This window comes from Xenopus laevis, chromosome 2L (assembly GCF_017654675.1).
Source record: "Xenopus laevis strain J_2021 chromosome 2L, Xenopus_laevis_v10.1, whole genome shotgun sequence".
In the NCBI taxonomy this organism is placed as follows: Eukaryota; Metazoa; Chordata; class Amphibia; order Anura; family Pipidae; genus Xenopus; species Xenopus laevis.
In genome coordinates this window covers 108,025,064-108,097,152 of record NC_054373.1, presented here as the reverse complement: position 1 = coordinate 108,097,152, position 72,089 = coordinate 108,025,064, and the positions used below count along the sequence as shown (strand labels likewise).

The 72,089-nt window shown below is 39.7% G+C and overlaps 1 protein-coding gene across 1 annotated transcript; it reads right to left on the bottom strand.

The window, feature by feature from the left end:
- Nucleotides 1-37,765: 37,765 nt before the first annotated feature.
- LOC108708368 (A-kinase anchor protein 1, mitochondrial) lies at nt 37,766-66,342 on the bottom strand. The gene is made up of 12 exons (XM_018246996.2): nt 66,274-66,342; nt 65,928-65,959; nt 52,798-54,941; nt 51,044-51,174; nt 49,749-49,875; nt 49,426-49,550; nt 48,388-48,565; nt 46,574-46,724; nt 42,173-42,240; nt 41,827-41,900; nt 40,364-40,429; nt 37,766-38,792 (listed from the first exon to the last, which is right to left on the bottom strand). Exons 1-12 carry the CDS (start codon nt 66,340-66,342, stop codon nt 38,730-38,732), a joined length of 3,228 nt encoding a protein of 1,075 aa, XP_018102485.2. The 3' UTR covers nt 37,766-38,729.
- Nucleotides 66,343-72,089: the final 5,747 nt, after the last annotated feature.

Here is a 72,089-nt window from a genome sequence, read left to right as displayed (position 1 = left end):
ATATAATAATCTGTATGTCCCTTAATGTAATCTCTTAGGAGATGGCAAGGCTCTTTTAGGGCTCTTACACACGGGCGGTTTTTCCTGCTTGTAAGAGAGTAAACACACTAATTTATTAAGGGGCTGTACTCAAACAGATGCATGTACGCAGGTGAAATGCAACATACTGCGCCCACCTGCGTTTGGCGCTTACATGCGTCTGTGTGAGTACAGCCCCTTTACAATAATTGAGTGCATCTACTCCTGTGCTCCCCTGTGGCTGAACGGAAGAAAGTGCAACGCAGGGGAGTGCGGAAAAAACGCTGTGTGTGAGAGCCCTTAAGGAGCCCCTATTAGCTCTTCTGTCATTCATTATTTGTAAGCAATCTTTGTTTCTTTCAATAGAATTGAAAGTATTCGGCCCTGCTGTACTGGTTCTAACTCTGTAGGAGAGTTTAGCACTCCTCTGGCCAGGGCTCCATTTCCCACAATGCCTTGCACACTTCTTCACAGGTATTGTAGTCAGTTAGTTTCTGGTACAATAGTCAGAACTAGTAAAAGAATAGCGAGGGACATACAGATACTATTTTCTGTAGCAATAACATCTGCAAATACGTTTAAAATGATTGAACATTTGCTACGAATATATATTGGAAAATTGCGCAGAATTAAATTTTCTTTCATTAATGTACTTGTATGTACATTTTTGGGTTTACATGACCATTGCCATCCGCTTTACATACTTCCACCCTCCCCTCCACACCTGCTGCCAGCAATTTGTATCCTAAAAAGGTACCTAATTAAAAAAGAACAACCAAAGAGTGGAAAGACAGAAAGAGGATCAGAACATGTTTGATTTTTCATGTTATTAAATTTATGACTGGCTCAGGATCATTTAAGCTCCATCATCTTGTTATGAGTCATGGCAAAGAAGGAACTGACAGTTTCAAACAGCTATGCAGATAGAACAATGGCACCTAAACAAACTTGCTATTTGTTTTCCAGTCTAGTTCAAGGATTTAGGGGTCAGGATTGGATGGGCCTTAGGGTAAGGCCACACGAGGAAATTCAGGGAGATTTTGTCACCTGGCGACTAATCACCTTGTCTTTTGAGCGACTATCTCCCCGAACTGCCTCAGAGGTTTTCCCCATAGGCTACAATGAAAAGTCACCTGCACTAATGCACACGCGGCGATGCGTTTTCAATAGTCGCCCAAAGTGAGCAGAAGATCAACATGCTCTGCTTTTGTATGTGCATTGGTGAGGAGAAAATATAGCGATTAAGGACATCAATGTGAGAACTATAGAGGGAGGTAGTGTATGAAATTTACCTTTCCTTCTCCTTTAATAAGTAAATGTATGTTTCAACTTCCATACAAATTCAACTCAGGGTAAGGGCACAAGGGCAAATTCGAGTGCCATCCCGCTGGCGATAGTACTCACATCTGACTATTGTACCATTATAGCCAGCGGGAAGGTAGGGGAAGGCAGTTCGGGGGAGATTGTTGTGCCGAAGAAGAGGCTATTTATCGCCGGGGCGACTAATTTCCCTGAATGTCCTTACCTTAAGAGTTTCAGAAATGACAAAAAGAACCACATTTTAAACTGTATGTGAGCCTTAGAATTTCCTTCATCTTAGGGTATGCAGCTAGGGGGACCCACTGTCTCGCCTTTCTAAAACTGTGTGTGCCTACACATGCACGAAGAAAAGATTCACCGGCACACAGGTACTGCTGGCAGGGTGAAAAACCCTTGCTTTAAAGTTTAATAGTGCGACATGCAACGTTTCGGGGACAACCCATTTATCAAGCATAAAGGGGTTGCTTGATAAAGGGGTTGTCCCCGAAACGTTGCATGTCGCACTATTAAACTTTAAAGCAAGGGTTTTTCACCCTGCCAGCAGTACCTGTGTGCCGGTGAATCTTTTCTTCGTACAGTTGCGGGGTTACCGAAGCCCCTTTTTTCCGAGCACCAGGGTCAGTATATCCTTGAGAGGGCCTGGGTGTGTGTGGGCAGTTTTGATTTTTTGTGCCTACACATGCGCCAGTGTAGTGGCTCTGAGTACATACACATTAGAGGGCTGATGCAGGCCGAGGGTCTGATTCAGCACTGTGTGGCATATCCTTAATCCTATTTTACTAATCCTTCCCTCTGTCCAACTAGACATAAATTAACTGAATCTGCTGATTAAAAGTCACATTTATTAAATAATAATAATAATAATATGGGTGGTCTGACAAGGTCACATCCTTCATTTACACTTAAATAGGGACTAGAAAATCAGATAAACATCCAAAAGTTCAATTTTTGTCTCTAGTTTTCTATTACTTTTAATAACCTCAAACAAGAGGCTACAAGGTTATAACTTTTATCTTTTAATCTTTTATCTTTTCCCAATTCAAAATGTGTTTAGGAGCTGTGCAGAGTTCAGCAATAATGTTTCACTTCAAAAAAAATAACAATTATCATTGAGGAGACAGGTCTAACAGCTTTTATTAGAAGCTAATCAGGAGCTCAAGACATGCAGCATTGGTGTCAAAATTGTGATGATTAGGCCTGATATGTGAAGACGTTTTTCTAAAGCCGCAATTTAACAGGACCCACAAGAAGTCCTTGTGCATCAATATTTCTTTACTGTTAGACTTTATAATGAAGCATCTAATCAAGCAGAAAAGAGAAAAAGTAAGTCAGTTCATGGAAACAAAGAACATGTTAGTGCTGACTGGAGATTTTGAGATGTCCCTTGTGGTTGTCTGTATCTCAGGAAAGAGGAAAAGCTTCTCTGTGCTGCTCATGAAGCTTGGCTGATTGACATACAAGTGATAAGACTACAGGCATGATCTTCACATGACTACACTGACTCTCAGCAAAGGGCTGGAGATGTAAAGAGTTACTCTACCCTACTGTGTAGTGCAGGGGTCCCCAACCTTTTTTACCTGTGAGCCACATTTAAATGTAAAAAGAGTTGGGGAGCAACACAAGCAATAAAAAGTCTATGAGGATGTCAAATAAGGGCTGTGATTGGCTGTTTGGTAGCTCCTATATGGACTGCAAACCCATAGGAGGTTCTGTTTGGCAGTACACTTGTTTTCTATGCATCAAAACTTGCCTGGAAGCCTGGAATTCAAGAATAATCACCTGCTTTGAGGCCACTGGGAGCAACATCCAAGGGGTTGGGGAGAAACATGTTGCTCGCGAGCTACTGGTTGGGGATCACTGGTGTAGTGTATCCTGTGCCCTATGAGAGGGATGGGATCCTAATAGTTTATAGTTATGAGTATTCACTAGTTTATAAAAATACCCGATAGTTCCTCCACTTTGGACACTGCTCAAAGGAGGGAATGAATGCTGCTGAAGCAACAGGCCTCGGTGGGGTCCTGAGACCCTAAGCTGTGCCAGACACCTTAGCAAAAGTCTGAGAATTGGAGAAATAGACAGGGTTAGCTATTAAAAACAGCTGTACAGGAGACAGTAGCTTGTGGGTAGTTCCTGAGGTAACACCTGCGAGACCTCAGGGACTCCAGTAGTTGGTAGATCCATTATAGTTTTGGAAAACTATTGGAGTGCAGGTTGAGTGATTCTGGTATTCTTGGGTTTGGTCACTTGGAAGTGTGAGTAAGACCGCTATTAAAGTCGGTGTCCACAATTTCTGATACCATTTGTTGCAAAAATCTGTGTTTTGACAATAGGAATAGATTATTACTAATTCACTTAAAATTTTCAAATTAAATTATCGCTTTACTGAAGTTGGGGCCTGCGTTGTCCTAGTAGAAGAGGGGTCACTGACCCCTTTCTATATGACTTCTTTGTAGAGATTGGCAGCAGGTAACAGAAAGTAGCCAGACCAGTGTCAATAATGAGCATGCTCCATCCCTTCTTGTGCATAGCATAAATTATACTGCCAGCCTGTACTAGTCATGCTATGCTTATAAGCACTTTCACGTGGAATCTATTGACAGTGCTCAAACTTATTTTCTGAATATGTAAAGGGAAATTAGTGAATTTTCGGAACTAGTCCCGTTGTCAAAATATTTATTTATCAAATAAAAAGGAAGGCATAACTTGGTTTTTGTTCCTTTTGAAAGTGTTTGAGAGGGTTATAGTTGGAGAAGATTTAACGTTACTGTTCCTAAGGGCAAACCTGCAAGAGTTGCATGTGGCAGCGCTGTACCTGAAAAGCAGCAAAAGTAAAATTGTACTCATTTTCTAGTTCTATAAAGTAGAATAATTTGCAGGGGCGATAACATTGGTATGTAGTTTATCATCTCATATTCTTTGGAAATAGGTTCTTCTGCAGTGTTAGGCCAAGAGGTACTTGTGCCCAAGAAAAGTACCCGTTATCCCAGCTCCCTCTTGCCCCTCACATACCTGCAACTGCAGCAACCCCTCTATTACCTTGGACTACTCCCCCTACTCACCGCAACAGACAACTCTCCCTTTCTGGAACTAAGGGTGATGACAAACAGAGCTTCTAGAAGCATCTGCTTCTCATGGCTACAAAGTAGACAATAGTGATAATTGTCTTTGCTAAAACATTTTGGGGGTTATTTACTAAACCTTGAATTTTTCTGATCGAGTTTTTTTTTTTGGCAAAAACTAATTTTTCTTTTTCTAAATTTTTTTTAGAGGTTTATTATACTGCAGAAAGCTCTAATCTGCCATCTCAGACCTGTTGAGGTCCTGTATTAATCAACGGGAGAGGCACCTATCCGATGTTGTGGTCTGATTAAATAGAGACAGGCACACTTATCCTTAAAAGGATCTTAAAAGAATTCTGGCAATTAAATGCACACTGAAACAGATTATGGATTAGTTAAGGTTATAACAGTACAGTCACATTTTGGGGAATAATCACTGTAATATAACTTTAAAAATATTATTTATGCCATATCCTTTAGACTATCTTCCTGCTCTGCAATACAGACATTATGGCATCCATATTTCAACAGAAAAGGTGTTTAGCAAAGATCAGGAAGAGCCTTAACTTTATCTGTAGCTATGTTCCAGTGGCTTTCATACACACAACCAGTACGTCTCCCAAACGAGCCCTTCACTGCACTTGCAGGTTCCCCTTTAACTTTTGACTTTGTGTTACTCTTCATGCCTGCAGTGAAGTTAGACAATGGGGCAGATTTACTAAAGGACGAAGTGGCTAACGCCAGTGACTTATCGCCAGAAATCACTTGCGCAGGGACATCGCCAATTCAGTAGCAGGCGCTAGTGAAAAAGACTGTTGCTAGCGTTCGTTCGCACTCTATCTCCAGACGACTTTTCGCTCTGGCGAATGGTCGTTGATCCGCAAATTCACCAAATTGCTGATTTTTTCTGACCGTTACCTATTTCGCCACCTCAGACCAGGCAAACTGCTGAAACGAAGCTAGATCTTCCTCAATCTGATGTCAGTGACATCATATCCTGTTCCCCCGGAAAGTCATAAAAAGTGTAAAAATGCCGGCGACTTTTCTATTTCTCAAGCTGGATTGCCTTCAAAAGTGCGAAATATTAAAGATTTTTTTAACAAATTTGAGGGGCACGCATGCCACATATATTTTAAGGTGGGCTCATGTCTAGGGCATTAGAGGAGCTTTTATGTCTTTATTAAGCTCCCTTGGACATTTGTAATAAAAAGTGGCCACTTTAAGCATTTACACCAACATCTTGTATAAGACTTTTATGCCCCTCCCCTAGTCAAATTGACCTAAGCATAGGATTGCTAGCGAATTTTCACTAGGCACAAACAAACGCTAGCGAATCTTCTCTATGAACTGACTTCCTATTATTTTCTTTCCGAAAAAGTGGCGGCAGCTTCCAGTCTGTGCAGTTTTAAAAGCTTCCGAAGCTTTTAAAACTGCACACGCTGGAAGCGGCCCGCACTTTTCGCCTTGATAAAGCATCTATGCGAAACGCGCGTCGGCGTGTTCATTGCCTTTAATTGGTTTTATTTCTGTTACGCTTAGTAGCGTTTTTTTAGCAGCAATTTTTGTATTTTGGTCACTAAGGTTTGGATCGATTCCAACCAACCTCCGCAATTCATCATCTATTCTCTTCTCCTTTCTCTTCTATTTTCCATGGGGCCGACGATTTGTGGTTTTTTAGAATAGGGCAATCTTTGAATCAGGATAGTAACAGTTATTAACGAGACCACAGTCCCGGTAACCCTGCCTGCCTTTGCTTTGTGGTGTCCCAGGGAAAGAAAATGATAGGTAGTCAGTTTTGGGACAGCTCCAATGTTCTTTCTTCACCTTTCTCAGCTAAATTCTTATGAATTAAGTGCATGGTTTAATTTATCTTTATATCCAAAGCTATACTGGTCACATAAATCGGCTACTAGTTAACCCACTAATATTGAAATCACGATTGGCATCTTAGTTTAATTATAGCACCTGCATTTTAAAATCATGAATTTGGGGATTTAAAATCCAAGGAATAATTAATTTGTAATTTAGGTATAAAGTGATTAATTTAATTGATTAAATTCCATTTATTAAATCACTATTGCATTTTAAATCAAAAATCAGCCAATAATTGATTGCACATAGAACCTGTTAGCATATTATTAATGAATTTTAACTCTATGCACGGCACTTTACTTTTGTAAAAAACTTTTTAAAAAAATCCTTTCGGACTAAGAAGGTATTTTCTCAAGAGTGGTTATTCATGAATTCAACTTGAAATATTTTGTGAGTTGTTACTGGTGGGGTGTGGATCGTCGGACACTGAATGTCAATACCAATCATATGAATTAAATACATTTTAGTGGTTTAAAGTAATTTAAGATTTTAGAGTGACCTTTGATTAATTATTAGTTATAGCAGGGTACTTTATTCTCTTTTCTTTCTATAGAAAATAATGTTTCCTATTTAAATTCACTCACTCATGTCAGACCCCTGTTATAACTAAGTGGATATCAAATTTGATTGAAATAATTAAGGCAGACTATTCTCTTATTCTTTTTACAGATGCTTATACAATGTATAGCCAATTTTACTGAAATCTGATCCCACCACAAACTCTAACCCACATGGGTAAGATTTTCTTGCAACCTGTACCTGGCCAAATCTGCAGTTTTAGGTCTGACCGGTGACCAATTTTGTTATGAATCTCTTTTAATATTTCCAGTTAAAGTGTGTATTTCAACTGAAGCTCCTCAATATAAATGTATAGGGCAACTCTTTGCACAGACTCAATGTCCCCAGAAATCTGACCACATGTTGATACTCGTCTGCACAGGAGTTGTAAAGTCATTATTGCACCATCTTGACAGCCACATAACTCTTTTTCAGCTGGATACATCTCCTAATTTATGAGCCTGGATTTTAAAAAATTGAGCTATTTCCACATGAACACTGCATTCCTTCTGAGAAAAAGGAAGTGTCTTTGTGTCACCTGCCATGCCATGATTCATTATGTCCTTCTGTCATCTGTCCCCTCCCCACACTGTATATCATACACAGGGAGCTGACGGATGGACAAATGCGCTGAGGAAGTTCTATCCTGCTTCAAATGATTAGTTTGAGTCTTAAAGTTTCATATTCTTAAAAAAAAAAATCTTCGGACGAAACAGAGATAGTATAATGTTGTTATCATTCTATTAAACTAGCAGACAATGCTAATAAATGAAGATTTATATACAGAAAAGTCATGTGGAATGCACAAGCAATGTGGGATGTAAACAGTTTGTGAATTCTTACAGGCTAGAGCTGTGGTTTTCAAACTATTTGGCTCAAGCCCCACTTCAATCAGTCCCCCCCCCCACCAGACCAAAATTATATATAGATTATTGATATAATATGTTGAGTTTGATCCACTAATGACAAAGTGTGCCCAGGATATAACACTTACAATACAATTTCACTAAAGGGAGACTTTTTGCTACCGTTTCGGCAGTGCAAGTGTTTCAGAGCGGAATGACGCTATTGATAGATTCTGCCTAGTGAAACTTCGTTAGTCCTCTTATGCTTAGGTCAATTTGAATAGGGCGGATACATTAAAGTCGTATGGATGTCTTTATTAGAGATGTTGGTGCAAATGCTTGGCCACTTTTTTATTACAAATTGTCCAAGGAACCTGAATAAAGACAAAATAGATCCTCTAATGTCCTACACATGAGCGAATGTTCCATGCCCCTCACATTTCTGGGGAAAAATGTTAACACAAAAAAAGTTTAATAGTTAGGACTTTTGCAGGCAATCCTGCTTAAATAAAGGACTGTCACCAGCGTTTTTACAACTTTAATGCATTTCTGGCAGACAGGATATGATGTCACTGAAATAAGATTGAGGAAGATGAAGCTTCATTTGAACAGTTTGCCTGGTCTGAGGTGGCGAAGTCAACTCTGACGAAAGAGGTAACGTTCAATAAAATTTGCACTTTACTGAATTTGCAGAGTTACGACCGTTCACCAGAGGGAAAAGTCACCTGGTGATAGAGTGTCAAACGAATGCTTTTGTTGCTATTGAAATGTCCTCTATGCCTGCTAGTTAACTGGCGATGTCCCTGCGGATGGAATTTCTGGCGAATTGACTATAGCGTTGCCCACTTCACCCTTTAGTGAATCTGCCCCATGTCTTAAATATATTGTAAATTACCCCACTACACCCATCTTGTTTGGTCCCCTTATAACTTCCCATCTTCATTTTGTTTCCACATCTTTCATGATCTCTTTCCTATTTCTCTCCATTCTATCGATATTTTGCATAAATTGAGTGCACATGGTAGGAGAGCTCGTTACAAGTAAATTACTCTCCCTCCATACTGAAAAAGTTTAAAGACAAATATACCCCCTTTTTGACATGACACATAAGGAGCTGGGGAACTGGCCCCAGCAAGTACAATAACAGATTATGTTGGTTTCCTTATAATCTGTAGAATTTTGTAAGTGTTAAAGTGTTTGTGCACCTTTTCCAGGGTTGGACTGCTGGCCCAGAACCGCTCCCTGCCCTTGTGTCCCCAACCTCCCTCTCCCCAGTTGTGGCAAAAGAAGGAACACACATGCGCACGTGAGAGGAAGGGCTGCAGTGGGGTCAGGAGGGGGCTTTTTGGCAGGGGGCCCAACCCTGACCTTTTCTATTTAAGTCCAACTGAATGAGCTCATATCAAAATGGAAGGTGTTTTCCCTTTTAAAATGGCCAGTGAAGGGTGCAAGTTAGAAACACATATGTATGTTAACAGATGCAGTTTCAATAGGTCATAAATAGATTAGGAAAACTGGACAAAACCCTCATCCTCTAGATGACAGACAAGAGTTCAGCTCTAAAAGTAAAAGATAAAATATAGGCTGAGACACCATTAAAACCGGTGCATACTGTTGATGCCTTTGCCAGCTAAATCTATGATGTAAACTGTAAATGCTCCAGAAATGCAGTTGTAGCTACAAGGGGTGAATATATGTTCTCTTTCTCTGTACCATGTGATCAGTAGAGATTGTTGTAATGTTGGGAAATGTCTGCAGTTCATATCTTCTAATATGCTTTGCACTTTGACTGCACAATAGCACTGACTATCTGTTCTGTAATGCACCATTTTCCTTTATAATAAACTCCTGAATTAAAAAAAAAAAAAGAGGTGGTTGATGTTTTACAACAAAACCTGGTATCCCAATTACAAGAGGATGAAAGGTGAGGGGAAGGGAAGGGAGGAAGCCGTGAACACCCCACAAAATACAGGGATGTTGAAAGAAATGGCACCCAGCTTCACAGTCTAGGGAACATACTATAAACAGAACTCCTCCCAGCAGATGCATTTATATATATTTGTATGTTTTTACTTATATAGCACTACTTATGTACGCAGCACCATACACCCAAACAATATTTTAATAGAACAAGCCATGTTGTACGATTACACAATAATAAAGTTAAACGGGTTGTTCACCTTCCAAACACTTTTTTTCAGTTCTGTTGTTTTCAGATTGTTCTCCAGAAATAAAGATTTTTTTCAATTACTTTGCATTATTTTTTACTGTTTTTCCAAAATCTCAGTTTAAAGTTGAATGTTCGTGTCTCTGGTGTTGTCAGTCTGGCAGCTCAGTAATTCAGGTGCAGATTCTGAACTGTTACAATTTTGCAACATTAAGTTGATACATTTCTCAGCAGCATCTCTGTATTAGCAATTATTGTATCAGTTCTAGCAGCTGCCTTTAACGAAACCCAGAGATTCTGCTCAGCAGGGACAAAGATAAGAAATGTATCAACTAAATGTATCCAGGGGCGGACTGGGGGGCCTGGGGCCCACAGGGACTGCTGTGCAGGGCCCCTGCTACCTACTGTTATCGAAGTGCCGCTCGGCATACTTGCCCAGGCGGCGCATCGCACATGCGCAAAGATCACTAGACGCGCATACGGCGCTGCGATGCGCTTAAAAAAAATCTTTTTTTTTTTTTTTTACAAAAACTGTTTGGGAGAGGGGGTCTGGCCCGGCGGGGGCCCACCGGGTATTTTCCCGGTGTCCTGCCGCGCCAGTCCAACACTGAATGTATCCATTTAAAACAGTTTACAGGGTCGGCGAACCCCCCTCCCAGAGCTGCTTCAGAAGGTGAAAAATGACACTTTACACTTCAATATTAGAAAAATGGTCAAACATAGAAAATAGAAAGTAATTGGAAAAAGTCGTTATTTCTGGTGATCTATCTGAAAACAACTAGTTGTTTGAAGGTGAACAACCCATTTAAGCAAAATGTAAAATCTCACATTTTTATCTTCCCCCCATCCCCAGGCTAAGACAAAAACTGTTTTCATGCTTCTGTGCTCCCCCCCATAACACAATCAGAATCTGGTCAATTTCTACAATTTCCACACAAGAATCCCCACTATCCTTATCCCTCTGCTAACCTGATCTAACCTATACACCAGGGGTCCCCAAACTTTTTAACCCGTGAGCCACAATCAAAATGTAAAAAGAGTTGGGGAGCAACACAAGCATAAAAAAAACCCCTGGAGTGCCAAATAAGTTCTTTTATTGGTTATTCAGTAGACCCTACCGTACATGAACTAGCAGCCTACAGCAGGCTCTGTTGCTCCTGAAAAAAAGTATGTTTTAGTGGGAGCACTTACCGGACACTGAATTCAGACGTGCTGTACTGCTAGCCGCCATCCCACACGGTCACAAGAATTCGAGGAACAAAAAAAGCGAAGCACCGTGAGAATTCAGTAAAATGTAAAAAAATTGAAATTTTATTCAATAGACATATAAAAACCAGTTACAGCAGCAACCCGTGGCTGCCCGCTTAACGCGTTTCGTGGCATCCTGATGAAGTGGCAGGATGCCACGAAACGCGTTAAGCGGGCAGCCACGGGTTGCTGCTGTAACTGGTTTTTATATGTCTATTGAATAAAATTTCAATTTTTTTACATTTTACTGAATTCTCACGGTGCTTCGCTTTTTTTGTTCCTGGAATTCTGTTGCTCCTGAGCAGTACACAAGGTCTATACCAATACTTTCCTCCAAACCTGAAATTCCAAAATAAGCACCTGCTTTGCGGACAGTAGGAGCAACATCCAAGGGGTTCTCTTCTGTTCTTGCTCTGCTCAAATACATACTACCTCATCTATTTCATATATGGAAAGTTCCTACTGCCCTGCATTAACGCTCTTCCTTTTATAAATAAACAACATATTTTCCTTCTCCCTGTGCTAACAGGTTCACTATAATAAGATGCAGAAATATCAAAGAAAGCAAGGCTGGAACTAGGGGTGGACAGAAGAGGCACATTCCTAGGGCGCAAAGTTTGGGGCTTCAGGCACGTACCTCATATCCAGCCTACCCAAAGTCCCGCAAGTGTTACCTCAGTTAAAAGTGGGTCCGCTCTCTGAAGTCAAAATGCTTTGCTACTGCACTCGGCTGCGCGCAGTTGCGCACGTGCGAACTTAGTTGCGCATGGTTACGCACGCGCGTATTTAGTTGCGCACGGTTATGCACGCACGTACTTGGTTGCGCACTGCTTTTGGGTGCTGAAGTGGTCGGCAGGTTTGAATAGATCGCCCTGCTGGCATGGCCCTGCGCTACAAGCAAGATATACCACCTAGTTGTGCCACCCCTTCTAGTTCAGCAGGTCGTGCTGGAATAAGGTGAGCTCATAATTTGCAAACCTAGATGTGGGAACATAGTCCATAAATGGAAAAACATGAGCCATGCTATTATTGCTTTGTGAGAAAAATATTTATTTAATATAGCTTTATAATGCAGGAACTGGATGAATGATTTTGATAGCCCACATATATATATGTACACACTGGGTTTATATTTTTGAATTAATTGATTTGACATAGGCACCAGGCAACTGCAATTCCAGTATGAAAATGATACTGGTGGGGGGGGTCAAGTAACCTCCGTTGATTCCAGGATTTCCCCATCCAAGCAGGCAGTGGCAGGAACTAAAGTGGCAAGGCAAAACCAGTGCTAAGTGTTCTAGTCTGTGCTGTCTTAAGCAAAATGTGATTATTCGACACTAGCAATCTGTGTTTTGTCATAACTGTATTCCTACTGCCATGTCCCCATCGAAAAGAAATAAAGAACAATGTGAAAATAAAATGTTAATTTTTCTACAAACCTATTTGGAGAGACATATATTTTTAATTGGAAATTACTCATGATGACACATTTCAAAAATTAGCATGAATAACTGGATCATGTCCCCAGAGGGAGCGAAGTGTGCAGGCTTTCAGTTGATTTAGTGAAGGAACATATCTGTATATCTGTATACTGCTTTCTTGCTACCTTGAGAGTTTGTTACTAATGATCATGCACCAGGATTAGGTTACAATATGCTAAGAAATAGATATACAACCGGCAGCTGCCCAGCTGGTCCTAAACTGCAATTTGCAACATGTCCCCAGAGCTGAAGGGTGGCATGAGATGCTCAGTATAGTAGATGCCACAATGCAAAGGTTATAGATATTTGACAAAGATAAATAAATGGATGTAAAAGAAAGCACATTATACACTATGCTAGTTACCAGCTGCATTTGCAGATAGGGTCAACAATACAAGGTAAACAATTAGCAGCTTTCTAGTTTGTAACTGTAGGTCCAGCACAATCTGAACTTGACTCTAGGAAGCGATCTAGTGTTTGCTTCGGGCATTTTCTGTTTCCCTGCTGGAGCCCAAGCAGAATTGCCCAGTGAGTGAGTCTGGGGGGGGGGGTTATTGGGAATAAAGTCCTTTCATGGAATTGTTTTACTTTATTTGCATATGTATGAGACTGCCATTGCATTTGGTACACAGTCAATCGTATTCCAATTATTTTTTATTTGAATGTAAGTGAATCTGTAGGATTATCGTATCATTTTCAGTCAATGGTGTTTTCAGTCCATGGGATGACTGAATCAGGTGTGAGTGAGAGACCCTGTTTAATTTAAGGGATCCAGCAAAGCCTGATCACACATACAACACATTTGTGGATGTGTATCATGGCTCAAACAAAGTAGGTGTCTGAGAATCTCAGAAACAGAGTTGTTGATGTCCATAAAGCTGGAAAAGGTTACAAAGATTTTGGACTCCACCAATCAACAGACAGTCAGACAGACTGCGTACAAATGAAGGAAATGCAAGACTGTTGTTATCCTACCTAGAAGTAGTCGACCATCAAAGAGCATTCCAACTGCAAGTTGTTTAATAGTCCAAGAGGTTACAAAAGAACCCAAGGTAACTTCTAAGCAACTGAAGGCCTCTCTCACATTCAGGGCCGGAACTATGGGTAGGCAGAGTAGGCTCGTGCCTAGGGAGCAAAGCTTGGGGGGGGGCGCCCAGGCACGTACCTTTAACTGCTGCCTACCCCTGTCCGGTCTTCATTGCTGATCTGTGTGCGCATGCGCACACTCCTATCTGACAGGAGCGTGGCGTGCAATGTTACTTCTGTGTGCGCATGCGCGCGCCTATGTGATTGAGGGTGGCGTGCAATGTGATGCTTTTTTCGCTGGCTCAGTGTAGGGGGCGACGCAACAGGTCGGGTTGCCTGGAGCGCCCACTGAGGCTGGCCTGGCCCTGCTCACATTGGCAAATGTTGATGTTCATGAGTCCACCATCAGGAGAACACTGAACAGCAATGTTGTGTTTGGCAGAAAGCACTTCTCTCCACCAAAAATATTGCTGACCGTCTACAGTTTGCTAAAGATCATGTGGACAAATCGGAAGGATACTGGAAGAATATTTTGTGGATTCATGAAACCAAAAAGAGAACTTTTTGGCTTTAATGATGAGTGTTACATTTGGAGAAAGAAACACACTGCAATCCAGTACAAGAACCGTATCCCACCGGTGGGAGCGTTTTGGTTTGGTCTGGACGACTTGCCATCATTGATGGAACCATGAATTCTGAACTATACCAGAGAATTCTAAAGGAAAATGTCAAAACATCTCTCCGTGAACTGAAGCTCAAGAGACGGTAAGACAATGACACACAGGTTGTTCTACCAAAGAATAAAGTGAATGTTGTGGAAAGTCAAAGTCCTGACCTTAATCCAACTGAAATGTTGTGGAAAGACCTAAAGTGAGTGGTTTACTGTGAGGACATATGAGGACTGATCAACAGTTACCGCAAATGTTTAGTTGCAGTTATTGCTGCACAAGAGGGTCTGAGCACATATGTTAGTGGATAAATATATGACCAAATATAATATTTTTTATTTCATTTGTTTAACTAGGTTTACTTCATCAACTTTTAAGATTTGTTTCAAATCAGATGATGTTTTAGGACACATTAATATAAAAATATAGAACATTTTAAAGTGTTCACAAACTTTCACTCACTGTAATTGTTGCTATTAAATCAAAATCTTGCCTGAATATCTATTTTGCACTAAGGAAAACAAATTTTATTTATTAAGGCCCTTTATGTAATATTCAAAGATGGGTGGTAGCAAGATAATAGATGATTGAGGCTACAACACAGGGTCCAAAGAAATTAGAAAGTCATTTGTATAAAAAAAGGACAGTGAGAATAAAGACAACAACACACTTAAATATTAGAAACTGAGGCTTTATTAGCTACACATTGTTACACATATACAAATGCTTAAAAGTTTGCTATACTAATCTGTTACTGTAACAGAAATGATAATTGTCATGATCATACGTATATAAGCAAGATGTATGTAAAAGTTTTAAAATTTAAGTTTAAATTAAAAAAAAAAAAAAAATCATTTGTATTTTATTTTGCAATATCATGTCTATGGCGTGTAGCTTGGCTAAGGGACACACAAGTACTCTAAAGGACTAGTAATCTGATTAACTAAAATTGATAAAGAACTTGAGTCATAATGTACATAAACACGTGTACAGTTAAAAACCGAAGCATAAGGAGATGCGTTTTTGCACTAATCCAGTTTGTTAGACTAATTGATTTGAAAGGTGTAATCTGATCATCATTATGTGACGTTATATTCCCAGCCTAATCAGCTGGATTCCACAAAATCCACATTTATAGGAGGCCTAACGCTGTTTGTTTCTTAAAATTAAGAGGATTCTCTGTGCCTGACTCCATATGACTTGATATGACTGATAGAAAAAATTTAAAAAAACAGTTGTATGGTATCCCAAAGCTCATGCATAATCATAGCACTCTCCCTTTGTATTTGTACTTTATTTTATGAGCTATTAGCCCCTAGTTGCTTCACAGGTCCAAAGCTGCTTTTATTGAATAACATAGTAACATAGTAAAGCTCCCCATAGACGCGACGATTCTTCTTGCTGAACGACCAATTTTAGGGGAGCCCGACCAATCCTTCGAAATTATCGTGCGGTTAGTGGGATTCGAACGATCGTGCATCTTACGATTTTTCGGCAGACATCTGTCAGGAAATTGATCGGCCAGGTCAAAAAATCTTTGTCGGTCCCAGTGCAATCTCTCTATGTTTGCAGGGCCAAGCAGGCAGCTCCCCTTTGTTTTCCTGGCAAATTGGTCTTTTTAGTTGATGGTAAATTCGTACGATCGTACGATCGTTCTGAGAAGATCGTGGTCTCACGATCAGGATCTGATCTTTTAAAAATCTCAACATCTATGGCCAGCTTAAGTTAGGTTGAACAAAGACACACATCCATCAAGTTCAACCTTTTAAAGGGATCCTGTCATCGGAAAAATAAGCCTCCAAGTGGCAATAAAATGTCAATGAGAATCTATACAGAGAAAAACAAACAAAAACACACAGCATTAAAATCCAACATTCCTGAGCTAATGGAGCTATAATGAAATCTCTTTTTTTTTAATGACAAACTTAGCACCTGCCTACACTTCCCCTTCCCAGCGCGCCGGCGAAAAAACACCAGCACAGCTGGTGTAATTGAATGGGGACGTACACGTCCCCATAATGCGGCTGGGCTGCATGCCGCCCCTATTTTTTGCCGCCCTAGGCCCGGGCCTATGTGGCCTTGCCACAAATCCGGGCCTGTTGGCTTGTTGTTTTTTATATCTGGAGATTTTAAAATAAATACTGACACATATATTGAAATCGCAGCTTGACATACCCATGGCCCAATTACTCAGCTGACAATTTTTTCAAAAAAACACAGATCCAAGAGGTAAGAGATAAATTGTGCCTGTTAATGTTTTTATATGGTAACTATTGCGAAAATTATATTCGAGATTGTGGTTTTAAATCCCTTAAAAAACACAATCTCGAATTTTGATTCAATTGCACCTTTGGGGCAAATTCACTAAGCGCCGAAGCGCCGAACGCTAGCGTTACTTCGCTAGCTTTGGCATTTTCGTTACTGCGCAAATTCACTAACGATGCTGGCGTAGATTCGCTAGTGTTACTTCGCACCCTTACGCCTGGCGAATTTTCGCTAGGGATGTAACTACGCAAATTCACTAACGCGCGCAGTGTACTGAACACTACCTTTTACGCTAGACTTCCTTCGCCACCTCAGACCAGGCGAAGCGCAATAGAGTAGATAGGGATTGCTTCAAAAAAAGTCAAAAATTTTTCTAAGTCCCAAAAAACGCTGGTGTGTTTTCTACATTATGGGTGATAGGCTGAAAAAGATCGAAAAAATTTTTGGGGCTCCCCTCCTTCCCCCCTACATTTCCTGACTCATGGCAACTTACCTATACAGTGGGCACATGTGTAGGGCAAAATAAAAATTTTATTTGATGTTTTGAAGGTTTCCCAGGCATTTGTAGTGATTCTACGTATTCCTCCATTGAAATTTGAATTTGGCGCCGTATGCAAATTAACCATCGCTAGCGTAACTTCGCTTCGCTTAGCGAATCAACGCTAGCGCAACTTCGCAACCTTACGCTACCCCTGAGCGCAACTTCGGATTTTAGTGAATTTGCGAAGCGCTGGCGAAACTACGCCTGGCGAAGTGTGGCAAAGTGCAGCGAAGTTACGCCTGTCGCAACTACGAATCTTAGTGAATTTGCCCCAATTGAGTCTCTGTTTTTATAGGATGAGCTAACAGGCCAAAGCAAAGAACTCTGCAAATAAAAAGTAGAAGGAATGACATGTGATGTAGTAGTAGAGAAGGTGAGTTGTCCTTGATCCTGTATCAGCCCTCCTCTCCTGTTTTTAACTTTGGAATGATTTGATCAAGGATTTGACAATAAACTCGATTTAAAAAAAAATATTAAGTTGCTGGAATGTTCAGATACAATTGCCCATTGCCTTTTAAAATTATTTTAAACCGCTCAGCTTTTCGTTGACAAACTTTTTCATAGAATTTGAGACTTTTACATTTTTTCCACTCCAGCCTTTATACATTACGGGGCACATTTACTAAGCTCGAGTGAAGGATTAGAATGAAAAAAACGTGGAATTTCGAAAAAATTTTTTGGCTACTTCGACCATCGAAGTGGCTTCTTCGACCTTCGACTACAACTTTGAATCGAATGATTCGAACTAAAAATCGTTCGACTATTCGACCATGTACTGTCTATTTAAAAAAAACTTTGACTACCTACTTCGCCACCTAAAACCTACCAAGCACCAATGTTAGCCTATAGGGACCTTCCCCATAAGCTTTCCAAACAATTTCTGATCGATGGAAAATCGTTCGATCGATGGATTAAAATCCTTCGATTGTTCGATCAAAGTAAATGCGGTAAATCCTTCGACTTCAATATTCGAAGTCGAAGGATTTTACTTCGATGGTCGAATATCGAGGGTTAATTAACCCTCGATATTCGACCCTTAGTAAATGGGCCCCTACATGTTTGATTAACTAACTATATTAGAAACATGTTTTATTTTGCACAGCCTATTTAAGCAGTTTTTATTTTAATACTGAACTTTTTCTTTAAATTTAAAGGATTATTACTACTATAGCTGCTAAGGAGAAGAAAAGAGAATACCTTAATACAGTGTTGTCCAACTTCTATGGTACCGAGGGCCGGAATTTTTCTAATCTACATGGTGGAGGGCCAATAACGGAAGCCGCTCCCTGTTTTTAGACCACACCCACTTTAAGCCACACCCATGTTACCACAAGACCTGCTGGGGGCTGGAACTAGGGGTAGGCAGAATAGGCGGCTCTCTAGGGAGCCATCATCGAGGGGTGCACTTTTAAGGGGATTTTTTTCGTTTTTTTTATTTTTTCGTTTTTTTCAAGCGTTTATTTAATAATTTGTTTCAGTAATCATGGTCACCCATTTGGGTGGAATCCATTTCCTTCACCTTCTCCCTCTTGCCAGCAAGTAATAGCTTCTTTGTGCGGTGCAGCGCGATGTGCATACATGCTTCAATGACATCACTGATGCTGTTGGGTGACAGAGAGAGGCAGAGAGCTGGCGGGCTGCTTGGTGTGGCTCTCGCTGCTCTCAGCCTTGCACAGTTGCACTGAACTGAAGACATTCTTTCTATTACTGTAAAGTGTGAAGCTTCCTGCTGGCACAGCCAGGTACAAATTTGGGGGCCATATGTGTGCTGTTACTGCTGGGCGCTGGCACAGGTACATAAATACTTGGGGGCAATATGATCAGATTTATTTTTGGCTGCTCCTGGCACAGGTAAAGATTGGGGGCAATATGATGGGTGCTGGAGGGCTGTATGATGAATGGCTGCTGAGCTTGCTTGCACAGGTATGGGCAAGGTGTATTATGGATGGCTGCTGGGCTTGCTGGTACAGGTACAGTAATATAAATGAAAAAATGTTGTACACTTTCTTGCTCTCTTTATTTAAAAACCATCATGGTAAGGAGGGAAATGTTAATGCAGGACAGGGGGTGCTGATTGAAGCTCTTGCCTAGGGTGCCAAACTATCTTGTGCCTGCCCTGGCAAGGATGTCACTCATATTTGAAAAAAGCCAAGTCATATAAGACATATCCATAAATCCATATGTCTCCTCCTCCCCTGTGTATAATACAGTACCCCAGTATATGATTAAACACCTTAGGGGCCACTAACAATAATTTTCAAATGCTAACAAACCCCCAGAACAAATACCAAAGTATGAAACTCACAGTGAGGGAAGGCAGAACAGAGCAGGAGACAGGAATCAGGACCAGTCTAATATGTACTACATACAGTGACAGTGCTGGTGCACCATTAGCATTTTGAATAAGGTGTGAACAGGTGAACAATGTGGGCAGTTTCAGTCTGGGTCTCAGGTGTGAACAGTACAGGACTGTAGGAAATAAACAATAGAGGTGTCACAGGTGTGAACAATACAGGGGATTACAGTGTGAATTTGATTGAACAATACAGGGGCCAGTCAATCTCTGATACTGATGCCTTTTAGATTTTACATATGGTAAACAGACACAACAGGCAGACTTTGATGTGCAGGGCCATATAAAGGGGGTCGCGGGCCGCATGTGGCCCAGGGGCCGCCAGTTGGACAGCCCTGCCTTAATACATGTACGATTTAAGGTGTCCATACATGGGCAGATTTTATTTTGCAAAATGACTGATAACATTTTCTACTTATTGTTACATTGATGGGGCGGCAAATGATCATTGACTGATCGTTCCATAAACATCGTTTATTTAGGTCTACTAAAAAATTTCATCCTGAAACTATGAAATTAGTCAGTGGATGGGACGGTCAGATAATCATTGTTAATAATCGTGAATGTTCAATGTGTATGGCAGGTTTGGTTTAATGCAAAAGTAAACTAAGGAACAGAAGGCCAACGGTTAATATACAGTATGTCAATTGACGCGGGGAGCTGTGGGTACCCTTGTTGGTAGTAGTGTTGGCAGCTCCAGAGTTCTCCTAAACTGTCCATGACCCCAAAGAAAGTGGGATGGAAACAGCAGCTCCAAGTGCAACTATGCAAAGTCGCAACACTTTGCCAGGCTTAGATCCGCCAGGACAACGCTAATTTACTAAAATGCGAAGTTTCGCCCAAGGTGCCGAATGCTGGCAAATTTTCACTAGCGTTACTTCGGCAATCACAGTATAATACATACAGCAAATACATTACTTTAAGTCCAGAGAACCTTAATAAAAAAAGTAGAGTTGTTAATGCCCAACACATGTGACCAGTGTATAGTTTATGTTCCATATGTTAGAAAATGTAGGGGGGGGAACCTGGTTACCTAAAAAAATTTTTACAGGCTATCATTCTGAAAAAAGGAAAAGACGCCAGTGTTTTTTGGGACTTTTGCACTAAATATTGAAGAAGTCCTATGCACTCCATTGCACTTTGCCTGGTCTGAGCTGGCGAAGGCAAGTCTGGCAAAGGAGGTAAACTTCCGTAAAATTTGCATCCTAATGAATTTGCAGAGTTACGTCCATTCGCCAGAGTGAAAATTTGCTTGGCGTTAAGAGTGCAAAGCAACGCCAGCGTCTATATCCTTCGCTAGCGAAGTGAAGCATGCGCCCGTTAGTAAATCGCGCAAAGTAACGAAATGACGTCACACTGGCGAATCATCGCCAGCGTTAGTCACTGTGCCCTTTAGCAAATGTGCCCCTATGTTTTCCATGTTATAAATAGCAGGTTCCTTTTCAGCTCAAGAAGGCCAGAGGCCAGTGGCGGAGGAATCCCCAACAACTCTCAGCTAATTTTCCAATCACTGTGAAGTTTTTTAGTTGTACTGTACTGTACTTCCTGGATATTTGAAGAGAAGAATTACCTCAATGAGAATTTAAATAGTCTGGGGGGAAATTGGGCAAACAGGCTTTTGTGTGTGTTTCATTTATTATTTTCTCCCAGTTTTCTCTTCTCTAGAGAGACTCTCATTTTCAAGTTTCTCACTTTTCATTTTTTATTTGACATAAAAATAAATCAAACTAGACTGTACACGTCAAATCATAAAAAAAATTATTTGTATGATACATTGCACCTTTAAAGCATCAATAGCGACTGCAAATGGAATTTTTGTCAGTGTCAAGAAAAAGATGTAAATTCATTCTGCCACTGACCTCTTTCTGCAATACAAATAGGCTTGATAAGGATAAAAAAATGGACTTAATTTATCTTTCTACAAATGGTAATGGAACAGGAATATCAGCTCGATTTTAGTTCCCATTATAACCTAACCAAGGTTGGGATAGAAAGATAGATAGATAGATAGATAGATAGATAGTATTGGTATTTTGTTAAGAACCCTAAGATAATTATATGTTACAAACCTTCAGCAGTTAGTAGCACGGTGCAATGGTACAAATATATCTACAGTATATGGTTATATCAGCTTTCTTGGAACACTAATCGGCTCCTCCAGGTCAACTGGTGTGTACTACACTGTCATTTTTGACGATAAAGAAAACAGCAGGGATTTAGATGTGAAATTTAAAGACATTTTATCTTGCCTTTTGCACATTTTGTTAGCTTTAAAGAAATAAAGTTTTCTGTACTAAACAGTGAGTTTGCCAGATGTGTTGTCTTAAAGGAGAACTAAACCCTAAAAAGGAATATATTTTATATATTGAACTTATTGTACCTGCCTAAAGTTTCAGCTTGTCAATAGCAGCAATGATCCAGGACTTCAAACTTGTCACAAGGGGTCACCATCTTGGAAAGTGTCTGTGACACTCACATGCTCAGTGGGCTCTGAGCAGCTGTTGAGAAGCTAAGCTTAGGGGTTGTCACATATTATGAAGCAGAAAATGAGGTTGGCCTGTAATATAAGCTGATACTACAGGGCTGATTATTAAATTATGATACTAGTTGCACTGGTTTCTGTGCTGTCATGTAGTAATTATCTGTATTAATTACTAATCAGCCTTATATTGTGACATTTCTATTCTATGTGTACTTTATATTGTGAGTTGGTTCCTAAGCTCAGTAAGTGACAGTAGCACAGAGCGTGTGCAGTGAATCAGCAGAAAAGAAGATGGGGAGCTACTGGGGCATCTTAGAAGACACAGATCTTTACTACTAAAACGCTGTGGTTGCTTTGGGCTGGAACAGAAGCCCAAAACATAATGTACAATATTTCTATCCCACTTCGTTAGTTAGGCTTTAGTTCTCCTTTAAAAGAATTGCTGGGCTTGTTCTAAGTCCGGTTCAAATACAGCACTGCAAATTAGTTGAAATCCTGTGGCAGGAAGAGGTTCTATTTTCTGTGCGATAGCAACCAAATAATTCATAAGTAGGTCTTTTTTGCCACTGTGACCATCCAATTCATTGGCAAAATTGAGCTGATCTGATCTGTGGGTCAATGATCGATTACATTGCAGACTTAACAACTGTTGGGGGTCAGGAATTATACGGGGCCCTGTGGGACATTCATAAGCAGCTGCAATATGGGTTTATGGAAAATGTCTTGCTCTCAAAGTTCAGGGGCCCAATGATCTTGCTGTGGGGTCCAATAACCAGTCATTGTAATGCTGAAAAGTTCATGTAGGAAAAGCTCATTAAAGAGATCCTAATAAAAACAGGCTGATGTCACTCTGTAATAATGAGTTCAAATAAGTAGTTGCATTAATTTGCTAATTAACAGTCAGTTAATTGAAGGTCAGTGAAATTAGTTTAAACCCTACCCACCTACCTTCCCTGTCACACAGCTCTGCCTGATCTTCACTTGATATAGAAGTTTCTTTGGAAATAGAGTAAATTGAGATATATCGTTATACATAACACGCAATTTGCATAACTTTCACAATGTGGCCACGCCCCACTTTGGATGAAGATTTCACTCAGCCCGGGACAACAGTTCCCCCTAATGGCAGCCCTGGGTAATGGAGACTCCAAAATATCAACCAACTCTAATGCGTTTACATATAGGCAAATATAACATAATATAGCACATATTAGTATTCAACGTGCCCCAGGTCACAGCTTGATTGGAAATGACTAACCACTATTTAGACAAATTAAATCCAAAATGTTGTACTTACTTTTGTAAGGGTTAGCCCTGCTTGGAGCTGCTTTGTGTGCCAGTGAATTGTTTGTGGGGATGGCGGTATTGGTGCTGGCCTCTTCCCTCGCCAGTGCAAGTATCCCATAAATAAATAATGATGCCAATAGCTGAAATTCAAAAAGCGGGTTTCCCAATTTTATTGTGGTGCTCTGGACACACAGGACAATAGTATGCCCTTCCTCAAGTGAATTTCTTTGTCACTTTAAACCCTTAACATTTCATTGGCTCATTCCGTTGCAGGGTTACCATAACCAGTTCCCTACAAATGTCTCAAGATTATAACAGGTATTTCTCAGTGGAAAGTTAATCCGTATTCTAAATGACATTCACATCAGATTCCTTTCCAGACCACAGCTCAGTTCAGAGGCCCAAACAAACACTCTCTTTATCAAATAGTTACTCTAAATGCAGAAGGAAATATCTTGGACAACAGTCTATAGAAGAGTAGAAGAATAGCCCCATGACTAAAGCAACATAATTAAGGCTTCTACTTTGGTTCTATACAACAAAAGCTGCACATTTAGATTCCATACGTAACCCCCCCAATATTTCCAGTCTGCATTTTGGCCATACATTTGCTTTTCCCTATGACACCATGTTCCTAAATTGTCCCTTTTCAGTTCCAGGTTCTGCAAATCTGCACCAAAGAATGTCCTTCATAGGGTAATCATATGTGTTTAAGCTTTTCTACATAGGGTATAAAAAACAGATAATGCTATACATATACATTTTCCTTTATAGTAACTTTCTGTGGAATACAGTATGTATTACATTATTGGTATAATATTTTCTGTCAATTTTGTATATAGTATAAAAGTTGCACTGCATTATTATAGAAACTTATATGTACATCCTTAAATAAGTGAAAGGGTTATTGTCATTAATTGCATGTACAACAACCCCGTTAACTGTAATACCAGTTTAATGCTGAAAGGAACTCTCTGCTAACTTTTGCCTTATACTATACCTCCACCTTCTGGCCATCTGAAAAAGTGAACTCCCAAGTGAGTCCTGACCCAGAAACTACAGAATCAATGTTATTATTGTTATTATCAAAGGCACATGTAATATTTCTCAGAGTTTCACTTACGTGGGAATGGTGTGTATGGGATATGTTCTTGTATGTATTCCTTGCTTCTCACAATTCAAACTCGTGTCTATTTCATGCCCCTAGGACCACTCTTACTCTGGAAAGTGATGATACCATTTGTTAAAGATCTGTTAATGCCCATGTAAACAACACCATGATACATATCTTTATTATTATTATGTAGGAACAGAGTGGTCTGTTTTAGATTCCATCACAAGTAGAGGCTATAACTACTGCTCATAACAAGAGAGTCTTATTGGCGGTTACTTTTATTAATTCATACAAACGGTGCTATGAATATTAATGAACTATTAATTAGATCAGTATTTATAGCTACAAGGTTAATGCAGATGTGGTTAGAAGCAAGAGCCTATCATTGCTTTTAGGAGGCCTGTGCTTGCAGTATTTTAGGAGAAGGTCTCATGGTCTGCTTGCTATAAATACATACCAATTACAGGAAATATGTCAATAATATTCTGCATCAACACAGATAATCCAGTCCTGGTTTACTTACGCTATTTAAGTCACCGCCTGGTTGCTAGGTTAAATAGCACCCTAACAACTAAATATAAAACATTAAATAATTAAAAACCCACAAATGAACAAAATAAAACAACTGGCACATTGTCTTAGAATATCACGGTATATATATATATATATATATATATATATATATATATATATATATATATATATATATATATATATATATATATATATATATATATATATATATATATATATATATATATATCATAAAAGGTGAACTAAACCTTTGTATATATGCCTGTTTCCATGGGTTAGTAAATTCCGAGCAAGTAGCTAACAATTTAGATTACATAATAGAGAGCTGCTTAACAAAACATTAAATTAGATCACAAATTATAAAGAATAAAAATCCAACAGCAAATTCTTTTAAGAGTATCATCTACTACAGCATTATTAATTCACAAATTAACGTTGGATATAAAATGGCAAAAATGAATTTCAAAAGGCACTTACTGAAATGAATGTGCTACACTCAGCACTGAAATGTGCTACACTAAAAATAAATAATTGCTTCCCAGGGGTAAAATTCTCCTTTGTGTTCTTGTGCACAATCACTTTGTTACAAAGCAACAGCATTAATCCATGATTTCAAGAAAAATGATTGAATGCCCCCACACTCACAGGATCATAATGTGATTATAAATAAAATGTAAAATAATATAAAGCAATCCATGTATTAAAAACACTAACCATGCCTTAAAATTCTGATAAATGAGTATCAGCTCTGTCATTCTTAGAAGCTAAACTTAGGGGTTGTCGCAAGTTATCAATCAGAGGTATGAGGTTGGCCTGTAATATAAACAGTGTTGGAATTGGGGAGGGATGCACAGGGATGCCATCCCTTCAGTTCTTTATTTCTGGGAAATAGCATCCCCTCTGTGGGAATGCAAGAGTTTTGAATCCTGGAACTTTCTTGTGCTCCTCTCCACTTCTGCATACAAGTCAGAGGTAAAATATAATATAGTTAAATATATAAAGGATTCAAGGAGAGATTGCTGGGAGAGAAGTAGAAAAGAGAGCATCCCTCCACTTTTTTCACTCCAAATCAAGCACTGAATATAAGTTCATGCTACAAGACAAGACTGGCCATTTAGTAATTATTTGTATTAATTACTAATCAGCCTTATATTGTGACATTTCTATTCTATGTGTAAGGTATATTGTGAGTGGTTCCCTAAGTTCAGTAAGTGACAGCAGCACAGAGTATGTGCAGTGAATCAGCAGAAAAGAAGATGGGGAGCTACTGGGGCATCTTTGGAGACACAGATCTTTACTGCTAAAGGGCTGTGGTTGCCGTCGGCTGGTACAGAAGCCCAAAACCTAATGTAGAACATTTCTAGCCTACTTCTTTAGTTAAGCTTTAGTTCTCATTTGATGCAGTAATTGTTACACTATCCAGAGCGGTTATACGGTTTAGTAAAAGTTCTCACTATCCAGCCGTTATCCAGCCTAGTTTTAGTTACCACTATCCAGTGCTGATTTTCTAATCCAGTTAGTTGCAAAAAGAAAGACTTACACTCGCACACCCTGGCCGTCCAGACTCCAGCGACTCCCAGGTGCTCGATGTTAGAGGGAATGGGCAACCTCAAAAACAGCGTAGAAATAGGACACACCGGCACAACATGGGTAATTCTAGCAGGTAAAACCTTGCTCGTTTATTGCAGATGCAACGTTTCGGGGCGTGACCCCTTTCTCAAGCATGCTTGAGAAAGGGGTCACGCCCCGAAACGTTGCATCCGCAATAAACGAGCAAGGTTTTACCTGCTAGAATTACCCATGTTGTGCCGGTGTGTCCTATTTCTAATCCAGTTAGTTACCACTACCCCATGCTGTTTCCCAGTTCAGGTATTGTTAGCAGTATTTTGTGCTGTGTTCTCAGTCCCAGAAATTATCACCACTGTCCTGTGCTATGTTCCTAGTACAGTAATCATTACCACCACCCAGTGTTGTATTCCTAATGTACCAATTATTTCCACTCTTTTGTGCTGTTAGCAATTTTTACTACTAACCAATGATGTGTTTCCAGTCCATTGAACTTGGTTGTATTTGGGGAATACATTCCAAAGTATTGCTAATTATGCAAGGCTAATTTTATACCTATATACTCCATATTATAAATTCAATTTTGATTAATAGTTCATTAGATTAGGTGTGTGGAAGTGCACAGCGAATGTGGCATTTTTGGCCCTACATTACTCTACTCGGTGGCACTGAAATGAGTTTCTTATGCAGATCATCCATACTTGCCTTACTCCTTATTTCTGGTTATGAGGGCAGATAAGTCCCATGCTTGGCACACTTAAATACTTCTTTACAGAAGCCAATGAGTCGTGGGCTTATGGGCTTAATAAATATCTCACAGATGGCAATCGCATTGCACTAAAATACCCTACTGTCATCCCATATAAAAAAAAAATCATAGCCCTGCCCCATTACATCAGTGATCTGCCCCATGATGTCTGCTACCTGCCCAGACCACATGCCCCTGAAGGGTGGCAAACCCGCTTATACTGCCAGCTCTGCACATTTAAAAATTTAAAGACACTTCTAATGCCATGGAGTGATGATCATCCCTTAAAATATGCCAACACAATGAAAGCCTTAAAGGTGAAGGAAAGGTTAAAACTAAGTAAGCCTCATCAGAAAGGTCCATCTAAATATACCAGTAAACTCCCAAAGTAGTGCTACTCTGGGTCCTCTGTCAAAAGAAACACTGCATTTCTTTCCTTCTATTGTGTACACATGGGCTTCTGTATCAGACTTCCTGTTTTCAGCTTAAACCTCCTTGCCCTGGGCAAGAGCATGCTCAGTTTGCTCCTCTTCCCTCCCCCTTCTCTGCTGTAATCTGAGCCCAGAGCTATAAGTGAGCAGGGAGACACTCAGGCAGGAAGTGATGTCACACCAAACTAATACTGCAGCTGCTATCCTAAACAAACAGAGCTTCTAGAGCTTTTTACTCAGGTATGGTAAAACATTCTACATAATAAATATAGCATTCTAGCTTGCACTATTGCAGATAAAATGCCTGCTTTGCTTTCCTTTTCCTTTAATAATTCCAGCTTGACATGACTATAAATTTCCATTTTTAAGATTTTCACTTTCAAGTATTTGATGCAATCTTCATACAGATAAGATATTTTACTACTATTATCTTCCAACTAAAAAAAGCATCTTTGCATTAAATAAAATGCAAATATTTAAACTTAGAACCAAAAAAAAAAAACACATTTTTAGCATTTCATAGTTCATCCTGTGAAATGTTTACATGCAGGTTTAAATTGATTTTAGATAACATACATTAAAACTGCCAAACTGTTACGGACAGTCAATTGATCTCAGCGATGCCTTTAGAAAACCAATGAAAAGGTAATTTGTTATTACCAATAGCAATGAAATCTAACTATGACAGATTCTAGGCACTTCAGGGCACCAGCCCAGGGCTCAACAGATTGTACAAGCTGAAATTGAAATTATCACTCTTATGATTCTACGCTACATTAAAGATAATGATACATAAATCCATTAAATTAATATGCTTAAAAATACTTTGTTGAATGGGTAAGTAACGGCTTAATAGAAAATCTTAAATAAGAATGTAACAGGGAATTGTTAATGGGACAAAACACTTCTCTGGCAAAATCTAAAAAAAAATTAATATTTATAAAACAATGTTTTTTTTAAACATGAATAAAACATCCCCATACCCATAAAACCAGGCCTGGAGGTAGAAGGCCTCTTTTTCTACCCATGTAAACAATATTTCTGTATGGCAAAAATAAATCTACCATATACAGTATAAGACTTGTAAAACAGGGCTATATAATACAGAATCCATTATTGTTGTGCAATGCAAGTAGTATTTAGAATGTTAAAGGTCCTTTAGGGAATCATTAAGTACAGTGCTGTCCAACTTCTGTGCTACCGAGGGACGGAATGTTTCTGGTCTACATGGGGGAGGGCCAGAATGAAGCCAGTGTTAGCCACTCCCTGTTTTAGACCGCACCCATGTTACCACAAAACCATGTCCACATTAATAGCACACCAAAAAAACAAAAACAAATGGTTGGTGCTCACTGCAGGGATATTATTCATATGTGAAAAAGTCATATTAAGAAATGGATAACACAGCACCACCAGCACATTTAACCTTAGGGGCCCCTAACAGTCTAATGCTAACAAACCCACAGAACAAATACCAGGCTTATGTTTCACAGGCAGAGCATGGCACACACAGGGAGCAGAGGGCAGGCAAAGCATGGCACACACAGGGAGCATAGGGAAGGCAGAGTATTGCACACACAGGGAGCATAGGGAAGGCAGAGTATGGCACACACAGGGAGCATAGGGAAGGCAAAGCATGGCACACATGGATCATAGGGCAGGCAAAGCATGGGACACATAGGGAACATAGGGAAGGCAGTGTGGCACACACAGGGAGCATAAGGAAGGCAAAACATTGCACACACAGGGAGAATAGGGAAGGCAGAGCATGGCACAAGCAGGGAGCATATGGAAGGCAGAGCATGGCACACGCAGGGAGCATAGGGAAGGCAGAGCATGGCACACGCAGGGAGCATAGGGAAGGCAGAGCATGGCACACGCAGGGAGCATAGGGAAGGCAGAGCATGGCACACGCAGGGAGCATAGGGAAGGCAAAGCATGGCACACACAGGGAGTATAGGGAAGGCAGCATATGGCACACACAGGGAGCATAGGGAAGGCAGCATATGGCACACACAGGGAGCATAGGGAAGGCAAAGCATGGCACACACAGGGAGCATAGGGAAGGCAGAGCATGGCACACACAGGGAGCATATGGAAGGCAAAGCATGGCACACCCAGGGAGTATAGGGAAGGCAGAGTATGGCAAACACAGGGCGCATAGGGCAGGCAAAGCATTGCACACACAGGGAGCATAGGGAAGGCAGACTATGGCACACACAGGGAGCATAGGGAAGGCAAAGCATGGCACACACAGGGAGCATAGGGAAGGCAGAGTATGGCACACACAGGGAGCATAGGGAAGGCAAAGCATGGCACACACAGGGAGCATAGGGAAGGCAGAGCATGGCACACACAGGGAGTTTAGGAAAGGCAGAGTATGGCACACACAGGGCGCATAGTGCAGGCAAAGCATGGCACATGCAGGGAGCGTTTAGAAAGTACCTACCCAAAAGGATTAAATGAACAATATAATTTAGCATGTTTCCTCTAAAGGATATTTGGAAATAATATTCTGTTTTTTGTCTTCAGGATTTATAACTAGTCAGCTAGTTGCAAGGTCATGGATCTCCTGCTGAATCTTGTATGGGTGAGTCCATTCTATCAGGAGAATAATTTTAGCTTTTGACATTATGCTGTTTGTAACAGCTTTGTGATATATTTGCCCGAATAGATACAAGGTTTTGTAGCTAAAAAAATTTGTGAGTTTATAATAGTATTAGAACAATGTTGCAAAAACAAATATAATATATCAAATTGACACAACATAGTTACAAAATGCAAGTGATTGGATAGGCCTAATGGCAATTTCCTTATTTCCTTTAAAGGTTAGGCCGGTTCAAGCAGTTACCTGGATTTTAAATAAATAATTTTCTGGAATTTATTGGGATAATAACATGTACCCACTACAATAATTGGAATTTTAATGCGATATAACACATATCACTATAATAATTGGAATTTTTTATATATTGATTATGGAGAAGGTCATGTTAATTAATGGTTATATGATGCATTTTATTAATGTATTTAAGATAAATGTATTTAAGATAAATGTATTTATTCACGTTGCACTTTAGTATATATGCACCCTATTGGATGTGTTATACTAATTGGTTAATTACCCATGATGCACTGGACTAGTCACGAGGTTTTAAATGTTTGGTTTTTTGAATGTTCCTTTACACTTGACAAAGGGCATAGCCCGAAACATGTTGTGTAACTCTGCTTCCCACTAAAGAATATTGCAGTCGAGTTTGCTGCCCTGGATTTGTTCCACAACAATTTACACTTTTGATACATGCAGGGAGCACAAATAGTGAGCATAGGGCAAGCAAAGCATGGCACACACAGGGAGCATAGGGCAGGCAAAGCATGGCACACACAGGGAGCATAGGGAAGGCAGAGTATGGCACACACAGGGCGCATAGGGCAGGCAAAGCATGGCACACACAGGGAGCATAGGGAAGGCAGAGTATGGCACACACAGGGCGCATAGGGCAGGCAAAGCATGGCACACACAGGGAGCATAGGGAAGGCAAAGTATGGCACACACAGGGAGCATAGGGAAGGCAAAGCATGGCACACACAGGGAGCATAGGGAAGGCAAAGCATGGCACACACAGGGAGCATAGGGAAGGCAAAGTATGGCACACACAGGGAGCATAGGGCAGGCAAAGTATGGCACACACAGGGAGCATAGGGAAGGCAGAGTATGGCACACACAGGGAGCATAGGGAAGGCAACGTATGACACACACAGGGAGCATAGGGAAGGCAGAGTATGGCACACACAGGGCACATAGGGCAGGCAAAGCATGGCACACACAGTGAGCATAGGGAAGGCAAAGTATGGCACACACAGGGAGCATAGGGAAGGCAAAGTATGGCACACACAGGGAGCATAGGGAAGGCAAGAGTATGGCACACACAGACAGAGTTCGGCAAACCCAAGGAGAATAGGTCAGGCAGATTATGGCATGGGGCAGGCAGAGCATGGCACACACAGGAAGCATAGGGCGGAAGAAAGCAGGAGACAGGGAAGGCCATCAGGACCACTCTAAGATATACTACATACAGTGACACAGTGCTGGTGCCCCATTAACATTTTTAATAAGATGTGAACAACGTGGGCAGTTTCAGTCTGGGTCTCAGGTGTGAACAGTACAGGGTTTTAGGGTGTGAACAATATAGGGGTCAAAAGTGTGAACAATGCAGGGGGGATTACATGTGTGAACAATACAGAGGATTACAGTTTGAATTTGAGGTTTAAAGGAGAAGGAAAGGTTAAAACTAAGTAAGCCTTATCAGAAAGGTCCATCTAAATATACCAGTAAACCCCAAAAGTAGCGCTGCTCTGAGTCCCCTGTCAAAAGAAACACCACATTTCTTTCCTTCTATTGTGTACTCATGGGCTTCTGTATCAGACTTCCTGCCTTCAGCTTAAACCTCATTGCCCTGGGCAAGAGCATGCTCAGTTTGCTCCTCTCCCCCCACCCCTCCCTTCTCTACTGTAATCTGAGCCCAGAGAAGGGAGAGACTCAGGCAGGAAGTGATGTCACACCACATTAATACTGCAGCTCCTATTCTAAACAAACAGAGTTTCTAGAGCTTTTTACTCAGGTATGGTAAAACATTCTATAGAATAAATATAGCATTCTAGCTTGCACTATTGCAGCTAATCTATTGGCAATAAAATGCCTCCGTAGCTTTCCTTCTCCTTTAAACAATGCAGAGGGCAGTTAATCTCTGCAGTGATACCTATTAACGTTTATACAAATATAAGTTAATGGAGGGCACTCCCAATACTGGAAGGAGAAAAAGCTCTTTTTTTGAGAAATATGAGGTGCAAATTACCCCGGGATAACCCCACAGTCAGTTACCCAAAACCATATACAAGAATAGAGAGGGGATGCACACTCAATAAAGAAAATAATACTTAGTAAACAAAGGTGGTATTTTAAAAATCCTTTTGTTTTAGCTGTAGCACCATCAAAACTAATATGCTCTGGGTAATTTTATTGCAATCCTGTGATGCAATAAGGACACAGGACTCCTGAACATAAAAGTCTATGTGATTGGTCCTTCTGTACAGTATGAATATGTATGTATGCACTTCTTTGTATAAATGCCCATAATTGTCTAGAAATGTTTTTCATTGTTGGCAAAGCCAGGTGACTTAATCTCCATATTGTGTTAAAAAGCGCTGCTCCCGGTAGCTAAAATATGATATATTCCAGCACCTTTTATTTGGGCAGAGATTAATGACTAAATCTTTCCATTTCTATTAGTGCAGAGATTTGATGACTAAAAACTCTTCTTTTTTCTATATAATGCACCGATTGTGGTTGCTATGGTACTATGTACGCTGACATTGTCATCAGTATTTGCGTATGTAGGGAGCTGCGTAATTGCGATGGGCGTTTAACCAGCATAATAACATTGGCGCACACGACATCATGAATGCGGAAGTGTGGGAAGCGTGCAAAAACAGATTTTCAAGTATAATCGAATGGGGTATTTATACTTTAGAAAGCTTGGTGATGCATCAAAATTTCCCTTGATAAAGGCTATAGTACTGAAACATTGAGGTGTTCTCATCATTGGCAAGTGTATCTGTGTAATAGTGACATTTCAGGCTCACGCGATTGTGAGCCTGAAACGTCGCTATTGTATTTCTGTCCAAAGAAAAAGCCCTTTTGCAATAAAGGCCTTTTAAGATATTACTCAGGTGTGGTGCTGTCTGCTTGCGGATTGTGTCTACAGAACAGGTGGAAGTGGCCACCAAAGACTTGCACACTATCCATTATATCGTACGGGTGAGTGCTGACTTCTAATCCTTTCTACATTAGTTTATTTAACACCATGCCTCAGATAGAAGCACATGGCAATTACACTATCTGCACTAGAATTGCCAAATTTACAGTTAAAACATGACATTTTGGCTCTTGAACGACTACAGTACTGCATCCCTTCCAATGCCACTACAATTTGAAATGAGTGCAAACGTTAGATTTTCTTTGTGCAGATGTTTAGTTAACCACCAAGAACTCAAATACAAAACTAGATCAAGAATCATTTTCCAAAAAAGTAAAGAAAAAAAAACAATTAAGATCATACATTTTTACCTGTAATCTGAACATGTAAAATTTTCGGCATTTCATAGTAGCATGTCCTATGGAACCTTTATATGCTTGGAGGTCTACCATTGATTCTCATAGGATGTCTAACAGTTTGGCACCCCAGTTTCTTTTATCCTCTTCCAACTGAGCAGGGTAAATGCATATCTTTAAATAAATGCACAAGTGCTATTAGTACAGAGAATGAAATCCCACAGTAACAAGCTATATGGAACCATGTGGCAGCCATAAATCATCATACTAAAAACTCAAAAAAAATACTCATTACAGTTTTATTTCTTACTTTACAGGACTATAAATGAATGATTGGTAATTGGTACAGCTATAATCCTAAATATACAAGAAATTCCCTTACGCATCTGGAATATTTTATTTTACTTTCAGATGTATGTTTTTCAGATGGTAGCATCCTTTAATGTTTATATGGAATATATGTATATTTTTAATTGGGAAGAAAATGTTAAAGATTTGTTCTTGAATATCTAGGATAATTTTTTGGCAGTCTGCATTTTCCAGAAATGCCAACCTGATTTTAGAAATGAAGGATCCATTCATTTGTTAGCTTTGCAGTCAAAGGCCTTTAATCAAAATACTTAGTGCTCTAATTGCATAATTTATACAGACCCCATCATTTTTCCATTTGACCCAAGAGTTAATATCTCACAGAGATGCCTGTCTCATCTTGTTTATACTAAGAGTGTACCAATCGGTTTCACACATCAGTTAATGCACTGAAGGACATGTTGATGCCAAACAAGTCAATTGCATTTTAAGCTTAAAAACGGCTTTCTAGTCAGTCCTTCAAAGGCCTGTTTATGCAAATATTCTCAGCTCAAGCAGAGGGAAAAAAATGCAGAGCCCAAATCAGAGAGCATTAAAGAAATGTTAATGTCCACCATGATGAATGTTTCTTGGATAAAAAAAAGTCAAATTCATGGGGATGTACTGTAGAAAAAAACTCTTTGTTCAAAGAATGCCGAGAAAAAAAAATAAACAAGCAAAGGCAAACTGTAATGGCAGACAAACAATTGTATCTTCTCGGGCAGATAAAATAGAAGAAATGGGCATGAGGTATGGGCAAGTATCAGGCAGTAGCTGGTTTATAGGTTTCTGTAAAATAAAATGGTCTGTTTATAAAGTGTTATTGCAGCAACCATAACAATGACAGAAAAAACCCCATTATAATAAGATAATCAACACTTAAAAGACATCAGCCTAAAATTGTAGGTACAGATAGGTAGAGCCCCATGCCTTCCTACCAGTGGAACACATCATTGTTTCCATTCAATAAACACTTAACTCTATGAAAAAGAACAAGCATCTAATACAACTGTGAATACTTGTGATAGTACAATAATGTGAACTTTTCTCTACCATGCACTTGATGGTAACAGTTAGCATAGAGAAGTACTGATGACAAAACAATCCTATTGGGGCTGGATTCCTTTTAGAAGCTTTAATGAATATTGCTCCAAGTTACGCAAAGACTCCCTTATTTAAAAAAAATCCCGGGAACCAAGCACACTGGTACACAGATACCCATACCGTTGGCTGATGCAGATTGCTTCTCAATTAATGGCAGCAAACAGAATTATAGTCTAATCCCCAAAAACTAGCAGCAAGAGAACTGTGAAGTGTCTGGTGCCTCCTGCATCACATGCAGCTGCTCCAAATCATATTAGCAGTATAATAAGCAGATTTAAAAACAGATGTCAAAAGCAAAAGTATGCAGATACTTTTGAATGTTATCCTCCTTTATTCTGGCAGTGAGTACTGTTTGTAACATCATTACTATGTAACACCACCCAAACAGTAATATCAATGAAAAAGAAGAAAATTAAAGTGGACCAGTCACCCAAAGAAAATTTATTCAAAATCCTATTTTATCACATTAGTCAAGCAAAATGAACTTTAGTTACACTATATACATTATTTGAATCTTGTTTCCTTCATTCTGGGAATTCATAATTAGAACAAGCAGGCAAAAGTCATTTTGTGCACACTGTTATTAGGACAAGTCTTATATCATCTTAGAATCTTGTTTGTGCACCCGAATGGGGGACCTGATGTCTATCCCCATGCCCTGGCTACACAATTAAATGGTAACAAGAGAGGGGAATGTATGGAGAGCAGTGACATCTAGGAAGTGCTGAATGGAAAGTGAAAGTAATTGTCTGCCCCGCCTCTATGCCCAGGGCATAGAGGAGTGTCAGACAATATTTGATTGACAGCTGAGATTTTGAAAACAGCTATGAATGCTTTAATAAAAAATAGAACTTCGATTTCATGTTTACTTTGAAAAGGATTATACCATTATACAGATGTGTGTCTGGGTGACAGGTCCACTTTAAACTAATTAAATGGTTAAGCGCACAGATAAATGCAGAATTTGCCATTTTGTCTTAATGTATACTGTAGGTATAACTATACAAAGAAAGATTGTGTGCAGCTTTTTCACCTTTGGTTCCATAAAGTCTGTGAATCAGATAGAACAATACAAAGATTGATTAATGTGTGTAATATTGCAGTGTGCACTTTGTACTTTCATGTTATTCATCTAAATTTTTTTGTTGAGTTTGTCGTCGTCTTCTTCTTAAGTATTAGTGCAAAATATAGTCTTGTTTGAATTGCTGTCTTCCATTAAAAAGTGTTATTTGCAGCACACTTAGGGGCAGATGTATTAAGGGTCGAATATTGAGGGTTAATTAACCCTCGATATTCGACTGGGGAATTAAAATCCTTCGACGGATTTGCGCAAAACGATTAAATCCTTAGAATCGAACGATTCGAAGGATTTTAATCCAACGATCTAAGGATTATCCTTCGACCAAAAAAACTTAGGAAAGCCTATGGGGACCTTCCCCATAGGCTAACATTGACTTCGGTAGCTTTTAGGTGGCGAACTAGGGGGTCGAAGTTTTTTCTTAAAGAGACAGTACTTTGACTATCGAATGGTCGAATGATTTTTAGTTCGAATCGAAGTCGTACTCGAAGTAGCCCATTCGATGGTCGAAGTAGCCAAAAAACACTTCGAAATTCGAAGTATTTTTTCTTCTATTCCTTCACTCGAACTTAAAGGGATACTGTCATGGGAAAAAAAAATTTTTCAAAATGAATCAGTTAATAGTGCTGCTCCAGCAGAATTCTGCACTGAAATCCATTTCTCAAAAGAGCAAACAGATTTTTTTATATGCAATTTTGAAATATGACATAGGGCTAGACATTTTGTCAATTTCCCAGCTGCCCCTTTTCCACATGACAGTATCCCTTTAATGAATGGGCCCCTTAAACTTGTTCTGCCGTTATAATACGGAGAGCAGCCAACTAGTAGAGAGCATCAGAGCAATGTGACTGGCTAGAAAATGTTTGTAGCAGGTGAGCTGTGATATATCCAGTTTTATACAGATGTGGGTAAACTCATGACGACACAGGTACATTCATCTGAGTGAGAGTCTGTGTGAGTGAGTGAGATGCAAATAACAGTGTGCTGCAGCCAACAGCAGTGTTTGAAGGAGCACAGTTCCCCCTATGTTTCACTGCAGACTTCTGAAGCAAAAATAAATATATCTGCATTTCAGTATGCCATATGTTACTACAATGATGGGGTAGAAAGATTGTTTAGATAAGGCGGAAACCACTGACTATTAGGGGGGTTATTTATCAAAGGTCAATTTTAGAGCTTTGTGTGAGCTTTTGCACAACGTGATTGTTTTCTAATTTAAGAAAAAACGAGTTGAGAAACCCGAAAACTCGAATTGAGTTTGGGGTATGATAAATATTAAATCTTTTAAAATTTGTTTTTTTAAACTGAAAAATGAATGACAAAAAAAAAGAAAACAAAAAATAACACCCTTGAAAATTCAAAATTTTCATGGAAAACAACTCAACTGTTCACAACTAACCCTCAAAATATTTAAAATAAAACTTATGCTCTACATCATACAACGAATAAAAAAAAAAAAAAAAAGTAATTGGAGTGGAGTACATAATGCTTATACATGGTATTTCAGCATGCAACATTAAATTTAGATTCAATTGGATGCTTCCCGCTCAGTGCTTTATTTATTCATACCCCCTGTTCTCCACAGAAACAGGGAACAATAGCATTTTACAGAACATTTCCAGTGGATTTATATTACTTTAACATGTTTAAAAATCTTATGAAATAAAAAGCACACCAATGCAATATTATTTCCATTTTTTTTTGTTACTTTTTACATCTGTACAGCAAAGTAGCATATAGATCACAGGAACACTAGACCGTAGATCAAGTCTGAACACACCACACAAATCTGTTCACAGAACAACCCTGAATTAGTTGCGTCATGACTCTGTGATACAAACTGTTACCAGTTGACCAAAAATGGTGTGAAATTAACATTTTCTCTTCCTTCAATACAAAATATTAAAGTGATCTGGTATTATATATATTTACAAAGATTTGCACAGCTACAACATTATAAATTACACATCAGACTTGGCAGACAGAATGTTCCAGAAAATGTGCGCACACAAAAATAAAATCTTAAATTTTAGAAATGAAGGAATAATTCATTTTTGCTCCTCCAGTAGATAAACCATTAATAACAGTATAATTGCATATTTCACCAGAAAGAAAGCCAATATTTCCTTTTGATCCCTGATTTCATATCCTGCAGCATTGCCCATTCCACTACATTTAAAGTATAAGGAATGTACAGTTCTGTGATGCCTATTTTATTGCACACACACACCAACTAATGCAAGACCCGCCAAAAAGATTTTAAAGCTGTAAGTAGTATGGCTTGATTTGTCAATCCTTCAGTCGTCTGTTTTTGTAAATATTCACAGACCATGTGAAAGAAAGTACATGAAGTCAACGCAGTATGAAAACTGGAGTGCACTAAAGAGGAGAAAAATGGGGAGAAAAAAAAAAAAAAGTAATTTATGGAGTGCCAAGCCTAATACAGTACAAGGAGGGGTGTTGTTGCTTTAGAAAATGGCTGTAAAAGAAATCCGGCTGCTAGTTTAAAAGCTGTCCATCCATTGCGCAAAGCCTCTTTCCACAAGAGTTCTATTGACTGACACCACCTGAGGGGGAGAAGAAAAGTTTTTGTGATTAAAAAAAATCAAACCAAAGGGTAGTTTAACAATTTGCAATAAGTCCTTATTTATGATTTTTTGAATTACTGAACAATTATTGTTTTGCAATTGTCCAGTCTACTATTCAGTGTAGGGCCAGAATAGAAAGAAGCAATACAAGATAGCAATGAAGTTGTAGCCAGTTTGGTTGTTGGTGTTAACACATAGCATTTTAACTTGTCACTTGAAATATGTGATGTTGTTAGGCAAATAGCTAATTAAATAATGAAGGCCAACAAAGTCGGTAAGAAAAGGTCACTTCTCTTAAAGGCATATTTATCAATGGTTGAATTTCTAATTCATGCAAGTTTTTAAAAACTCCCCTAAACATCCATAAATCTGAAATTCGATCGAAATTTTTAAAACTCTGATGAATTGAATCTCCGAAAAAAACTTGGATGTCAGGAAGGCTGCAAACTCCAAAGTGATCCCTGGACATCTCCCATTGACTTAAACAGCACGTCGGCAGGTTGTAGGCGATGAATAGTCAAATTCCAGTTCTTAAAAGGACAGAGTATGATAAATCTCGAAAATTAAAAAAAAAAAAAACTAATCGAATTTGATTAACTCCCTAGTTGAATTTGACCGTTTTGACTATATAAAAAAATGAAATCAGAATTTTCAATTCGACCCTTGATAAATCTGCCCTTAAGTGAATTGTTACTGGTTCTAAATATCACTTTCAAAAGCCAACAATTTTTTCTAAATAATTGCAGACTGAAATATTTTTGGTAACCTTATTAAACACTAGAGAATTGAACTCTTATCTAAAAAAACCTACTCCCCTACCCTAAGTAGACCCCCTCCCTCCTGCCCCCAGCCTAGCTGCTAACCCGGGGAAATGCCACTAACTTTCAGAAATGCCAATCGGTGCCGATTCAGGGATAGCAGTTTACGGCAGCCGTCTTCTGTAATCTGAGACCGGCGAATCGGCGCATGCGCAGTTGGAGCAATTTCCCAGTTTGCGACAACTGCACCAAAATAGACAGAAATTGCAGAAGCACCAGAAGACGACGCGTAGACCCGGAAGATGGCTGCCGTGATCCCTGAATCTGCACCCAGGGGTAAGTAAAAATTAAGGGCATTTCCCAGGGGTAGCAGCTAGGCTGGGGGGAGGTCTACGTAGGGTAGAAAGTGTAGGGTTTTTTTTAGTTAACGTTTGAATTCTCTTTTAAGGTTGAAAAGATATTGGAAATGCAAAGATAAATTATTAAATATTTATGATTTATTCTATATACAAAATGGCAGAATACTTTTGAGAGTCAGCAGGCCACTGGCCTTTGCATGGGCCCAAAATTATGCCATTCCATATAAATATCAGATAAGGGCAAGATCAGGTATTTTTGGGGCAGGTTGCAAAAAACAGTCAGCCAATGACCACATTAAATTACTGGCAACGACCGAGTACATCTTTAAATGATGATTGCTTTTGAATCAGGCAGTGCACAGGAGGCTGTAGGCAACACCTAACAGTAGTGTGAAGGGCAGTAATACAATATATAATATATAATAACACTCACCTCATCAGCCATCATACTCCACAACTGAATCAAAGGAAGCCCTGTTGCAGCATCATAATTTGTAACCTACCAAAACAAAAAAAACAAAAAAAAAACAATTACCAGCAAAGTATTGCTTTAAAGGAGAACAAACCCATAAAAATGTAATTTGATATACTGAGCTTATTGCGCCATCTAAAAGTTTCAGCTTCTCAATAGCAGCAATGGTCCAGAACTTCAAACCTGCCACAGGGGGTCTTGGAAAGTTCTTGGTACACTCACATGCTGAGTGGGCTCTGAGCAGCTGATGAGAAGCTAAGCTTAGGGGTTATCACAAATTATCAAGCAGAAAATGAGGTTGGTGGGTAATATAAACTGATGCTACAGAGCAGATTATTAAATTCTGATGCTAGTTGCACTGGTTTCTGTGTTGCCATGTAGCAATTATCTGTATTAATTACCAATCAACCTTATATTGTAAAATTTCTATTCTATGTGTACTGTATATTGTGTGTCGTTCCCTAAGCTCAGTAAGTGACAGCAGCACAGAGCATGTGAATAAGCAGAAAAGAAGATGGGGAGCTACTGGGGCATCTTTGGAGACATAGATCTTCCCTACTAAAGGACTGTGGTTGCCTTACTGGTACAGAAGCCCAAAACACAATGTACAAAATTTCTAGCCTAATTCTTTAGTTAAGCTTTAGTTCTCCTTGAAGCAATGGCCTTAAATACTTTACGGTTTAGATCTCCTCAACTACAAGCTTTCACCTTCTGTAAAAGTCTAGAGTATTAGCAAGCCTAACTGTAAATATAAAACTGCAAATTGGAGAACATTGTTACAAAAAAAAAAAAAAAAAAAAATCGAAACCATCAGGTCTAGTAACCACTAAAAGCTCATTTAAACGGGAAATAACCCCAATGGGCTGGTTTTGGTTTCAATAAGAATTATTTCTATCTTAGTTTGAATAAAATACAAGGTACTGTTTTATTGTAACATTTCTTCCAATTGATTAAAAATTAGATTAAAAATCAAAACAGAGTCTTTCTGGCGAATGAGTTCAGAATAACGGATCCCATACCTGTACTATTTTTAATAATCAAGTTACTCTTTCCCCTCTCTGCATATGTCTCTCTTCATGAAGTAATCAAATTTTTAATCACAGTTAGGTATAATAGCCTCTGGGGGGGGGGGGTTAATTTTCCCTATATTTATTACAGCTCACTTGTGTAAACCCACCAGAAACATGCATGATTTGCAGCAGTAGGGGTGTGGAAATTGAGAAGAAATAAAGCAACACATCTGTGTAATTTCTGGTTTCCAGGAAGCATTTTTATTTTGTTTGCAGAGCAACATAGTGCAATGTAAACAAAATAATATGCAAAGAATTAAGACAAAATTCTGTGGTGAATTTTTCTTTTAAAAGTGCTCTGTATTATTTTACAAATTTATAGCTACAAACTGCTAAGAAAACATAACACCTCACCTGTGCAAGCAGTGCCGTGCCCCTTGTCATTTCAGTTGCAGCTTCATCTGCCTCTGTGGAAAAGTGATCCGATTCTAGGTAGGGAAAAAAAAAAAATTATACACACACATATTTTACATTTATTTATATTTAATTTAAGCCAATTGTCATGCAGTCAATTATATCCTAAAATATAGAACACATTGCTTAAAGACATTTTCACTGCATAAAAATCACCAGTCATTAACCAAACATATTGCAGGACCTGCATCAAGATATGTATATTATAAGCAGGTGTAAATTAAATCCTGCATATAGTGCAGTTGTTTTTAATGGAAAGAGAACAACAAATGGGAGGTTTTCTAACCTGCAAGTGGAATCACATTGTCCAGTAAAACTTCTGCTCCTTGGAAGGGTAGTGTAACAAAATCTGACCTGAAGAAAAAGAACTAGACATGTCAGGTCTCTAGATGATGGTGGTTACATGCTGATAAAACAAAGCACCAGAAGACAAAATGTACTTATTCCCTTTTCTAAAACGGAGTAACTATACCCAAGGAAAGGCTATTAAATTTAGTAATTTATTTAGTAATGTTATATAATTCAGCCCACTTCAAGAACTCGAAGGAAAAATAATATCAAAAAAAGGAGTTTTAAAATAATTCAAATAGAATGTACTGATACCCTGCACTGGTAAAAAGTGCTTCCTTAAGAAATCCTATAGGTTTATAAAAGTAAGCTGCTGTATAGCCATGGGGCAAGCATTCGGTCTAAAAAAAATAACATAGGCTTGTAGAATACAACTGGTTTAGTGCTTACTTAGGAAGATAAATGTGTCTATGCAATTCATGTCTCAACCATATGGCAAATAAGTCTCATATAAAGTAGGAAATAGGAACACAATAACTTCCCCAACCTTTAAACACAAAATTGATTGGATCACGATGAACTAAAAACATACTAGTTTCTTAACCAATACACATGACAAATTTCTAAAAACCTGGCAACCATGGCTTGATTATAGACAAGCCGATTCCACATCTAGTCTAATGTTATCTGTGTATGTTTTTTTTTTTTTTTTTTAAATTTGTTCTGTACTTTGATATATTTTATCTTTCTGGAACTTGTCTAACCGTTACTTTGTGAGAAAAACGGTGTACCTCTAATTGATACACATTCCATAACACATTGTCATTCAGCTTAAGAATAGAGAGATTTTTGTACTCACCGTTAAATCTTTTTCTCTTGTCCTATATTGGGGGACACAAGCACCATGGGTGAAGATCCTGCAGCTAGAGAATGGACACTAACTTGTTAACTGTGACTCCTCCTCGTGCTCTGGGCTTCATCCCTGCTTCCTCCTATTCCATTCAGTTTCTACCAAAGAAGGAGCATGGCAACCCAAAACAGAAGAGCAGTACCTCAACCCCCTCAGTAACTCGAAAACTCCAAAACATGGAGAACTATATACAACCTTAGGCTGTAAAATTTCAGTGTTGAACAGGGAGGGAAGGCCTGTGTCCCCCAATATAGGGCAAGAGAAAAAGATTTAACGGGGAGTACAAAAATCTGTTTCTCTTGCCTAATTGGGGGACACAGGCACCATGGGGATGTCCCAAAGCAATCCCCCCACTGTTACCTCATTAGTGTTCAGGAAGAGCTGTCTGAAGCACCTTCCTCTCTAAGCTGGTCTCAGCTGAAGCTTGTGTGTGTAGCTTGTAGAATCGTGTGAAAGTATGAAGGGATGCCCAGGTGGCCACTCTGCAGAGCTGTTAAGCCGTTGCTTGATGTCGCACAGCCCAGGACGTACTGATAGAACGAGTGGAATGATCCGTCGCTCCGATTGGTGGAGACTTTCCCCTTTACTGCGTAAGCTCTGATAATCGTATAACGGATCCACTTGGCTATGGTTGTCTTGGAAGCTTTAGTGCCTATCTTAGGCCCATTAGGGATAACAAAGAGAACTTCGGTTTTCCTAGTGTCCTTGGTGGCCTGCAAATAAATCTTGATTGCTCGATCAACATCCAGTGTGTTTAATTTCAACTCAATGGGGCTCTTGGGCTCTGGGCAGAGGGATGGAACCACCAAATCCTGGTTAAGATGGAATTCCGATACTACTTTCGATAGGAAGTCTGGTGTTGGTCTTAGAACCATCTTATCATAGTGAATTATGATATGAATGGAGACTTGCATGAGAGTGCAGCTAGTTCGGAGACTCTTCAAGCCGAAGTGATTGCCATTAGAAACACCACTTTCTCAGTAAGAGTGGTCAGTGGAATGTTGTCAAACGGTTCGTATGGTTCTGCTTGTAACACAGCTAGTACAAGATTAAGGTCGCAGGGTGGAACAGAAGATCTGTATGGAGGAACCAGACGCGTTGCTCCTTGAAGGAAAGTTCTGATATTCTGCAATGCTAACTTTTTCTGGAAGAGAATAGCGAGTGTGGACACTTGTACCTTCAGAGAACTCAAGGCTAATCCCTTCGTCAGACCCTCTTGCAGGAAGGATAGTACCTCTTTCTCCTTCGCTCTCTGTGGGTCTGAGCCTCTATTTTCACACCATAAGATAAACGTCTTACACACTCTGTGGAAAACCTTGGCTGACACAGTTTTCGTGCTCTTAGCATGGTGGGTATGGCCTCTGTTGGTGCTCCTGTTCTCTTAGGGCCTCAAGAGCCGTTAAAGCCCACTGATGAGAATTCAGATGGACGATTGGTCCTTGTGTCAGTAAGTCTTCTCTTAGTGGAAGATGAAATGGCTCGTCCCTCGCCGTTACCACTATTCTCCTAGGCCAGTATGGTGCCACCAGAATGGACTGTGTTCCCTCTCACTTGATTTTCTTGATGACCCTTGGTAGAAGTGCCAGGGGTGGAAAGATGTACGTCATGGTGAATGTCCATGGGATCACCAAGGCATCTACTGCATGTGCTAGCGGGTCTAGGCTTCTGGCAACAAACTTTTGGACCTTCCAGTTGTTTCGGGATGCCATTAGGTCGATGTCTGGTAGGCCCCACTTTTCCACTATGAGCTGCAAGACCTCTGGATGAAGACTCCACTCTCCTTGGTCTAGTGTTTCCCTGCTCAGGTAGTCCGCTATCCAGTTGTCTACGCCTGGGATGTGTACTGCAGATATCGCCGGAACGTTGGTCTCTGACCACATTAGGATGTGGTTTGCCTCCATTAGGGCTGTGGGGCTTCTGGTGCCCCCTTGGTGGTTTATGTACACCACTGCTGTTATGTTGTCTGACTGTATTCTTACAGCCTTCCCGATGCGAAGTGGAGTCAATCTTTCCAGAGCGTATCTGATGGCTCTTAACTGAAGGAGGTTGATGGGAAGTGATCTTTCCTCGTGGTCCCAAAGGCCTTGGACTGTTCTCTGGCCTAGTACTCAGCCCCATCCTTTTAGGCTTGCATCTGTTGTGAGTACTATCCAGTGGTGGCTGGGAAATGGCTTTCCTAGAGTAGTCCATTGTGGTTGCATCCACCAGTCTAGGGATAGTTTTACCTGAGCTGGTATGACTATAAGTCGTTCTAGGTCTGTCCGTCTGTCTAGGACCTTTCTTAAGGAGCCGTCGTTTTTGGGAACTGTGAAAAGGTTGGAATAATATCCCTTTCCTTTGTCTGCCTGGAGAACCGGTTGGATTGTTTCCGCTGACGCTAAGTCTTGGACGACAGAGGAATTTTTCTTTGTTGGAAGACTGCTTGGGCAGTCGGGATATGAAAAATCTGCGGGGTGGGGGCTGTGTGAATTCTATTAGTCCTTGTCTCCAGATCACTGGAGAGGGTGGCACCAAACATAGTGCAGAAAAAAAAGGTGTTACCTTCCGATAGCGAATCAGACGAGACCAAGAGTGACGTAGCGCTGCTGCTGGCCAGAAGAAGGCTAACCCGGAAGTGCTAAACCTAGGGGAAAAAACTGTGCCAAAGTAAGCTTGAATGTAAAAGGCGCTAAGAGTTCTGTGTCCAGTAGAACAATCCAGAGGTGTATACCGCTGGTACAGTCCTCCGTGGAACAGGAAACCAGCGTAGGGAAAAACTGGGAACAAGCCTGCAGACCTCCGGGGAGCGGGAAGGCTGTCTGGCATAAAAAGGATACGCTGTAGCTGGAATGGGCTCGAGTATCTCTGTGGCCCTTAATGTGGCATGATCTAAGTGGAGTCCTTGATCACCTGCTCCAGCCACTAGAATTGTGTTTCTTCTCCTTCTGAGGACACTTAATGAAACTGAAGGGAATAGGAGGAGGCAGGGGATGAAGCCCCAGAGCAGGAGTCACAGTTAACAAGTTAGTGTCCATTCTTCAGCTGCAGGATCTTCACCCATGGTGCCTGTGTCCCCCAATTAGGCAAGAGAAAAGAATGTTATTTGCAATGGTGCTTGGTTAATTACGATGTTTAACTTTCTCGTTTGTTGTAGTAGAAACTACACTCCTATTTGGTGGGTGAAATTGAAAAAGTAAAACTTCTCTGTGCAGAGAGAAACCATACATTCTATTTTCAAAAAAAAGTAGAGGACAAGAACCTACCAGCCCCATTACTTCAGATCTACAACTCAGAGGGTGTACAAACAATGTTGAAAATTCAGGTACGTTCTTTTTTTCTTTTTAACATTACACAAATGCATCCTCCCTACTGAAATGGCTCATTAACCTCCAAATGGTAATTCTATGATGAATTTTTACAAGAATATTTGGCCGAAAAAGAATAAAAGGTGACAAGCAGCAGAACATGTTTGGGTTGTATACACATGCAAGATAAATGCCATGTACTGACCTGATCTGCCTCAGTATGTCAACTTTTACTTTTTCATATCCACCATAGTCGACGTATCTTATTTCTACTTCTTCAGAGTCTTTAAAATAGGCTACAACCTGTGCTCTCCACCATGCATTATCTTCAGCAGGTGCTGCGCAGATAACTCCAGCTGCAAGACATTTTCACAAAGTTTTACAACCTTTTAAAAAACTGTTCATATAGCTTGCACAGGTATGCAGAATAAAAAATTTGTTTCAAAATTAGACGCCATAGATCATATTGGCCACTACTTAGATGGTTTAAAACAGCTAGCCTAGGCCCCTGAATCACAATGTTATTCAAACTGGCAAGTCGTAAAGGCTACTGTACCTTTAAAAAAGAGTAAGAAGCTATAGTTCTAAGAAGTCAAGATGATTGGTACATTCAAAGTTAGGTTAAAAAAAAAAAAAGGGGTCAAGACTCCATATTTTACCAGGATTACCTTTTTAATTCCTGTTTAAAATTGATTCTAGAAAAGGAGCGCTTTGGGTTTTACTCTAATAAAATGTACTAAGAAAAAACTTCACGGACCTGAAAACGAATTAAAAATTCTTGAAATTAGTTTTTCTCTGAAAAAAAAACTTGAATGTCAGGAAGGCCATTAACATCTTCAAATGGGTCAACGGACCTCTTCCATTGACTTGTAAATGAATTCGGCAGGTTTTAGGTGGTGAATATTCAAATTAGAATGGTTTCCATAGTCAAGTTGTGATAAAGCTCACATTGGAATTTACATTCCAATTGGTGCATTAAATTCAAATTTGTGCATTTTGACACAAAAACGAATTCAAAATTTGAATTTACCATTCAACCTTGATAAATCTGCCCCTAACAGTTAGCAAAAAGTTTAGTTGATGCTAGGGCTTTTTTTAAAAAAAAAATTTGGTACTTTGTGCTTTAAGGGACATATTTATCAAGGGTCAAAGTTAAAAAAAACTTTGAATTCAAAAAGATCAACCGACTAGAGGTCGAAGGTTTTTGGGGGTCGAAGTGGTCCATATTCGGCCTACTTCAAATTCTACGATCGAAGGAATAGCGCCTTCGATACAAAGTCCCCCCCCCAAAAAACCGTTGATCTCTCAAACTCCACCAATTGCCTCTATATAGGTTCTAGGAGGTCCCCCATAGGCTAAAACAGCACTTCGGCAGCTTTTAGGTGGCGAATGGTCGAAGTTTTAAAGAGACAGTACATGATATATTTTGATATTCAATTTTTTTTTCAACTTTGAATCGAAGTTGGACTATTCGAAATTCTACGTTTTTTACTTTGAAAATTCACTTCGACCTTTGATAAATCTGCCCCTAAGTGTATTTGTACATATTCTAACATATGTCCAGCAGATGTAACTTGAATTTTTCGTTAATGCAAAATTAAATCAAAAGTGAATAAAAGATCTAAAGGCATCAGCCCTATTTTATGGAAATTGCATTTATTAGACAGAAAAGCAATAGTCTGCACACTTACAAATGGATACAAAATTTCGGAGCTTCTGAGTAAAGATTACCATTTAAGCGGGGGGGGGGTCTTAGAAAAGTTTTGTTTTGTTTTGTAACCATGATAAGTAGCTGCCACTACTACTACTCTGGGTGTCTTCACCCTAAAGTGTTATTGTTTTTACTAAAAACAGATACTGAATTTAGAGGAATGAACATTTCCATGTAATAAAGGTTTGGTTGTTAGAGCAATTTTGAAAAACTTTAAGATCGACTGCAAATACCTGTGTAAAAAAAATGAAAAAAAATTCTTATACTCTGTAGAGAAGAAATTAAGTGTCAAACTAATGAGGTTTTACCTTCCACTGGGGTAGGCAAGGTTGGAATTCCAGGTTGTGAGTAGCAGAGGTTCATTTGCTGGTCCAAGCTCCTAAGGGCATGAAATGTAGGGTGTGTGTGCTGCTGTACAAACATATGTCCGGCATTGACCACATTAACCACAATGACTTCAACAGTAACACCATCTGGGAGCATAAGCTGAAAAAAAAAAAAAGCTTTAGAACCACCTAGAACCTTCAATGCAGTATTATGGTAAAAATGTAATTAAAATAATGTGCTTTTTAATGCATTAGTTTAAAGGGGAACTAAAATGTAATATAAGCTTCATCATACTGGAATAAACTTTCTAAAAACAATCAATTAAAAAGTCTGTACTCTTTAACTTTAGTGAGGATTAAAGGCAATGCCCAGATCCTCTCACACAGAACTAAGACAGCTAAAAAGACCATCCTCAGTGGCAGACACCCTCTCATCTGAATATTAAAAGCAACGAAAATGGTACAAACAGGTGCTGCTAGGAGTGCATCAGCAGGAATGACATACTGTTGGCTTTATTAGTTGCAGTGCTACCTGCACTTCCAGGATCTATAGTGAAACAAGCCTGACTGGTGGATGAGCCACAGCAGACACTTGGTTAAGGGAGCTGCAAAAAGATCTAGAATATTTTTCATGAAAAAAAAAAAAAAAAAGTCCAGCATTAAGTGCAAAGGTGCATCCTCTAAGGTTCAATCCTCTATTTTATCCCTATATTGTTTTCCACAGTCACTCCTTCTACGCCATTACATTTTCCCACCATTCTATTCCTCACTAATTTAACTCATTATTCTTCCCTTTATATACAGTAAGCATTTCCTCCATTTTTAGTTTTGTGCTGAACTTGTGAAATCTGGCCAGCCTGCTAGCACATGCAAATACAACAAAATCATACTATTCTGTATTTTTACATTAGACAATTGTACACCTTTGAAGACAAGGTATGCAGTGACACACACTTGATGTAGCTTACTGAAAATTCAAATCCTGTACATTTCCTAATTAATAGCAGTTATTCAACTTACCCAAGATGTCATAGGAAGAGAGTGCAATGCTAAGCATGGTGGAGGAGCATATATGTTGGTGAGATTCAGTTCTTTGAATTTCTTGCCAATAAGAGCAAGCGCCCTGTCAATCTGCTGCCGGGAACCTGCCAATAAGTAGTTTAAGCTGAAGTCATCATCTTAGCCACTGTTACTTATATTAGCAAAAAGCTGAGCAATCATGCTGACATAGACAGAGCCAAATGTGGCCAAAATAGCCAAACATACACTTGTCGATAAAAAAAACAAAAACGTCAGCTGACGTTAGCCATCACCCAAAACTCACGCAACAACAAGCAGCTCACCTTCTATGTGGCATATCTGGAAGTCTTGAGTGTAAGGCAAGGTTGAAATGTAAATTTTGGCACCAGATGATTCCTTCAGAAAGCTCACAAATCTGCCTTGTTTCCCTATTAATCTACCAACCAAATGCTTAAAAGAAAAGAAAAATAAAGTCAATAAGCAACACACAAAACATTCCGAATACTTTTCCTACATAGCTGTAATGACGGACAACCAAAAAACTGTACTCTGAAGTAGTAACCAATAGCGGCTAACCAGAATTCTCAGTGCTGCAGATGCAACCAATGAGCGCCAGGTGCTATGTGACTGCTAAAACACTGTGGCACTTTTATATAAAGATCTAAAGCACTAGGCCATTAACTACAAAGCTTTTTTTGTATACTTAACTCAAGAACAATAAAAGAATAGAGAGGGGATGCACACTCAATGAAGTAAATAATACTTGATAAACAAAAGGTGGTATTCAAAAAATCTCTTTTTTATATAGTGTATAACAAACACATATATTATCAGACAAACTGGTATATTATGTACAACAGTATTAGCATAAATATATACATACCACCAAGTCACAAGATCAAGGCAAAAAGTGACAAACCACAGGGAGCAGATACACTTGCCAATAATGAGAACACCCCAACGTTTCTATAGCCTTTGTCCAGGGGAATTCTGATGAGGGGTCATTTGCACCTCATATTTCTTCAAAAAAAGAGAATTTTTTCCCTTTCCAATACTGGGATTGCCCTCCATTAACTTATATTTACAAAAACAATATAAGACATATATGCAGCTAATTACTCAGTGATCCAATCATACTGGTGTAGCAGCTTATTTTAATAAACTGTTTAAGAATTTCTCAATTAAAAAAATTGTATAACACTACAAAATTTATATGAAAAAATATGAGCCTAACTACACTGCATATTCAATAAAGATGGAGAACATTTAAAGGGGATGTATAGCATATATTTTGACTACAATATACAAAAACATCCACTCATATGAAATAGAAGGATCGGCTTTTTATTTATTACCTTTTGGGTGTAATATACGTGAAACAGCTTGAACAGTGACTGAAATAGAAGGATCTCTCTAGGTGGTAATATGCTTTGAAAACCATTCTGTTTTCTGCATGATTACCTATTTTGAGGAATGATTAATCATATCTGAAGATGAGTATTATATAAAATGTCTCCTTTAAAGTGAAGACAATATTGCTCTGTCACAAACAAATTACATTGTGTGGATATGCCAACCTGTGCCACAATATAATTCAAGGTAAGTACATTACCATTACCTTTGGCACTTCAATCTCCCAGATGACAAGCTCTGCTTTTTTTAAGTCTTCTCCCTTCACATGCTGAAGTGGTTCGGTCTTTTTAAGAGCACAGCCACTGTCCACAGAGTCCATGCTATTTACATCTGACCCTGTAGAGAGAAAAAAGGCAGGATAACTGCAGAAAAAACATTTCTCTCAGATTTATAAGATCATAAAAAAGAAGTGAAGGACAGAATTGTAAAATCTAGAGAGGCTTTCTTGCATTGAAATGTATTATACACATATAAGTTCAAGAGATTAATAACTAAGAAATGTAAATCCCTGTTTAAGTTATTAAAAGATGTATATCTGAAGACGAACATAAGGGGTACTTATAATTTGTTTCTCCCCCTGGAGGTCTGCACAAAAAATGGGAAATCAATAGTTATTTTTGCAACTGCGAATGCTATGTCAGCTGCAGGAGCTCCCTCTTTTTAGACTACAGGGGAAAATGGCTTTGCAGCCTACCCTAAAGGCCAGTTAGTGTGAGATTTGGAGAAAATGTTTGCCCCCCCTACATATTTTTGAATCGCACCTTAAAGCTCAGGTGGGGACTTAAAAAAAAATTACAATTGCTACTTTGTGCCACTCTATGAAAGACTGAAATGAATCATTTACATTGAGCATAGAGCCCTAGCACAAAACAATTTAAAAATGTATTAAGAAATGTATAGGCACAATAAAATTATGCACAGTGCACAGTTTTCATTAAAGGAAATCATTGGAAAAAATGTTTTTTTCAAAATGAATCGGTTAATAGTGCTGCTCCAGCAGAATTCTGCACTGAAATCCATTTCTCAAAAGAGCAAACAGATTCTTTTATATTCAATTTTGAAATCTTACATGGGGCTAGACATAGTCAGTTTCCCAGCTGCCCCAAGCCATGTGACTTGTGCTCTGATAAACTTCAATCACTCTTTACTGCAAGTTGGAGTGATATCATCCCCTCCCCCCCCCAGCAGCCAAACAAAAGAACAATGGGAAGGTAACCAGCTAACAGCTCCCTAAAGGTGGCCATACACAGATAGATCCGCTCGTTTGGCGATGTCGCCAAACGAGCGGATCTCCCTCCGATATGCCCACCTTGAGGTGGGCAATATCGGGCTGATCCGATCGTGGGCCCTAGGGCCCAACGATCGGATCCTAGCGTTCACCAAACGGGCGGTCGGATCGCGGGACCGCATCAACGAACAGATGCGGCCGCGATCAGACGGGATTTTTAATCCCATCCGACTTTCGGCCAGATCTCGATCGGGGAAGCCCGTCGGGGGCCCCCATACACGGGCCAATAAGCTGCCGACACGGTCTGTCGGCAGCTTTTATCGGCCCGTGTATGGCCACCTTTACACAAGATAACACTGTCTGGTAGATCTAAGAACAACACTCAATAGTAAAAACCCATGTCCCACTGAGACTCCTTCAGTTAAATTGAGAAGGAAAAACAGCAGCCTGCCAGAAAGTATTTCTCCCCTAAAGTGCAATCACAAGTCACATGACCAGGGGCAGATGGGAAATTGACAAAATGTCTAGCCCCATGTCCGATTTCAAAATTAAATATAAAAAAAAAATCTGTTTGCTCTTTTGAGAAATGGATTTCAGTGCAGAATTCTGCTGGAGTAGCACTATTAACTGATGTGTTTTGAAAAAAACATGTATTCCGATGACAGGATCCCTTTAACATTTCGTTTTATTGTCACTTCAGACTCATAGGCCAGGATAGTCAATTGTCTTACCTCCCGAGTGATCCACTTCATTTTCGGGTATCCATTGACATTCATTTTTTAAATCTGGGGAAGTTCTCTTCAAATCCCCATTGCTGTAAGATAAATTCTTGGTTTCCACTAGATTAAATTTTTTGACTTGGTCACTGGACATACTAAATTGCTCTTGCGTGGTTTCAATACCTGAAGTGCTCAGCGAATCATATGAGCCCATGCCAACACCTGATAACACAGTGCTCTGCAACGGCTCCTCAAGGCAAATCCCTTCTTCAGATGTACAGGAACTTATATTTGAGTCATCAATGATCTCATGAGCTTCATCAAATGAATCTACACCTTTGTGAACTGGACTAAAGTCAGGCTCTTTTTTCGTCCTGTGAACAAAGTCTTTTTCAATATATTCTGCTTCTTTAGACTGCTGCTCTGGGCAAAAATCATGAATTACGCTGAATGTATTTATTACGACTTCTGCATCCTTCTGTTCTGTTTGTAGAGATTCACATGTCAAATCATTTACAGTAAAACTGGCACTCTGTAAACCAGAAGCCAAACCATTCTGCTCTTGTATAACCTCCAGGCTTTCTTCTGAACTTTGGGCCTCTTGCAACTGGGAATCTTCAATCCCTGTATCCTGTTCTTGGTAACTGGTTTCCAATATATTACTCACTTTGCCAGATAGGATTTCCTGTTTAGCAGCAACAATAACCTTGGAAATTATATTTATTGCTAACTGTTCAACCATGTTTGCATCATAATCTCCAAAAATCTGTTTTGCATTCCCTTTTGAATTGTCAGCCACAACATCATCCGATGCCACAAACGTTTCAGCTTTTTCTAAGCAATGGGAATATGCACTTAGTACAGCAGCGCATTTATCTTCACTCAAAGTAGCAGCACTTACAGTCTCAATACAACTGGTAGGCAGCATGACTAACACTGGGGGCTCCATTTTTTTCAGTATCACAGACTCCGTATCCCTATTAAGTGTATCACCTTTGTTTACCTTATCTTGCTGTAATGCGTCCATTCCTTCTTGCTCCAAAGTCCCACCTCCAATCACCTTAACTGGTTGAACGCTATTTGTATCTTGCTGAGAGTGATTTTGTTGTTGACACTCTTGTACTCTTGAAACCGACTCGAATATTACGTGTCCTTCATTTGTAGTTGACAGGGAAAATGGTATGGAGACAGACATTTTGACCACTGCTTCAACCTCAACATCGGCCTCGACACTTTCATGAATAGTGTGCTGCACATCCAAATCATCAGTTAAAGTGATTTCTGGGAAATCCAGAGGATGAGAACACACTTCTGTAGTAATATGCTCAAGGACACCATTGCAGTCTTGCCCAGGCGTTAAAATTTCCAGCTCCTCATTTTCATTTGTTACAGATGCAACATGTAATGGTTTATCCTCTGTTGGCTGTTTGGATGTCTTATTTATTGTTTCGATTACACACGACAGAGCATCTACGGGTGTGACGGTTGTCTGTTCATATGCACCAATAATGTCTTCATTTACTGCAGCAATCTTAAGAGAATCGGTATCCAGCTTTGATACACAAACAGATTCACAGGGTAATAAAATATTGCTTGCTTCCTCAAAGCCCCCAGAAGTATCATCATGGGCCACGGCTACATTTGTTCCGTTGGGTAAACTAAGCAGAGTTTGTGTGGAATCTGAAGCAGAGGATATACAGAGATCCTCTACAGAGCCAGCTGTGCCATTAGTTGCTTTGCTATTCCCAATGTTATAGCATTCAGAATTATCTTTAATCTCATTTAAGGGACATATAACTATATTTTCATTATTGGGCTCTCTTTGAATGCTCTCCAGAGAGATGCATTCAATCAAGGAGTTCCCTAATTCTCCTGATGACACAGAGCTGGTTTTTGGTGCATCTGTTCTGTTCAGGAGCACAGGTTGTTCCCTTAAACAACTTACTAGGTCTTGTGTGAGAACAAATTCCTTTTGATCATCATCTACCTGCACTTTATCTGATGGGGCAGTTATACTTTTATGTTTTTTACTGCGCGGATCTTTTTTCCTAGAAAACAACCACCAACAACCGATAAGAGCCAGTACTCCAGATACAGCATAGGGAAAGATCAAACGCATACGCAAAGCCATCTTTAGAAGTTGTCCACAAGGGAACCTGGAAATGGAAAGAAAAAGAACATTAAAAGAAAACATTTAACAGTTAAACTAAAGGATCAGTTATACTAGCCTGGCCATTACTATATACACACACTTTATTTTACTGCATTTTTGTGAGCATGGAGTCGCCTGACCAGTGAAATTTATGCATTTTTTTACGACTAAAGAATAAGCATCCCTAGCAATTATTTCCTAATAGCTAGGGATGCACTGAATCCAGGATTCAACTCGGCCTTTTCCAGCAGGATTTGAATTTGTATATGCAAATTAGGGGTGGGGACTGAAATCTCGTGAAAATACAAAATAAGGAAGTTAAAAAATGTTCCCCTTCCCACCCCTTATTTGCATATGCAAATTAGGATTCAGACTTTTTTTCCACAAAGGATTCAGGGGTTAAGCTGAATCCAAAATAGTAGATTCAGTGCATCCCTACTATTAGCAGAGATCTTTATATGCTTCCAACTTGGGTGTGATTTGAAATTGCTCTGAACGGAGCCAATATAATCCCCAGAATTTAAAAAAATAAAAAAAGGAATATAATATAATATAAAAGGAATTTACACACACATATTGGTATAGCATATAAAACTAATTCTATGTCATAAGGTGTGTAACATAAGGGTTGTCTAAAAAATGTTGATGTTTATGTGTAAGATTCTGGCATGTATGTATTTGCATGTGTGCCTCCAGTTGATGTACTTTGATTTAGTAATCCAATAAAATAGTTTTTTATGGCGCTTTACAGTCATCTGAAAATCACATCAAATCTACCCCATCAGACACAGGTGATGCCTGAAATTGCCAATAATGGTGCTTTTCAAGCCTAAAACAAAAATGTATTTCTTTACCGAATACACCAACAATTGGTTCTATCTTATTCTGCTTCACCTACCACAGTAACTAGCAGCTTTGTTTACAACTATAACACTGCCCGAGCCATTTTAAAAATTCAATGTGCAGGGTAGTGTGCTAGTCTGAGGTAATTTTGTTACGTGCAAGCAAACATAAATAAAACACTTGTACACTAGTCACAATTTGTTTTGAACAACGTGCCATTTTGTGAAAGTTAACAGCTTAAAATAGCATGAGACTACAAAGTGAACAATAATTTAACTATTGCTTCAAAGCCTTCAAACTAAAGGTAGCCATAGATGTGCAGATTTACCTTCACATCGGACGATCAATTGTTCTGTGCAATCTCACGACCTGCAACTAACTAGTCAGATCAAATAAAGTAGTATAAGAACAAATCAGAGTATGTTCTGCCCCTGACAGCAATCGTATGAAAGATGGGTCTGACAAAAGCTGGTGACAGTCTCCCACTGATATCGTCAGATCGGCAATACATGCAGAGATCTTATCGGTAGCCGACAAAAACCTGTTTCATCACCATGTCACGGAAAATGTTGGGAAACACCACACATTGACTGAAAATTGGATGAATCAAAGACGTACCATCAAATCTTTACATCTATGGCCAGATTTTAGGTGAGCAAATCTCTGGATAAAAGGTTTTCCAATTTAAGGCCAGATTATGTAAAAGAAATAATATATAAATATATATAAAAACATAATTTTCCCTGTTTCCTGTATAGCCTCACTAGTGTTTTATGATTTCAAGCCACCCACATATAATCATACTTGTATAAAGATCTTTCTGGAGTTAAGGTTTTGATTGTACAGGTATTGGACCTATTATCCGGAATCATCGGGACCTGGGGCTTTCAGGATAACGGGTCTTTCCGTAATTTGGATCTTCACACCTTAAGACTACTAGAAAATCATGTAGACATTAAATAAACCAAATAGACTGGTTTTACTTCCAATAAGGATTAATTATATCTTAGTTGGGATCAAGTACAAGCTACTGTTTTCTTACTACAGAGAAAAGGGAAATCATTTTTAAGATTTTGGATTATTTGATTATAATGGAGTCTATGGGAGACGGACTTTCCGTAATTCGGAACTTTCTGGATAATGGGTTTCCAGATAACGGATCCCATACCTGTATTAGCATGACTGGAGCTATGAGGCGTTATTAAACCAACCAGGGTTAGGTGCCAAAACAGTATTTTCACATACATGGCTTCTTTAACCCATCTTTTAGGGTTTTTACCCCAGGAAACAGGCAGTGGTTTTCTTGAGAGACTGGAACATGATTAGAAGATGGCCTGAACAAAAAAGGAACAATAAGAAAATTGCTGCTTGCAGAGCTATATTTTTTAGGCTGTAGTGACACCTCCCATTTAAAACCGGAAAAGAAGTTAAAAAAAGCAAACTTTTTTTGGTTTACTGGTCTGGGAAAGGGAATATCCTATTTTACACTACATATAATGAATTCCCTTAAATGTAGAGTTAATACACGAGGTCATATTACATATATGGGTAAGGTTTCAGCTGTGCCCAGATAAGGCAGGTCACAATTATCCAAGTTCTACAAAATGCCTCACAAATAGAATAAGCTACGTGGCATCAAATCCTACTGTGTTCACCAGTGAAAATAAAGTATATTTATATTTACCTTAGAACTTTTCCCTTTTAAAACAAGAAAGAGCCAAAACCATCCGCTATACATTCTGGAAGATATCAGACATCAAGCAGCTTGAAAAAAGGTGGGTCTCTTCTTTCAGAAGCACCTGATCTTTCATAACACTGCATAATTTATGAGTCCCTTTCTTAAGCAGAATAGCTGTACATCTACATTTTTCTCCACACTATAACAAACAAATAAACCCAGGATCCACACCACATAGCTTATCACAAATAATTATGGCTTGCAGGTGGAGTTCATCTTAGAATTAACCTTTAGTATGACATAGAAAATGTCTTTAGACAACAAAGCAGCTTTGTCTAACTTTCTTTATTTTTACACTTCTTCTCTAGCTCCTTTCCTGTCTTTCACCTGATCCCGGGGGTCACCTCTGAATTTCCAGGGCAGGTGGCGATAAAAATGTGGGTTTGGTTCCTCCCTATAAGATCCATGCTAAGATTCCAAACATTATGCTTTAAGATAGTAGGTCTATGTGAATCCCCCACATAAGAACTTTCGGCAACACTTAATCAGAGCTCTAAATGGAGTTGGAGATTTAGAATAGGGATGCATCGAATCCAGGATTGGGTTTGGGATTCGGCCTTTTTCCAGCAGGATTCGGCCGAATCCTTCAGCCTGGCCGAACCCGAATCCTAATTTGTATATGTAAATTAGGGGCAGGGAGGGAAATTGCGTGACTTTTTGTCACAAAACAAGGAAGTAAAAAATGTTCTCTCCTTCCCACCCCTAATTTGCATATGCAAATTAGGGTTCGGATTCAGTTCGGTATTCGACCGAATCTTTCTCTAGGGTTCGGGGGTTCGGCCGAATCCAAAATAGTGGATTCGGTGCATCCCTAGTTTAGAAGTGTAATAAATCATAGCAAGCATACAAACGATTTAAAAAATCAGTAGTCACTGATATATGTTTACTCAACATGTGCTCAATATATATACGACTTGTAAATACATTTCTACCAATTCTTTAAAAAAATGTTAATAAAATAGGATATTATAACGCTACAGACCATTCTCCATTAAACCAAGAGGAGCTGCACCCTTACAGATACGGAGGATTTTGTAGGGGAGGAGGAGTTTAATTGAGAAGGGTGGTTTCAGTAATCGTTTTCTCCCGTCCCACTGCCATGCTTTTTTAGCAACAAGAAACATCAAAAACCCATACACATTTCTTAAAAGCAATAGGCAAAAGGAACACTCGTATCAAAACTCGTATCAAAACAGGAATATCTGGCAGCACCAAACACGTTTAACTACCAATTATAAAAAGGACCCTTTGTCATGTTAAAGTTGTTCTAGTATGTCATAAGGGACACGGGGGGGAAGCCTCTGATTAAAGCAGTTATGCATCCCATATTGATTTTCATGGCACATACCAACATAATATTCAATTTACAAGGGCAACATTGATTTGTGAATAAGTAACATGGATTTTTGGCTTTAGTATGTCATCACAATGTCCATTCATGCATTTGTAAATGATATACTATATAAGTTGTAAATGCTCAGGCCACACAGAACCACAATCTGTGGTGCCGATTATGAAATCCTTCTCTTATTTAAGACACCAAGCACTAATTATTCTTGGGCTGCATTTTTCAACAAGCCAAATTTCATTCCCATGTTACATAAGCTGTTGGGTAATGTATAGTTTAGTCTCTTTAAAGGGGTTAGTCCCCTTTAAATTAAATTTTAATATGATGTAGAGTGATATTCTGAGACAATTTGCAATTGGTTTTCAATTTTTATTTGTAGTTTTGTTAGCTTTTTATTCAGCACTCTCCAGTTTGCAATTTCAGCAGTCTGGTTGGTAGGGTGCAAATTACCATAGCAACCATGCAGTGATTACAATAAGAGAGTGGAATATGAATAGAAGAGACCCTAAATAAAAAGATGAGTAATAAAAAGTAGCAATAATAAATTTGTAGCCTTAGAGAGCATTTGTTGACCCCTTTTTGAAAGCTGGAAAGAGTTTGAAGAAAAAGGCAAATAATTCTAAAACGATAAATTTATGAAGACTGCTATTGAAAGTTAATGTAAAGGTTAACTAACCTTTAAAGGGGACCGTCACCCAAAGAAATTATTCAAAATCCTATTTTATCACATTAGTCAAGCAAAATGAACTTTAATTACACTATATAAATTATTTGAATCTTGTTTACTTCAGTCTGGGATTTCAAATAATAGCAAGCAGGCAGGAGCCATTTTGTGCACACTGTTATTAAGGCAAGCCTTGTATCATCTCAGAATCTTGTTTGTGCACCAGAATGGGGGACCTGATGTCCATCCCCATGCCCTGGTTACAGAATCAAATGGTGAAGAGAAACGGGGAATGTGTGGAGAGCAGTGACATCTAGGAAGTGCTGAATGTAAAGTAATTGTCTGCCCTGCCTCTATGCCATTGGCATAGAGGAGGGGCAGACAATATTTGATTGACAGCGTAGATTTTTAAATTAGCTTACAGCAGCTATGAATGCTTTAATAAAAAAAAATAGAAATTGGATTTCATGTTTAATTTGAAAATGACTTTTATTATACAGATTTTTGTGTCTGGGTGACAGGTCCACTTTAATAGGAAAAAAAAAAGTTTTCGGCACAAGGCCTATTCAGGGACCTTATGCTGAGCAAGAAGCAGGATGCCCTTTTATCTAGTTATTACACATTTCTGGAGTCCTCCATATCTGGTTTTAGTTATCCTTGATCCATTGTCAGGATGAACATTACCAATTTATCATGCATGGACCAACAAAAGTCAACTTGTGTCTGACCCTGTCCTAACCCTGCCTGAATCCAAACCATAGTGCCATCATCCGATATAAATCATGCCTGACAAAAGACAGAGGGGTCACACACAAGTATATTATGTTGTGACCCACTGGAATAGCGTTGGTGGGGGGTAATTTTAAGAAGAAGAAAAAAAAAAAACCTACCATTACCCCCCCCAATCGTAGTGCGGGCTCTATTAGCCCATACCTATGGTTGGGGGTCGTAATTTTGCCAACAGGTTACCTTTAAAAGCAGACCACCACCTGCCACATGGCAGCTCTACACAGTAGCATGCTTACTTGGGAGTGTCAGACAGATGGTGTTGACAACCATTTCACAACAGCTGTTGGGTGTGTGTGGCCTGACGGTAAATGCATCCCAATACTTATTCCTCTCTTTTTTTAAATAAACCTGCATAGTAGGTTTTAGTAGGACAATATTCTCCAATTTAAAAAAAAAAACAACTTGTTTTTTGCCTAAGTAAAAAAGAAAGTACACACAGACACACACAGAACACGTAAATGCATACTTCAGAGTTTCCGCGCCAGAATCCTTTGTGCGCACCCGATGGGCAAAAGCAGTGGTATACCGTTAAAGATGCATTTCTTTTTATTTTCAGAGGGATATAAACAAATCTTCCAGTGTGCCGGTAGCTTTAAATTCCCCTTTAGTAAAAACATGCAATTCATCTGGCCGAGCCTACAGGTAGGAGTGGTGAAAGCTCTGAAAAGCTATAAAAGGATTTCTCAGTTGCCAACTACATTGCTGCTGCCACAGCTCTGCCCTCAGCAGAGATGCATATAGACTGTATTCTTTAAAATGCATTTCATTCCTCTGGCAGCAGCCAAGCTCAAAACAAAATTAGTTGATACGTTATCGAAGCCACAAAAAAAAAAAAAATAGCGAAGCATATAGATATTTTATAAGAAGCTATTTATTGGTGCTAAATGTTTCCAGGCATCAGGGTCACACGAACGAAAACAAGGCTGGACAGAATATAGTAGAGATTTTTTTACGAGACCTCGTGGTGCTTTGTTGACACTGCACAGATCCAGCTGTTACATAGACATAGAAAAGGCTTCTAAGTATTCCGGGAACAGAACAACAGCCAAAGCGGAAAGCAAATACGATTGCTTTATATGGGATTGCTTTATAAGGGTAGACCATATACTGAAGACAACAGCTGAAATGGAAATTCAAACAGCAGAACTTTATCTGTAAATTTACACTAATTTTCATGGCAAGGTCATTTCCAGCAAGAAAACAGGTGTTAATTGCTGTAATCTCATGTAGAAAATGGTTATCTACAAGAAACAATACAAACTTTGGCACACAAGACTATGTTAAATGGGTTGTACACCTTTGAGTTAACTTTTAGTATGATGTAGAGAATGATATTCTGAGACAATTTGCAATTGGTTTTCACTTTGTTTTTTTAGTTATTTAGGAATAAAAGCAGATAGGCGGCACTCCGGATAAAATTAAGAGAATTTATTCCAACAATGAATGGATCCACATGGCCTTACACGTTTCGGGAACAAAATCCCTTAATCATAGCATGGTTGCTAGGGTAATTTGGACCATAGCAACTAGATTGCTGACACTGCAAACTGGAGAGCTGCTGAAAAAAGCTAAATAACTCAAAAACCACAAATAATAAAAAATCAAAAGCAATTGCAAAAATCACTCTACATCATACTAAAAGTTAACTCAAAGGTGAACAACCGATTAAGGTGGGTACATGCACAATACAATCCAACTTGAAATAAGGAATATTTGTACAAGCACTCGCAGGCAATATGGCTCTTAGGACAATGGCAAGAGTTTTGGACAATTTCAGAGTGCCTAAAGCTGCCCCATGTGACACTGCCCTTACACGCATTTAGCAGGTGATTGTCTTCTCCGGCAGCATTTTGCATGCAGGCAAATCAGATCTGATCCCATTTGTACTCCATGTAGCTTCACTGATAGGAACAGTGTCGCCTGGGTGCAGCTACACTCATACCTTAATGGTGATATGAAGACACCAAAAAAAAGAACTCTTCTCACAACAACAAAAAAAAACCAAGTTCTCAAAAGTTACAATCGGGGGCTGAACCGTCAGAAGGTCAGTGCTCAAAAATTAAAATAAGAAAGGTACCCCGTCTGTAACAATTAAATTAATATCTAGTGAGATTAAATTAATATCTAGGCACGCACTGCACTTTAATTTAAGTTAGCCAATTATCTTATTGGAAAGGAATTAATCTATCACTAGATATTAAATTGTTACAGACAGGGTACCTTTCTAATTTAAATTTTTGACCATGTGGTGTCACCTATACCACATGTCAAATAACTACAATTTATATCTTAAAGAGACCGTACACACCTAAACACCTTGGTAAAAATGAGCACGACGAATAGGAATTGTGTTGAAAATGCATTCTGCATATTCCTTTAATTTAAACAAATCCATATTTTCCTTATTGTTTCCCATTCTTAAACTGTTCTAAAAGTTATTTTCACTGATCATCACCCACCTTTTTATAACCATGATAATTTGTTCAGAGGTCCTAATCTACCTGTAATGAAACAAATCCCTACCTTCTCTAATAAACTGCTCTTTATCAGAGAGCTTCTCAATACAGGCAAATAGTTTTAGCAGATCCTCAATTGCTCTGCAGGACCAGGAAGTGCTAAAATGAAACTGGTTTAATTTTGTGGATCAGTGCAAGAGGAAATTAAAACAATAGATATTTATTAATTAAAACAATAGTCAAAAAGTAGGTTGAGCACGTGCCCTACTCATTCATGGATGCATGGGCCAATCCTGTACTGTGTTTTCTGTATACAATCACTATAGTAACCGGAATAACGGGCTCTATGGATTTGTTGTAGGCAGATGCCATGTATGTAACTAAGGAGGGACGTCCTTCCTGATGACCGCGCACCACAATTGGACGAGAAGATGGAAAGATGAAGCTTGGTGCGCCAGTTTTGAACGACAGCTATATATGCTATACTCACTGTGTTTACGTTGCTAGCATTTATTTTTGCGCATGTGCCCCTGACAAAGATCCAGATGTATGGGTACCAAAATTCTTAGGTTTTTATGCATTATTAAAGTGGACCTGTCTCCCAGACACAAAAATCTGTATAATAAAAGTCCTTTTCAAATTAAACATGAAATCCATTTTCTATTTAAGATCCTTTAAGATAAATTGTTATTTTACTAAAGGAGTGCCTTGCTTTTTGTTTATGTTGGCTCATTTCCGGGGCATCCAGGTAGCCCCATGCAGTGAGAACCCGCTTCCATGGTTAATTTTTTCTGTTGGTGTGGCACGGTAACTAGTGCTTTAGGTGATAAAAAGATGGCTGCAAGGAAAAAAAAGGGAATCCTGTACAAATATTGAACCTCAAAAGAGCACCACAGCCAAAACTATTCTGAAAAACAGTGATATTTGGGTATAACAATATACATAACTATACACACTATTTCACTTACGTCTTTAGAGAAACATCAAGGAAAGCATACTCCCATGTATGTGGTACATGCAAAAGATTTATATTAGCACCAGATTTGGCGAGGTGAAAATGTGTGGGGGCCAAGCATTCAGCCTGACATTCTTTGAACCATTAACATAATTTAACTCATTTAAACAAGGAATTGTGTCGTCAGTACTTCTATTGACACCTTCAGCCCTAAAGAAGTATGTGACAGTGGAGCGTCACTATGTGCCAGTGCATGGCTATTGCTAACACCTTCAGCACACAGGCAGCAGTATAGACCAAGTGGCAGATCATTTCACCAATTTGCCCAAATATTACTGCTACGCTATTCTTGATCGCACTGTGCTGGTGGGCCACATTATTATTAATTTCATGATGTAGGCTGAGGGCCATCTGTAAATTTGAAAACGGGCCGCAATTGGCCCCCGGGTTTGACTTTGGACATGCCTGTATTAGCACCATGACCTGTCTATGGGGGGGGGTTAAGTGGTTTGTTCATCAGTGAGGTAGCATCTGGCCACAGCGCAGGTGAGATTGACCTTGAAATACTCATGTTGGTAAGTGTATATATAGTTGTGACCATACAGACATTATCTAGCTTTGATTTCTGCAAAAAACAAAAAAAAAGGGCTGATGGCAAACGAGTGTATACTCCACTTGAGTATAAGTGTGGCGATTTCAATGACTTATTTACCAGCCGAAATAGTATTCTATAGGTCTTAAATACTTATACCTTTTACAGAATATAAATAAGATACCCCACATATAGGTAATTGAACAGCAAGAAGCACATTTTGAAAATGATATAAAATAGTGAGGCTGAACTAAATATTGTATATTCTATAAAAAGATGCAAGTTGATGATCCCGTCATAAGCCAGAGGCAGCAGACAAACGAGCAGGCTCGGACTGGCAATCTGTGGGTTCTGGCAAATGCCAGAAGGGCTGCTATAAGGTCCCATAGAAAGTCAGATTTAGTGGGCTGGTGTGGGCTGTTTGGGCTTCTGTGTACCTGAAGTGCCAGGGCCTATTTTAATTCAAAATGATAACAACTAGTAATGATGGGACGTATGAAAAGAAAATTCTCCTGCGATACTTGAAGTACCGTAATCCTGTAGAGAAAGGACATCACTGCTTATTGCAGAAGCGCAGCCACGTGAGTGGAAGCTAATTTGATACAAGTTACATGGCTCCTGGCCCAGTGAAAGGTGACATTTGGGAGCATGCTCATAGGCTGTGTTTGTGGCCTGCATATATATATGAAGTCAGAACTTGCCAAAACTTTGCAGGAAGCATGCTTTCCCCAGAACAGCAAGCAGTGGCTGCTAATGTGACCCAGTAAGAAAGGGGAGGATATGACCTTTGAGACTAAACTCTAGTAGGTTTGGTTGACCTTGTAGCTGCACCTCAGGTCGAACATGCTAGTTTGGCACGAGCCCTCGACTAACTCATTAGCGGAAGTGCCACAGAAATCAAGTCCCTGCCTGTCTCCAGTTATTGGCGCACTGCGAGTCCTAGAGGCTGCTGGGAGTTGTAGTATAGTAGTACCGGGACGGTGATAAAGTGATTAACCCTGTTACACGCTAGAAGACACGCACGAGTTGTTAAGAGTAAACATGCCAAGTGGTTTGCCGCTAAAGCCGCATGGTGACAGATAGAGTGAATGACAAAAGGTCCCCTCTGTAACTGAAAGGAATCTCCGGCAAGGAGTTGTGCCTGTGACTCACCAGCAGCCAAACAAAGGGTGCAGACTATATATAGACAGCAGGCCAGCTATCCAAGCCCGGCGGGAAAGCCCAGGCTCAGCTCGGGAACTACACGTGGGACAGCAGCCGAACAACCTTCAGAAAAACAAATCCGTGCGCCCCACTAGCCACAAGCACTTTTGTACACGCTGCACACACGTGGGAGCCACAGTCCCAGGAAAGACGCGGCATGACCCCGACCCGCAAAGTCACAAGTAGCAGCGTAGGATCACCCCCTCCGACCACACGTCTATTTGCTACTGCACCGCCGTATCACAACACAATGCGCCGGGCTGACAACCTGCACTGAGCCCCCCGTCACCTTGCACGTCCCGCAATAAAAGAAAACCCACAGCAAGCCCTGCAAGGCGACGGGTCCATCTTCAAAAAAAAAAAAAAAAAATATAGCAATTTTTCCTTTATCCCCTTTCATACTCAGAATTGCAACACAGCGGCCTCGAACTCACCTAAGCCTACTGCTTCTGGCTCACGGCTCCGAGCACCGTCTGGGGGGCGGGGGGAAGGAGAAGCAGAGGGGGAGAAAGGAGCCCTGTTTCCACGCCTTGTCCAATCAAGTACGATTACGTCACGAAGCCCTCACTAGAGAAAAACAGATTCACAACACAAGTTAGTAGCAAGTAGCCCTGCCCATGCTTTAACTCAGGTCGTGGTTGCGTCTTTGACCGTGACGTCCCTTCCTTTCCCAATAAAATTCCCTATGGAGGCCCTCATTCAAAATGTGAGTTCTTCAACACTCTCCGAACTACAACCCCCATAATACCTCTCTCCCGCGTGGGTCAATGAAGCTTAGATGCTGCTGAGTAACATGACAACGTTTCACCTCGGGCATTTGGAGCTGTTCATTGAAGCAATAAAAAAATCACTTGGTGTTGCCCGTTCTTAATTTGCAGAAGTTACGTGATTTATTCAGCTGCCATGTGATTTCAGACTCCAGGTTAACATTAATGGTCGTTTCCCCAGTTTTAGTGCTAGAAATTAGAATCTATTTTTCCGCCACATGAGCCCTCACTCACTCGGTGCGCACGTTTCTCCTCCTTCAATGAATAAATCGCAGTTCCCCTATGCCAAGAATAGACGCGGTTATCCCTCTCCCTGTGAGGAGGACGTGGCCACACCCACTCTGTGGCAATTCCTATAAATGGGAAGGCGCGAGGCGGCTGTTGCTTACGAGAGTAGGCCGGTCTCGCACACAGGGAAACAGGGAGACAATGTTTATATTCGCAGCCAGTCACCAGGACACGTGTTTTCTGCCTTGTACAGGCTTCTTGCTCAGGACTCGGCTGGAGTTTAAAGGGGCAGTGTATACTAAAGGGGCAGTGTATACCCCTTGTTCAGCAGGAGTCCAACAATTAGGGCTTGTGCTGAACATACATTTCGCCAATGTTTTTATCCCAATAAAAATCTATTCTTTTGTTGATGTTTTTTTAATGATACAGGGCAAAAAGGAAAATGAAGGTCCTTGTGAGGTAAATAATTAGTAAACCCCTTGCATAATGGACTCCTGCTAACAACGCTGTCACAACCGAGGGAGAAGGGTGGACGTTGTTTGTACGTAAAAAATGTAGACACAACTAGACGGGTAAAAAAAAAAAGGCAGCCCTGCCATGCACATTTATTAAAAGGGACTTTTCAAGTGATCTGGCGATGTTACTATACTTTATCTGCCTCGCAAGGACCAAACATGGAGTAGCTTCAGTTTCCCTGAGAAATAACAAAAACCGTTGATTTTCTTTTGTGAATACAACAATAGATAAAAAAATATGTTCAGCGCTTTGCCTGTTGAACAAGGTGATGTACTGTCCCTTAAATCATGGGTGTCCACAATGCTGTTGATATGTGGCCACACTGGGAAAATGCTCTTGAGAGCAACTGTATTAGATAATGTGTGTGATATTGTGATAGCTTAGAAGTATTTAGATACATTTGTGTTTAGACATAGTTTTCAGAAACTGCTTTTGAGAACCCTGAACTAAAAAAGTTTTCTTGCACCAAAAGTGATTGACACATACAGGATTTGTTTTCTTGCAACCGGAAACAACAATCACAAGTTATGTGGCTTATCCCTCATCTGTACCACAGTGTGAGCTGTGGGTCCAGACTAGCAATCTGTGGGTTCTGGGAAATGCCAGGACTGCTGTAAGATGCCATAGACAGTCACTGTTTATTGGGCTGACAGGGGCTGTTTGGGCCTCTGTGTACTTGAAATGCTAGGGCCTATTTTGAATCCCATTCCAGATCTGGTGTGCTGCTAACATTTTCAGTTATACCGAAAGAGCTAACACTCTTAAGTACAGCGAAAATGGCTGGGTTCCCAAGGACCTAATATGGATATTGAAGCATCCAAGGCCCCTCTCAATAACAGGATTGTGACATAAGGACAGAGTCTTTCATCAAATTGTATAAAAATGCTTTTATTATTTACACAATCTATTTACAGAATACTGTGCGCAGCTTGCTAGAGATTGAATTCATTTTCTAGAAATCATCTGTCAGACCTGGTAGCACATTAACATCTAATTATTGTGTACAAGCTTAGCTTTAAAATACAGGTAACTTTTGGATAATGATTTTGTTCCCCCCCCCCCACAAGGTAACACAAGGTGCAGGTAAAGAGTTTAAGCAGTGAAAACGGCTTTTGAGTATCTTTATTGTGAAAAATGTTTGCTTTAAAAACAGCAACAGCATTAATATTGAGAATGACAGGCTAACTGTAAATTAAACAATATTACCCTATAGGTTTTTCCTCTTCTCCTTTTCTGTTCTTTTTTTTGTCTGTGGGATTAGACAGGTTTTATAAAGGAATACAGAATAAGTTGCATTATACACTGAGAAAATGTGTGCTGGTTAATTGCCAAAACTGTCACACAATAGAAGCAGAGCTACCGTATATACTCGAGTATAAGCCGAGGTACCCAATTTTACCTACGAAAACTGGGAAAACTTATTGACTCTAGTATAAGCCTAGACACAACTACAGCCCTGTCTCCCAGCAGCGCACATTCTGCCAAAGCGACCCCCCCAGTGATCAACCGGACTTCTTTGCAAAGTTGATGGTGACAGAGAATTGCCAAACGGATTACTGTGTGCATTGTCCCACTGTCCCACTACCATGTGCAGAGGGTGCTGTTTGATATTGCCATCACTGTTAATCTTTCGTATAACCAACAGAGGGTGCTGTGTGATATTGCAGTCACTGTTATTCTTCCATATAACCAACAGATGGCGCTGTGTGATATTGCAGTCACTGTTATTCTTTCATATAACCAACAGAGGGCGCTGTGTGATATTGCAGTCACTGTTATTCTTTCATATAACCAACAGAGGGTGCTGTGTGATATTGCAGTCACTGTTATTCTTTCATATAACCAACAGAGGGCGCACTGTTATTCTTTCATATAACCAACAGAGGGTGCTGTGTGATATTGCAGTCACTGTTATTCTTTCATATAACCAACAGAGGGCGCACTGTTATTCTTTCATATAACCAACAGAGGGTGCTGTGTGATATTGCAGTCACTGTTATTCTTTCATATAACCAACAGAGGGCGCTGTGTGATATTGCAGTCACTGTTATTCTTTCATATAACCAACAGAGGGCGCACTGTTATTCTTTCATACAACCAACATATGGCGCTGTGTGATATTGCAGTCACTGTTATTCTTTCATATAACCAAGAGAGGGCATTGTGGGATATTGCAGTCTCTCCCCAAGTTTACTGTTGGTATAGGAATGATTAAAAGTGACTGCAATCTCAGCTACTTGGGTCGGGTACTGCTGACCCGAGTATAAGCCGAGGTAGACTTTTTCAACACATTTTGGATGCTAAAAAACTCGGCTTATACTTGGGTATATACGTATTTAGATTTGGAATACTCAGCATATCAATTATTTTAACAGGTTTATCTGCTGATAGTTTTCAGTGAATGTTCCACCTATTGGTAGGATGCAGGATATATCCAATGTGAATATTTTCACGTGATGGTTTGGGCTAAAAATATATTCATTAACAATAGTGCCCCATTACATTTAACTTTCAATTAAAAAAAAAAAGTAACTGGCCTAAACTCTAGCAAAACAGTTTCATAGCTAAGACTTTCAGTGTGGAATATAAAATATGTTGAAAAGGACCATAATACTACAGGTTCTAGTGATGTGATGTATTAGCATTTCCGGGTCAGAGAGCTAATTCAGCGAATTAATTCCCACACATCTAGGAAACTAGTGGGGGTGTGTGAAAACCCAGTGTTGGGTGTTGTAAAACTGGAAGAACAGCATTACAGGGTGCATGTCCCTTGGGCCACCATCAGCTCTGGGGACCCAGACAACAATGGACCTGAAAATAAACACTTTGCTTTTGTCCCAGCTTTAGGTCTTTTATATCGTGTTGGTTTTATTCTGTAATAAAACAAATAACTTTAATAATGGCCCCTTTATTGGAGCTCCCCATGGATCTGCTAAGGTACTTGTCTATGTTTCAAATGAGGGGTGGGTGTGTCCTAATGGTCCCTGCCAGAAGCACAGTAAGAGGGGGACAGCCAATCACAACCCTGTGGTCACACAAGCAGACGGGCTTCAGTTCCCTATCAGGTCAGCCTAGCTGCTGATTAGTTCCTATTCTATAGTGCAGTGTACCGAGTATTGCTGGCTTCCCTGGACAGCCTGGGAAAGGAGGCAGTAGAAGTGGAGGGAAATGGAACAGATGGGCTGGACTAATGGGATTTTTGCAGAGATATTCAATCACCCGAAACCTACTTTTTTAAGCAGTGATTTTTAGGGATGCACCGAATCCAGGATTCGGTTCGGGATTCGGCCTTTTTCAGCAGGATTCGGATTCGGCCGAATCCTTCTGCCTGGCCGAACCAAATCCGAATCCTAATTTGCATATGCAAATTAGGGACGGGAGGGAAATTGCGTGACTTTTTGTCAGAAAACAACGAAGTAAAAAATGTTTTCCCCTTCCCACCCCTAATTTGCATATGCAAATTAGGGTTTGGATTCGGTTCGGTATTCGGCCGAATCTTTCGTGAAGCATTCGGGGGTTCGGCCGAATCCAAAAAAGTGGATTCGGTGCATCCCTAGTGATTTTTTTGTGTTTAGGTGACACATTACAATTAAACTAAACATAGTAAGACATCTTCGGTTACCTGATAAAGAACATCTGATGTTATATGGTGGTAGTTGTCATGGAGAATCAGACTGAGCTGAATAAGGAAGGTAGTTTGTTCTTTGACTCCCGCTGGGTGATCACTGCAATTGTTGTATGTAATGTTCTGTTTCCAGAACTTTTCATTTATTCAATAACAATTCTTTATTCTATCTCTATCATGTATTAAAAAATATTTCTGTATATTGTTCTTTGTTGTTCCTTGCCAAAGACAGTGCATGAAGTCAGCATGTAGGTTGTGACATTTTAGGCAGTTATCCATGCGAAGAATACCTATGTAATGTCATCTAAAGCTGGCCATACATAGGGAGAGCCACTCGTTTCACCAAACGAGTAGATCTCTCCCCGATCTGCCCACCTTGAGATGGGCGATATTGAGCTGATCCGATCGTGGGCCTATCACATCAAGAAAAATACGGGCAGGAGTATCAAGGGCCGCATCAACTAACTGATGCGGTCCTCTATCCAATGGGAGTTTAAAGCCCCTGGGGGCTCAGACTGCTGATACATTGTAAGACAAGCCAGCTGATTAACAGACCTGTCTTTGCTGGGGAACTCAGACATTTGCAACACTGTTTAAAAAGTAACAAACAGGAGTTAAAGGCATATTGTTATGGGAAAAATGTTTTTGTTTTTTTTTTTCGCCTGAGTTCATAGTGCTGTTCCAGCAGACTTCTGCACTGAAATCGGTTTTTCAAAAGAGAAAACTGAGTTTTGCTTTTTCTAATTTTGAAATCACATGGGACTAGACATGGTCAGTTTTCCAATAGGGTTGCCACCTGGCTGGTATTTTACTGCCCTGGCCGGTAAAAATGTTGGTTGATCCCAATGTTATTAAAAGGGAAAAAGATAAATATATAGGAAGGCCGGTATTTTTTTTCCAGAAAAGGTGGCAACCCTGTTTTCCAGGTGCCCCCAGTCATTTGACTTGTGCTCTGATAAACTTCAGTCACTCTTAGGATCTGGCAACACGATGGCGACAATGAAAATCGCCTGGGGGAAGGGCCGCGCGGCACTTCGTTTTCGGAAGCAACTTCAGAAAACAAAGCGCCGCGTGTGCCTTCCCCCAGGCGATTTTCATTTTAGTCAGCGGAGGGCAGGGGGAAGGCATTATGGGGAGATTGTCGCCTGAAGAAGAGATTTGTCGATGGGGCGACTAATCTCCCCGAATCTGCTTGTGTGGCCTGACCCTTACTGCTGCAATGCAAGTTGTAGTGATATCACCCCCTCCCTTATTCCTCAGCAGCCGATCAGCAGAACAATGGGAAGGTAAGAACAGAATTCAGTAGTAAAAACCCATGTCCTGCTGCAACACCATTCGGTTACATTGCGTATGAGAAACAATAGCCTGTCAGAAAGCAGTTCCATAGTACAGCTTGGTCTTCACCTGGCTGGTATTTTACCAGCCTGT

Excerpts from the sequence above, each read along its gene's own strand:
- LOC108708368 (XM_018246996.2), bottom strand. The coding sequence starts at position 66,342 with ATGCCCGAGGTGAAACGTTGTCATGTTACTCAGCAGCATCTAAGCTTC. Across the intron at positions 49,876-51,043 it reads GGGAGATTGAAGTGCCAAAG|CATTTGGTTGGTAGATTAAT; the intron begins GTAATGGTAATG and ends TTTTCTTTTAAG. Across the intron at positions 41,901-42,172 it reads CAATGTGATTCCACTTGCAG|AATCGGATCACTTTTCCACA; the intron begins GTTAGAAAACCT and ends TTCCCTACCTAG.